This window comes from Hyalella azteca, unplaced genomic scaffold (assembly GCF_000764305.2).
Source record: "Hyalella azteca isolate HAZT.00-mixed unplaced genomic scaffold, Hazt_2.0.2 contig16311, whole genome shotgun sequence".
In the NCBI taxonomy this organism is placed as follows: domain Eukaryota; kingdom Metazoa; phylum Arthropoda; class Malacostraca; order Amphipoda; family Hyalellidae; genus Hyalella; species Hyalella azteca.
This window is the reverse complement of record NW_025946135.1, coordinates 21,357-90,894: the sequence shown is the minus strand read 5'-3', so window position 1 is coordinate 90,894 and position 69,538 is coordinate 21,357. Positions and strand designations below refer to the sequence as shown.

The 69,538-nt window shown below is 38.5% G+C and overlaps 1 protein-coding gene across 1 annotated transcript; it reads right to left on the bottom strand.

The window, feature by feature from the left end:
• Positions 1–8,944: 8,944 nt before the first annotated feature.
• On the bottom strand, positions 8,945–68,489 carry LOC108681734 (microtubule-associated protein futsch). Its single transcript, XM_047884848.1, has 7 exons — positions 68,286–68,489; positions 27,835–27,933; positions 27,099–27,271; positions 26,127–26,281; positions 20,790–25,529; positions 9,847–20,207; positions 8,945–9,333 (listed from the first exon to the last, which is right to left on the bottom strand). Exons 1-7 carry the CDS (start codon positions 68,467–68,469, stop codon positions 9,164–9,166), a joined length of 15,882 nt encoding a protein of 5,293 aa, XP_047740804.1. The 5' UTR covers positions 68,470–68,489; the 3' UTR covers positions 8,945–9,163.
• Between the last annotated feature and the right edge of the window lie 1,049 nt (positions 68,490–69,538).

Sequence of the window (69,538 nt, the reverse complement as noted above, 5' to 3'; positions counted from 1 at the left end):
TAAAAGTTATTGTGGAAAATTCATCCCATACATGATAAAATGTGCTTCACGAAGTTTTCATGCGAATTCTCGCTACCGGACAACTTTTCGAACTCATTGAAAAAAGCAAAGAGGCGCACGACTACAGAAAGGAAGTCAGTAAAGTGCGTCCATATTCAACGACCAACAGAACACTCAATGACTTCCTGGACTGAATCGTAATGGAATCCTGTAGAATCCGTACAGATTTTTATTAAAAAATATTTTTTCAAACAGCGCTTGTACCCCACATCCATTTGAAATATGTAATGAATTTAATTATAACGTTAGTTTGCTTCGAATTGAATTGTATTGGATCGTTGCGTTATATTTTTTTCCGTATAAATTTATTCGTGCTTATAGTGATTACACTTGAATGCTACATTTTTTTAATAAATGATGACGATTGTATAAGGGTGAGCTTATTCTCGTTTCATTTTTAATATTATTAGCCATAACTCGATTTAAGAAATAATTTGACTTTATATGTCAAACAATATGTGATATAATAGTGATATTGATAAGTGATGTTATAGTTGGTACACAAATGTTTTCATTAATCAAGAAAATCACCAGTGGTGCATTTTTTACATATAATAAAATGAGATAAAATTTCATTTGGAATCAGATTAATTATGTTGAGCTGTGGTATTTTGTCATCCCTTCGCTGATTATATTTTTCGCTTTAGCCTGTTGAAAAGTTATCAAGAATGAAATTTACTAAAAATTTATTATGCGAACAATTTTACCAATTTTCTCTCATATGTATACGAAAATGCGTAGTTTAGCGCTTGTATTTCAACTGAAATAGTTGTCAAAAGGATGTACACCATTACAATGTCATCATATTCAAATTTTAGTGTCATAAATGCACAAAATGTTTTAAGAAACTAGGTGTAATTAATCCTTCATAGGGATTCTTTTATTTAAGGAGGACCGTAAGTGTATAGCTTCGTATTGCTTATGAGCCGGTTGCTGGAAATCAATAAATTACGTAGTATAAGGAATAAATCAATAAAATCTATACATATATTGATTAATGAAATATTCATACTCGAGATAAATAAGCCACGAACAAAATAATGAAAATTCAAGTTACCCAAATTCATTGAAGTTCGGTGCATTCAAATAGCTTAGTTGACAAGTTGCTGCTAATTGAGCAAGCGTAGATAAACTCAGTCTCGAAACATCAGCTTAGAGTTAGTGAGGATCATTGCGTTCTAATACATGGAGAATCATTTATTTATTCCGCTAACAGAGAAGATAAAACCGATGTGTTTCTTTGGTAAAAGGTGTTTGATGGACTAAAACATTGAAGCAGACTTATTTTCTGAGATTCGTCTCGATAGGATTCATTTTTTTTTGTGTAGATGACATATGAATTGCAATTTATCCAACATAATAGGGATCCGTTATTACATCATAGCTACACACCTTGAGTTGAATAAAGGGTATTAATACGCACCTTGAGTTGACATATTTTATTCTACTTATTAATGTCACCGTCTATCCCATACATAGATGCGATATAATTATCTATAGAGGAAGTGAGACAATTGGGTCTCACGATAAACTAGAGCAAAGGCAGGGACTAGAATGGTGGACACTCAACATACTTGATAAAGGTGAGAGGAAAGCGACAACGATATTTAGGTTCGTACACAAGCGGCTAAAAGTTTGGCCTCTCATAATAGCGGCAAGTACAACTATGACTCGAGGAAAGTTTCCCGCAAGCGATCGACAACATCACAATTTCGGTATTATAATTTTTTTACGATGAAATTATGCTCTCGACATAAATTGCTCTCTACTTTCGTCCAAGTAAGCAGCATCAATGTTGACTAAATAATTTAATTCATAATTTTATTTATTTATATTAAGTTTAATTGTGAGCTCATTTTAATAAGTGGAAATATCTAGCATTATAATGTGCAGCTAGAACAACTAACGGATTCTTTTTGGTCTCATTTTTCTAAAAATCTCAAATCTCAGGAGAAAAATCGCAAGCAAACGAACGGAATTTTATCAAATTGTTCCAGATTAATTTTCTTCATAATTTAAATTTATTCTTAAGATAATTTTAAATCGTTCCGAATCAAGATATTATTAACAAATCAAAGAGATAATTTCTTCGCTTGTAATAAGTTACACCCTTGAATACGACAAAATTTGAGTCGTGAGCATAATGGACTTTAAATAAATGTAGATGCAAGAGATATGGAAACCTCCTTATTTTTCTGTTCAAGACTAAAAAAAGTCTGAAAACTGCATGTCATATTGCAAAGTGAATTAGTTTCAATTAGAGAATGCATGTGAATATAGAATAAAAGACAGTGGTTTGAATACAAGTGTCGTTGCGCCAAAGACCATCACAGTAAACTCATCACACCTTTCCATTTTATTTTGGACATACTTTTCCAGCAAACGATATGATCACGTGATGTAATATAGAATGAAAGTGGTTTGAATACAAGTGTCGTTGCGCCAAAGACCATCATATTAAACTCATCACACCTTTCCATTTTATTTTGGACATACTTTTCCAGCAAACGATATGATCACGTGATGTAATTTTGGAATTTATTTTCGACATTTGTTTCAGTAAAACGAGAAGAGAAATTGCTGACGAAATAAAGTCACAAAAATTTTAGAATAAACGACTGACGATGAAAAAATCATACGCTTATGTAATTTGAAATAATTCAAGTATTTGCATGAGCCAATTAATGATGAGGGTGTGTTAAATCAGTCTAATTTTTTATCGTTTGAGAAACGTTGGTTGAACGAATAATGCAAATTTTTTAATTGAAAAATTAATCGAAACAGCTCACGACATCCTATGCCAGCACCGCTAACCAATGAAGGGAAGACATAAAGCTAACGACAAGTGAACAATTTTGGCGTACAAAAGACCGGGTGTTTTTAAGCGCGGTCTATCAGCGCGATCGTCGAATGTTCACACCTTCCGGGGTTCGAACCCACAACTATCAGCTTCCATCTCGCAACGCTTGGCCATTTGACCACTGCAACGATAAATCAATTAAAGATTTATGCATAACAGCCCAGAGAAAAGTTCTATTGATATTAGAGAACACTTTGAACTCAACACCAAAACATCGAGAACAACAGCCATGTACGAGTCAATTTCTTATCGCCTCATATAATATCCTTTATAATAGGAAAATTTAACACATACTATCACATTATCTTCAAGAATATGACTTACATATCAGTTACCTAAGACGGGCAGAATTATAAGTCATTTAGTACAATAAAATACATAAATCATACGAGTGAAACAAACTTAAAATTATTTTGAAAATCTCGTTCATTAGAACAAGTAAATATGAACGTGTTTGGAATAGCTTGAAAAATCGTTAAATTACTATTTTTAATTTTGTAAGGGAGAGTAATTATCTGGAACACGAGTATTTATTAGTTATTATAGTATAGGTAAATATATGAATGTTTATAGAATCAATCAAATCACAATCAATCAATGGGTAAATTTTGAGCAGCTTTTACAGGTACGAAAAAAATCTTGATCAGAATTTTGCATCACTCTGATTAAATAATTTTGTTAATTTCTTCGCTTGTAATAAGTTACACCCTTGAATCCAAAAAAATTTGAGTCGTGAGCATAATGGACTTTAAATAAATGTAGATGCAAGAGATATGGAAACCTCCTTATTTTTCTGTTCAAGACTAAAAAAAGTCTGAAAACTGCATGTCATATTGCAAAGTGAATTAGTTTCAATTAGAGAATGCATGTGAATATAGAATAAAAGACAGTGGTTTGAATACAAGTGTCGTTGCGCCAAAGACCATCACAGTAAACTCATCACACCTTTCCATTTTATTTTGGACATACTTTTCCAGCAAACGATATGATCACGTGATGTAATATAGAATGAAAGTGGTTTGAATACAAGTGTCGTTGCGCCAAAGACCATCATATTAAACTCATCACACCTTTCCATTTTATTTTGGACATACTTTTCCAGCAAACGATATGATCACGTGATGTAATTTTGGAATTTATTTTTGACATTTGTTTCAGTAAAACGAGAAGAGAAATTGCTGACGAAATAAAGTCACAAAAATTTTAGAATAAACGACTGACGATGAAAAAATCATACGCTTATGTAATTTGAAATAATTCAAGTATTTGCATGAGCCAATTAATGATGAGGGTGTGTTAAATCAGTCTAATTTTTTATCGTTTGAGAAACGTTGGTTGAACGAATAATGCAAATTTTTTAATTGAAAAATTAATCGAAACAGCTCACGACATCCTATGCCAGCACCGCTAACCAATGAAGGGAAGACATAAAGCTAACGACAAGTGAACAATTTTGGCGTACAAAAGACCGGGTGTTTTTAAGCGCGGTCTATCAGCGCGATCGTCGAATGTTCACACATTCCGGGGTTCGAACCCACAACTATCAGCTTCCATCTCGCAACGCTTGGCCATTTGACCACTGCAACGATAAATCAATTAAAGATTTATGCATAACAGCCCAGAGAAAAGTTCTATTGATATTAGAGAACACTTTGAACTCAACACCAAAACATCGAGAACAACAGCCATGTTACGAGTCAATTTCTTATCGCCTCATATAATATCCTTTATAATAGGAAAATTTAACACATACTATCACATTATCTTCAAGAATATGACTTACATATCAGTTACCTAAGACGGGCAGAATTATAAGTCATTTAGTACTATAAAATAAATCATACGAGTGAAACAAACTTAAAATTATTTTGAAAATCTCGTTCATTAGAACAAGTAAATATGAACGTGTTTGGAATAGCTTGAAAAATCGTTAAATTACTATTTTTAATTTTGTAAGGGAGAGTAATTATCTGGAACACGAGTATTTATTAGTTATTATAGTATAGGTAAATATATGAATGTTTATAGAATCAATCAAATCACAATCAATCAATGGGTAAATTTTGAGCAGCTTTTACAGGTACGAAAAAAATCTTGATCAGAATTTTGCATCACTCTGATTAAATAATTTTGTATCACTCTGATTAAATAATTTTTAAAGGCAACACTCCCAATGATCTGTAGGGACGAATTGTATCAAACAAATTATTTTTAATGATCTCAATTAAAATTCAGTTAGGTTCAGTGATAGAATAGGTTCAGTTACGGAAGTAACTGAACCTAGGTTCAGATAGGTTCAGTTACGGATAGGTTCAGTTACGGAAGTGTGAAGCAAAATAATCAAAGCGCACCGTCCTCAATGATACGTATAATGAACAGATGATAATAGGAGTAAATAGATAACGAAATAATTTATCTTAAAGCCCTGGTCTTGAAAGACTACATGGAATGACGTCACGAAGCTCGTGTATTCAGTAAATAGTAGCACTCGCAAGGAGGTAATCAGCATAACCGTAGTTAAAGTTAGCTGTCGCATTGAATCGTCAATGCCACAGAACATAAATAAATAAAATATAGTAAACTATCTATTCGAGCTCCACTTAGAGCAGCGATCGAGAGAAAATAGAGTAAAGTGTAAAAGTATCTGTCTTGTCCTGTCGCACCGTTACCATCACTCTTTCTGTCTACACTTAACAAACCTAAACTCAGTCATACTACAAACCTTACGTTCAACTTCTGGATCACAACTCCTCGACTCGCGGTAAACCTTCTGGTATAACATTGAGCATCCAATCTACGTGTCAATTTCTGTAACTATCAAACAAAGAGCATTTATTTGCATATGTAGCCTTGATTGTAAATACCAATTTCCATCAGGTTGAACTCTAATTAATTTTTACATAGGAATAATCGGTCGCTTTGAGTTGAATTTTACATGAGCATTATAATGAGATGCCTCTTATCATTCTCTTCCTGTCATCACTATCCACTTATACACAATTCTTCCGCTATCATCACTATAGGCAAATACATCATCAGTCTCGTATCATCACTATCCTCACACGTGAGCCGCCCTTTGAGCAATCAAGCAATATCATGTCTCGTTCGTCCATTCTACAGAGGAACTTTCATAGTATCAATCCTTCAGTAATACTATTTATTCTCAAGCAATGTTTTAAATAGTGATTCTGGCAGTCCTCAGTTATTGTCGGATGATCAATAAATGAGGGAACAATTTTTATAAACTTGAGTCGTTGAGATCGCCGTAGTCATTCCATTTCAAAATTCGTTGAATTGTGCCTTAAAATTTTTGTTAGCGATGAGTGGTTGTGTTTGCAGTGATACTACTTACTTTTCGTGTAAAGTGATACAGGTTTTACATTGAAGAGAGTTAAAAATTTTACGTTGGAGTAATCGCTTTATGATAGGAAATGTTTGGGTGAATATGGGTATCCAGCCAAGCTATCTGAGGTCACTGCAGAAAAACGAGAAATATAAGAAATCAGCACGGTTATCGGCAGCAGATATTGAATATGTAGGCTTAGATGCTAGGCGAATTAATATCTTAATCAGAAATAGTATCACTTTCTACAATGCAGTCTCTCGATGGACATTGTGTATTCTAGACTATGATAGCAAGAAGGAGAGGGCGGCATATATTGCTAACAGCGTAAGGGTTATCTTCATCATTCAGCTACACACCGGGTAGGCAAGAAGCAAATTTTCTCGTACTGAGTATACGCACTAATTACACGTTCATTGAACAAGCCTAATTCGTGAGCTATGATACAAAATTTGAGTATCTAATTTTACTAGTAGAATGACTTCCAGGCAATATCCTACGCTAGAGGACAGCTTCACTTCATATCTCCAATCATCGAGAAGATCTCGAAAATAAAACTCGATATTGATGGATAATGCACAAGCTAAGAGTTAAGATAAAATTCAAACTTCCTTTAATCGTTAGAAGCTTCTGCATTGAAATAATAACTAAAGAAAATATGGCAGTTATTAGAACAACTTCTTAAGTCAACGACCCTCATCACTCCGCAATGGCATCATGCATGCTTCTTATCTCGCAAATTTTCCTAAGAAGCTTTCGACGAGTTCACAAAGAACACAACTCATTAGACTAAGTTCTAATATTCATTAATCGTTCCATCTTTCAAAGGCACACTTGCAAGAGAAATTCTATCCTCCTCCACTCGTGATAACAGAACTCATTTCAGTGAAATTTATGTCATCCCCACGACCAAACTTCAACTGATAAAGAAGCTCTGTTTCACATAACATCTTAACCTCTCATAAAGAAGTACGGAAGCACTACTTTCCTAGGCGAAAATCAAAGACTAGCACGAGCTAATTTCCTCGATTGATTTCCACTTTAATTTAGCGACCAAAATAAGTGTTCTATTTATTCTTTTCTCCTTCAATGACGCACAGAGGTCTTCTATTAATTTATCGTGGTTTCAGATGTCAGAAAATTGGCTAATGAACGAGGGAGCGCAGACTTAGAAAAATGTAGCGCTTGAGGAAATACACGAAAAAGTCACCACAATGCACGAACGGTTCTACAAGTACAACTATATGAGTAATGCTCAAGGATCAATACCTCGGCTAACCCCTCAATTCCTCGAGATTCGCAACTAAGATCAAAGTTCTAGTCACTACCTTCGGACTGGTTTGCACAAGTGCAAAAGGACAAAATTGGGCGCAATAGTATGATCAGGCAAAAATCGATAGTAGAAAAAGCTCTGCATATCAGATAACTACCTCGGATTGACCAGTACAGCCATGGACGAAGGGAACATTGTAGATCAGCATTAAACTCAAGAGGGTAGGCAGAGCACAGCCAACGGCATCCTACTGGCAAATATTAGCAGGTGCCAACAGGCTTCCAGCCGTTTCACTAAAGCAACTCAATGAGCCATTAAAAAGACAAATATCATGAAACTTCAAAGTGTGATTTCTAAACGCATGCCATATAATTTAAGAGCAGTCAAACTCGAGTTCAAATTTAATTTATTGTTTTTAATTTCTATAAAACATAGAAATTAATTTGGAAAAATCTCCCCATCACCGCAGACTTCGTTCGACATTGAGCAAGTTACAGCGTAAGTCCACTCACCACGTTCGTTTATAAAGTTCAAGTAAACTATAAAATTCATTTGTGTGAGTCGAATTATAGTTGCTGAATTTGCTTCAAGTTAGGCTCTAGAATTAAAATTTTATAGAATGAATCAAAGGCATAGCTAAGTTGTCAACAAATAGCCGTTCTGTTCTGGTATACAGGTGAACATTTACGCACAGAACACAATAAAAATGAAACTGCATTTGAATCGAGCCTGTTTTTTCCTCAAGATTCCAGTTCTGATAATATTGTTGAGTCAGACTGAAATTTGCCTATCAATCACACCTCTTGGCCCGCCATCGTCATCAGTTCAATAAGGGAAAAGGCACTCGTATCGTGGGTAAATCAATACAAAACCTACCGAGAATGAATGATAAATACTATGAGCACCAGAGCACACTAGTAATCTTTAAATCTACGGAAATTCTTTGGATGACACCATTTTTCCATTGACCAAGAGGACTTGAGATTGATCATGCTAAGATTGTCTTGTACAAGTTATTCACAATTACGTTACTTTACCCAGCCTTAACTATACATGTGCGTCGATCCCAATAACAAGAAACTCACTTTGAATTTTACAGTCATAATTGTTGCAACGGCGTCGTTCATACTTTTAGCACAGGCGTGCATTTTTTAACGTACGTAGAGGATGTCCCATCACTTCTACCGCCACTACTGCACGAGAAACCGTGGCTTTTGGCGATTTTTTTTGCAAACAGACGAAATATTTTCGTTTTAAAATATCCTAAAATGCTGACAACCCAGCTAGAATTTTTCTTGAAATCCTTTTATCTGGAAATTTTTTAACCCCAATGTTATTAAATTGTTCATAATGCCGGGTGATTTGATTTCTAAATTCTAATAATATGAGCCTTGTTTTTGATAGATTATTCTCAAATTTTTATGAATAATTTCTTTTTCTTTCTTTTTATGAACATATAGAGTATTAAAGGCCATTAGAGTTGGATAATAGGTTATTATATCAAAAGAATTGTTGTCTGCTGGTCTGGGATTAACCGACAACACACCCTGCCATTAGCGACGTTGTGTGTGAAACTAGTGCTCTGATGAGGGCAGATGATTTACTTTCCGTGAGACCGTCTAGTTCCTTAAAATTCCAGTCTGTATGCATTGCAGGAAGTTTCATGGTCCTGAAGGTTGATGGTACATCGGACAGCTGAAGGTGCCAGATCGATTTTGTTTGCGATGAGAGCGTCTTCGTTCGCTGCAACCCAGTAGCCAAGAGCATCCGTGTCATACGTGGGAATGATCGTTACTTCTGAAAGAATGGTTGAAGTGATAGTTAGGTCAGCGGAAATGACAGCATTTCACACCATAGGGGAATTAAATCTTTTAAACAAATTTCGTATCTTTTTGGGGCAATAAAGCCTTGAGGCAAGTCGAAGATATTGACTAAACTTAATAGAAAATAATAGGAACTGGCAACTGAGGGTGTTCAATAGGAATGATATTCATGGTTTCACTGTGATTAAAAAGATCATGCATCGTGATTCTGTGTACCAAGTAGACAATTTTGTAGCATAGCAGGCTGCTAAATATTGTCCAAAGAACAATTAGTCACATATTGGAAATTTTTATGTTAACAATATTTTTATATTGCCGTTAACATAATATGGGGCAATTATTTTTGTAGAATCTTTAGAGGCATTATCAATACTCATAAAATGCCTTTGTGAAGTTTAAATGAATTTTCTAAAAGTTTAACATAATTATTTCTGGCTTTCATTAGTTCCCTTAATCAATATATGAATATTTGTATAGAACTACTCACCAAGATTTTTATCCTCCCACTCAATCTTGGCTTGGAGCAGAGCATCAAGTACTTCTCTTCCTGGATCAATTCCAGAGAAGACATAATATCTCGCTCTAACTTTACGGAAATAATCGATGTTACAGTAATTGGGGTTTGCAGCATGAGGTACATAAGCTAAGTCAAGGTAAACTGGAGTCGGACGCTTTATCCTTCGACCGGTTCTTCGAGGTCGTGGAGGTGTCCTAGGCTTAGGACTTTCTGACGAATGGACGGGTGAAGGCAGTCCTAGAGGTTTACCCCAGTCTTTCAAGACAGATTTCGGGTCATTTTCACTTGTAGAAGACGAAAAACTGGATGCCACAGTGCTGGAAGATTTGACCACTGATTGTTCCTTAGATGACCTACTCGTGCTAGAAGAAGTAGTCGAATGGCTCGTTTTAATAGTCGAACGATCTTCAGTTTGAGGAAGCTCAGCTCTTGAAGTCTCGAGTGAAGCTGGATATGAGGTACCAGGTAGAACCTTCGTGGTGGCTGTTGTCACCACATTGCCGTCTGTTGAAGTTTTCTCAGTATCTCCTTCTCTAATAATCGATTGGATGGAACGGGTTACGAAACATGAATCTCCAGATTCGACAGAAGGTTTTTCAGCAGCCCATGGTTCTGAAACAGTACGTTCAACAAATGATTTACCATGAGATGGTGAATCTGTTTTCTTGCGAGTAGCTACTGGGGACGAAGTTGAGGAAGAAATTTTTCGCAGGAGCCCCGCACTTATTTCTTGGTCTCCAAGCACTTCAACAGTTTCACTTCCAGGTACTTCTTCCATTTCTACTTCTTCACCATCTTCGTAATACTTGGTTATAACCGTCGTCACCCTACGAACGACAACTCGACCAGTTCTCGGGCTGCCTGTCACTGGAGTATCAGTTGAACCACTGGATGACTTTTTCTGTAAAACGGTTTTGCCAGACTCGCTCTCATGTGACTCAGTTGAACTAATTTGCGACTTCTGGGCAGACTTTTCAAGTATTTCTTGTGAATGCATTGATTTTTGTTGAGTAGACTGCATAGTATCTGCTAAATTACTACTTTTAGTACTAATTCCCGATACCTCGGAAGATATTTGTTTCTCAGACAGAACAGCAACTTTTTCTGCTGCTCTACTGTCGAAAACTTCTGACATCAGTTTTGCTTCTAGAGCTTCATCCGGGGATTTGGATGTTTCAAATTTTTCTATTGCACCTCTAGTTGTTCTTAGCGAGATTGACTCCAACACATGGACATTGGAAAGTGATGTCAGATCGTCTTCGATGCATCCTTGAACAGGAAGAGGATCTGGAATTTGTTCCATCTGCGATCCATCTTCAATGCAACCAGATATCTGCGCAATTTTCATATCACAAACAAGGTCTCGCTGCTTCTCTTGCGAATGAATTTCTAATGAAATGTCGCGATGAGAAGTTTCTCTCATGGATATTTCCTCGTGATGCTGCTGACTCTGTGAATAGCCCAACGAAGTAGATTCATCTTTGTCGGAAATTCTCCTTCTGACGGTTGAAACTTTTGTTACAACTGTTGGAGTGTATCTAACCGTTTTAGTGGTAGTTGTTTTGTGAGAGATATTTTCAAAGTTATCGTCGAATTCAGACGAGAAACCTGTTGTTTGAAGGTTTGTTCCAGATGTCGTGATGTATCTACTACTGAGGCTGCCAGTTTTTGGTCGCACTGAGGACAACATTTCAGAGGGAACTGACATAGCATGCTCGATTTTTCTCACAGACTTTTTCTCCTCACTATGTTTGGCTAACTTCTTCCTCTTGTATCTTTCTGAAAGTGAATTTTCTTTTCCTTCGTCACTGGAGACATCTGAGCTGGACGGAGTTGCTGAAGCATCAAATGACGGGGTGACATTCGAATATGACAAGGACTCTCTCGAAGAACTTGTCAACTCTTGAGGTGATTCAAAAGATAACTCTTGACGTTTCACAGAATCGATTTTTTGACTGGTGACAGTGCATTCTCGAATAGATGTCTCACTCTTTACATAGGTACGAGTGTCCTCAGTTAATGGAGACAAACCTTGACTTTCTAAACTGAAGGCTTTATCTCTATCATCAAATGCAGAGTCCTTCTCTGAGACATCACTTCGTGAAGTATGTACCCTACTTTCATCTTTTGGAAAATCTCCAAGCTCAATTTGAAGCTTGAATGACTCAGTAGATCCACTTTTGTCCGTAATTAATGTCACACTTTCAGTTGGCGCACTAACGATTTTAGGAGACCGTGGTCTTCCACTATCAATAATCTCTTCCACTAACTCAAATTGATTTGCCTCAGCTTTGATCCCTTGCTCTGAATGCGTTTCTTCCGTAGATATCTCGTCTCCTAAAAGTTGCCCATACATAGAGGTAGACATAATATCTTCTTTCACTTCTGTGCTGGACGTCTTGATTGTTGATGTATCTTGTGATTCCAATAAACCATAACTGGCAAAATCATCTCCATACATAGAAGATGACATGATATCATCCAATTGAGAAGTCGTTGACGTTTTAATAACAAACGATACTTCTTTAACATCTTGACTTTCCTTTTCTTCATCAGATTTACACTCGGTTAGCTCTTTGTCTAATATTATGGACTGTGACAAAGTCGATTTTGGAGACATCGGAGTAGAACCAGGTGTAGTATCAGCTGATACATGGACAAATTCCGCTTTTTGAGCTTGCAACACCGCGAAAACAGGTTGTGCTATGTCCCCGGATGTTGACGGTTTTTTAGACAGGGTAGAAGTGATTTTATGTTTTGCTGTGGGTACTTCCACATCATCATTCCCTTCAGCAGATGAATCGAGCGCCGTTTCTGCAGCAAATCGTTCATCAATCATCAATAAATCACTACCCTTAGATTCACCTTGAACCTTTGGCTCAAATTGTGAGAGAAATTTGGATGGAGATATTGTTACATCCACTTTCAGAGCAGAGAATATTGACCCAGTTTTTTCTGACACCGTTGTTTCCTTCTGTCCAGTTGTGGAGTTCAGATCTTCGCTTTCTTGCATGTCTTCCTTTGGATACAAAGAGCTATTCACTTGAGATTTCTCGGAATTACCTACTTCCATGTCAATCTCGGCAACCGAGTTTATTTTCTTCGAATGTGTTGCGATCACTTGCTTTTCGAGTTCAACTAGCCTCATGAGTTCTGGTAGGTCTGTGGTATGTACGTCTGTATGTGATACATTACTTTCATCCGTTTCCTCACATTTAGATGAAAATGACGAAGGTGGTTCCATTTTATGTGATATAACGAAATCCGTTTTCGGAGAGTGGTCATCTGTTACAGGAATTGGTGACTTAGTGTCTTCGATATGCCTTGAAGACACTCCAGCAGGGTGATGATCAAGGTGTTCAGATTTTTTGGACGAATCTTCAGGTGAAACACAGATCATAGGCTTCGGTGACGGCACTCTTGATACCTTATCTTCTTCATCTAAAGATTTTCGGCAAACTGGGGGTGACTTGTCAGATTTTGTTGTTAAGGGTGCATCTGTGGGCGTCTCAGAAGGTGATTCATATGGCTTGTAAATAGTTTGTACATCTCCAACATTGAGAGCGTCACTTTTTTCTTCAATTACCGTGAAATCGTGTGATACTTCCGTCACATATGCGGTTGAACGTTTCGAAATTTCTTTCGATGACTCGATCCTGTCAATAGCTGTTTCCAATCTGTCTGCTCTCGCTGTACGTACTTCCAATACATCATCGATTTCGTCGGTTTGTATGTCCCCGGGAACCACTGGTAAAATTCCTTTTAATTTGGGAGATGATTTTTCATCTTTATCTTCTGCACTCAATTGCGGAGATATCTGAGCGGTCGGTTCCGTTTCACCGCCCTCATCTGGTTTTGGCGAAACCTGGATAGAATCTACCTTCGGGGAAAGTTGATATGCTGTCGAAACTGGTGACCTTATTACTTCGTTAGGTTTCGGAGACACTACGTCAGATTGCATTTCCACTTGATCTGAATTTTCAGATGAGTCTCTTAGTGAAACGCTTGCACCCTGTTTTGGTGAAGATTTTTCGGCTACCTCAGGTTCATCAACTAAGGATTTAGGCGAAAATGAAGACGGTGACTTGTCTGATTTAGGAGTAATCATTGATGTCCCGGCAACTGCGACAAGAGATTTGGTAATTTCGGAGGTTTCTTCTATTATTTTTGATACCGTGACCGAAGTAATTTCAGACGATATGATCTCAGTTGCGTCTGTGGTCACTTTACTTACTGGCTTAGAGATCCCAGGAAATTCGTAATCTTCCTCGCCAACCTCATCGTAATCCTGTGATTTTTCTCTTGTGTCAGTGTCTTTCAATATTTTTTCTTCCGAATATGGTTCTCTCACGGATTTAGGTGAAAGCTGCTTCGTAAGTTCAGGTTTACTCTCTTCTTCACGTTTGGGTGATACTTCTCCCAATTTCGTGTCTGATTCTGCAATGACCGCTGCGGGTCGAGATCTTACATCAGTTGGTTCTTTTGTGCCTTTGTCATCCGGCTGGAATGAAGGTTTTTCTGAATCAGTTGGTTTCGTAATTGGAGATTTAGGCGACTCGGAAGGTGATTCAGGGGATTTGAGAATAGTTTGTATATCTCCAACATTGAGAATGTCCGTCTCAGATGTGGTTGAACGTTTCGAAATTGTTTTCGATGACTCGATGATTTTGGTAGTTGTTTCTAGTTTTTCTGCTCTCACCGTTCTTATTTCCAATACATCCTCATCAATTTCGTCGGATTGTATGTCTTCGGAAAGCACTGATGAGATGTCTCTAATTTTGCGAGATGATTTTTCTTCTACATCTTCTGTACTAAATTGTGGAGAAATCAGAGCGGCCGGTTCTGTTTCACCGCCCTCATATGGTTTTGGCGAGATACGGATAGTATCTACCTTCGGGGAACGCTGATCTTCTGTCGGAATTGGTGACTTCGTTTCGTCGCTGGGTTTCGTCGATACTACATCAGATTGCATGTCCAGTTGATCTGATTTTTCAGACGAGTCGCTTGGTGAAACGCTTTCATCCTGTTTTGGTGAAGCTTGAGCGGTTACCTCCGGTTCATCAACTATGGATTTTGGCGAAATTGATGACGGTAACTTGTCTGATTTATGGGTAATCATTGATACATCGGTAACTACGACATGGGATTCGGTAACTTCAGACGTTTCTTCGATAGTTTTTGATACAGCGACCGAAGTAATATCAGACGATATGGTTTCGGATTGGATTTCGGTTGCTTCTGTGCTCACTTCACTTATTTGCTTAGAGACCTCCAAAAACCCGTTATCTTCCTCGATTACTTCTTTGTCATCCTGAGGTTTTTCTTTTGTGTCAGTGTCTTGCAATATTTTTTCCTCTGAATACGGTTCTTCCTCCAATTTAGGTGAAACCTGCTTTGTGGGTTCAGGTTTTCTATCTTCTTCAGGTTTGTGTAATACTTCTCTCAATTTCGTATCTGATTCTTCAAGGATCGCTTCATCGTCTTCGGTTCGAGATATTTCATTAATTGATTGTTTTGTGCTTTCGTCATCCGTCTGGAATGAAGGCTTCTCTGAATCTGTTTGCTTCGTAACAGGAAATTTGGGTGACTCGGTAGTTGATTCATAGGCTTCATGAATAGCTTGTACATCTCCTATAGTGATAACGCTATGTTCTTCTTCAATTATCGTGACATCGTGGGATACCCCCGTTTCAGATGTAGTTGTACGTTTCGAAATTTCTTGCGAGGACTCGGCGATTTTGGTGGTTGTTTCCAATCTTTCGGCTTTCACCGTTCTTATTTCCGATACATCTTCATCAATTTCGTGGGATTGTATGTCTTCGGGAACCACTGGTGAGATGTCTTTAATTTTGAGAGATGATTTTTCATCTTTATCTTCTGTACTCAATTTTGGAGAAAGCTGAGCGGCCGGATCTGTTTCACCGCCCTCATCTGATTTTGGCGAGAGTGGGATAGAATCTACTTTTGGGGAAAGTTGATCTGCTGTCGGAACTGCTGTCTTAGTTTCTTCGCTACGCTTCGGAGCTACTACATCAGATTGCTTGTCGAGTGTATCCGATTTTTCAGATGCGTCTCTCGGTGAAACGATTTCATCCTGTTTTGGAGAAGATTTTGCGGCTACCTCAGGTTCACCAACTAAGGATTTAGGCGAAATTGATGCCGGTGACTTGTCTGATTCAGTAGTAATCACTGATGAATCGGTAACTACGACATGAGATTCGGTAACTTCAGCCGTTTCATCGATTGTTTCCGATACAGTGAACGAAGTACTTTCAGACGATATGATTTCGGTTGCGCCTGCAGTCACTTTACTTACTGGCTTAGAGATCTCATAAAACTCGTGATCTTCCTCGCCAACCTCATCGTCATCCTGAGGTTTTTCTCTTGTGTCCTTGTTTTTCAATATTTTTTCCTCCAAACATGGTTCTTCCCCGGATTTAGATGAAATCTGCTTCGTGAGTTCAGGTTTTCTCTCTCCTTCAGGCTTGGGTGATACTTCTCCCAATTTCGTATCTAATTCTTCCATGACCGTTTCATCGTCTGTGGGTCGAGATCTTTCATCAGTTGGTTCTTTGTTGTCTCTGTCATCCGGCTCGAATGAAGGTTTCTCAGAATCTGCTGGCTTCGTAATAGGAGATTTGGGTGACACGGAATGTGATTCGTAGGATGTGAGAAAAGTTTGTTCTTCATCTCCAACAGTGAGAGTTTTACTCCTATCTTTTATTACCGAGGCATCAAGCGATACTTCCGTCACAGATGTGAATGAACGTTTCGAAATTTCCTTCGATAACTCGAATATTTCGGTAGATGTTTCTAATCTTCCTGCTTTCACCGTACATATTTCCGACACACCATGTTCAATTTCGTCGGACTTAATGTCTTCTGGCGGCACTCCTGAGATGTCTTTAATCTTGGGAGATGATTTTTCATCTTTATCCTCCGTACTCAATTGTGGAGAAAATTGAGCGGCTGGTTCCTCCTCGCTGCCCTCATCTGGTTTTGGCGAGAAATGGATGGAATCTACCTCCGGGGAAAACTGATCTGCTGTCGGAACTGGTGACTTTGTTTCTTCGGTGGGCTTCGCAGATCCTACATCAGATTGCATTTCCAATTGATCTGATTTTTCAGACGAGTCTCTAGGAGAAACGTTTTCATCCTGTTTTTGTGAAGCTTTAGTTGTTACCTCAGGTTCATCAACTGTGGATCTAGGTGAAATTGATGACGGCGATTGTTCTGATTTAGGAGTAATCATTGATGCATCGGAAACTACATAGGATTCGGTAACTTCGGACGTTTCTTCGATTGTTTTTGACACAATGACCGACGTAATTTCAGACGATATGATTTCGGTTGCGTCTGTGCGCACTTTACTTGCAGGCTTAGAGACGTTAGAAAACTCGGCAGGTGAAACTTGCGTCGTGGGTTCTGGTTTTCTCTCATCTTCAGGTTTAGTTAATACTTCTCTCAATTTCGTTTCTGATTTTTCAATGTCTGCTTCATCGTCTTCGGGTCGACTTCTGTCATCAATTGGTGGTTTTATGCCTTCGTCATCCGTTTGGAATGAAGGCTTCGCTAAATCTGTTTGCTTCGTAACAGGAGATTTGGGTGTCTCGGTAGGTGATTCATAGGATTTAGAAACAGTTTGAACATCTCCAAAATCGAGAACTTCACATTTTTCTTCAATTACCTTGTCATCGTGTGATACTTCAGTCACAGATGCGGTTGAACGTTTCGAAATTTCTTGCGATGACTCGATGATTTCTGTTATTGTTTCCACTCTTTCTGCTCTCACCGTACGTACTTCCGATACACCCTCTTCAATTTCGTCTGATTGTGTGTCCCCCGGGACCACTGGTGAAATGTCTTCAATTTTGGTAGATGAATTTTCATCTTGATTTTCTGTGCTCAATTGAGGAGAAATTTGAACGGCTGGTTCCTTTTTAACGCCCTCATCAGGTTTTGGCTCAAAATCGATAGTATCTACCGTCGGGGAAAGCTGATCTGTCGGAACTTGTGACTTCGTTTCTTCGCTGGGTTTCGACGATACTACATCAGACTGCATGTCCAGTTGATCGGATTTTTCGGGTGAGCCTCTTGGTGAAACGCTTTCATCCTGTTTAGGTGAAGCCTTAGCCGGTACCTCAGGTTCATCAACTATGGATTTGGGCGAGATCGATGACGGCGATTTGTCTGATTTAGGAGTAATGATTGATGCACTGCTAGCTACGTCATGGGATTCGGTAACTTCGGACGTTTCTTCGATTGTTTTTGATACAGTAATCGAAGTAATTTCAGACGATATGATTTCGGACCTAATTTCAGTTGCTTCTGTGCTAACTTTCCTCGCAGGCTTAGAGACCTCAGAAAACTCGTTTTCTTCCTCGCCAACCTCTTTGTCATCCTTAGGTTTTTCTTTTATGTCAGTGTCCATCAACATTTTTTCCTCTGAATATGTCTCTTCCGCGGATTTAGGTGTAACCTGCTTCGGGGGTTCAGGTTGTCTCTCATCTTTAGGTTTGGTTAATTCTTCTTTCAATTTCGCATCTGATTCTTCAATGACCTCTTTATCGTCTTTCGGCCGTGATCTTTCATCAGTTGGTTCTTTTGTGCTTTTGTCAGCCGCTTGGAATGAAGATTTCTCTGAATCTGTTTGCTTCGTAACAGGAGACGTGGGTGACTGGGAAGGAGATTCATAGGACTTGGGAACAGTTTGAACCTCTCCGACATCCATAACGTCACATATCCCTTCAATTACAGTTGCTTCGTGTGACACTTCTGTAACAGATGAGGTTGAAAGTTTCGAAATTTCTTTCGATGACTCGATGTTTTCTGTTTTTGTTTCCACTCTTTCTGCTCTCACCGTACGTACTTCCGATACACCCTCTTCTATTCCGTCAGATTGTGCGTCCCCTGGGACCTTTGGTGAAATGTCTTCAATTTTGGCAGATGATTTTTCATCTTTATCATCTGTGCTCAATTGTGGAGAAATTTGAGCGGCTGGTTCCTTCTCACCGCCATCATCTGGTTTTTGCGAAAAATCGATAGTATCTGCCTTCGGGGAGAGCTGATCTGCTGTCGGAACTGGCGACTTTGTTTCTTCGCTGGGTTTCGACGATACATCAGATTGCATGTCCAGTTGATCGGATTTTTCGGACGAGTCTCTTGGTGAAACGCTTTCATCCTGTTTAGGTGATGCTTTAGCGGTTACCTCAGGTTTATCAACTATGGATTTGGGCGTAATAGTAGACGGCGATTTGTCCGATTTAGGAGTAATCATTAATGCATCAGAATCTACGTCATGGGATTCGGTAACTTCGGACGTTTCTTCGATTGTTTTTGATAAAGTGACCGAAGTAATTTCAGACAATATGATTTCGGACTCGATTTCATTTGCCTCTGTGCTCGCTCCACTTACAGGCTTTGAGACCTCAGAAAACTCGTTATCTTCCTCGCCAACCTCTTCGCCATCCTTATGTTTTTCGCATGTGTCAGTGTCTGTCAATATTTTATCCTCCGAATATATCTCTTCCACGGATTCAGGTGAAACCTGCTTCGCGGGTTCTGGTTTTCTCTCATCTATAGGTTTGGTTAATACTTCTCTCAACTTCGCATCTGATTCATCAATGACCGCTTCATCTTTTTCGGGTCGAGTTCTTTCATCAATTGGTGGTTTTGTGCCTTCGTCATCTGTCTGGAATGTATGCTTCTCTGAATCTGATTCCTTCGTAACAGGAGATTTGGGTAACTCGGTAGGTGATTCATAGGATTTAAGAGCAGTTCGAACATCTCCAACATCGAGAACGTCACATTTTTCTTTAATAACCGTGACATCGTGTGATACATCAGCCACAGATGCTGTTGAACGTTTCGAAATTTCTTGCGATGACTCGATGATTTCTGTTGTTGATTCCATTCCCTCTGCACTCACCGTACATACTTCCGATACACCCTCTTCAATTCCGTCAGATTGTGTGTCCTCTGGGACCACTGGTGAAATGTCTTCAATTTTGGCAGATGATTTTTCATCTTTTTCTTCTGGGCTCAATTGAGGAGAAATTTGAGTGGCTGGTTCCTTCCCACCGCCTTCTAGTTTTGACGAAAAATCGATAGTATCTACTTTTGGGGAGAGCTGATCAGCTGTTGGAACTAGTGACTTCGTTTCTTCGCTGGGTTTCGACGATACTACATCGGATTGCATGTCCAGTTGATCGGATTTTCCGGACAAGTCTCTTGGTGAAACGCTTTCATCCTGTTTAGGTGAAGCTTTTGCGGTTACCTCAGGTTCATCAGCTATGAATTTAGGCAAAACCGATGACGGCGATTTGTCTGATTTAGGAGTAATCATTGATGCATCGGTAGCTACGTCATGGGATGCGGTAACTTCGGTCGTTTCTTCCAAAGTTTTTGATACAGTGACCGAAGTAATTTCAGACGATATGATTTCGGACTCAATTTCAGTTGCGTCTGTGCTCACTTTCCTCACAGGCTTAGAGACATCAGAAAACTCGTTATCTTCCGCGCCAACCTCTTTGTTATCCGTAGATTTTTCTCTTGTGTCTGTGTCTTTCAATATTTTTCCCACTGAATATGTATCTTCCTCGGATTTAGGTGAAACCTGCATCGCGGGTTCAGGTTTCCTCTCATCTTTAGGTATGGTTAGTACTTCTTCCAATTTCGCATTCGATTCTTCAATGACCTCTTCATCGTCTTTCTTTTGTGAATTTTCATCAGTTTGTTCTTTTATGCATTTGTCATCCGTTTGGAACGAAGGTTTCTCTGAATCTGTTTGCTTCGTAACAGGAGATGTGGGTGACTCGGAAGGTGATTCATAGGATTTGGGAACAGTTTGGACATCTGCAACGTCGAGAACGTCACATTTTTCATCAATTATCGTGACATCGTGTGATTCTGATTTAGGAGTAATCATTGATGCACTGGTAACTACATCATGAGATTCGGTAACTTCGGACGTTTCTTCGATTGTTTCTGACACAGTGACCGATGTGATTTCAGACGATGTGATTTCGGACTTGATTTCGGTTGCGTCTGTGCTCACTTTACTTATACTTACAGGCCTAGAAACCTTAGAAAACTCGTTATCTTCATCGCCAACTTCTTTTTCATCCTGAGGTTTTTCTCTTGCGTCTCTCAATATTTTTTCCTCCGAATATGTCTCTTCCTCGGATTTAGGTGAAACCTGTTCCGCGGGTTCAGGTTTTCTTTCTTCTTCCTGTTCGGTTGGTACTTCTCTTAATTTCGCATCTGATTCATCAAGGACCGTTTCATCGTCTTCGGGTCGAGATTTTTCATCAGTTGATTCTTCTGTGCCTTTGTCATCCGTCTGGAATGAAGGTTTCTCTGAATCTGTTTGCTTCGTAATAAGAGATTTGGGAGACTCGTAAGGCAATTCATAGGATTTGAGAACAGTTGGTACATTTTCAACAATGAGTAAGTCACTTTTTTCTTCAATTACTGCAACATCATGTGATCCTTCTGTCACAGATATGGTTGAACGTTTCGAAATTTCTTTTGCTGACTCAGTGAATTCGTTAGTTGTTTCCGATCTTTCTGTTCTCACTGTTATTACTTCCGATACTTCTTCAATTTCGTCAGATTTTATGGCCCCGAGAATCACTTGTTTTCCATCTTCATCTTTCGTTCTCAATTGTCGAGAAAACTGAGCTGCTGGTTCCGTTTCTGCGCCCTCATCTGATTTTGGCGAGACATGGATAGAATCTATCTCCGGGGAATACCGATCTGCTATTGGAACTGGTGATTTTGTTTCTTCACTAGGCCTCGGCGATATTACATCAGATTGCTTGTCCAGCTGATATGAATTCTCAGATGAGTCCCTTGGTAAAACGCGGTCAAGTTCGGGTGTAGGTAATACGGCTGCCTCCGATTGTTTGACTTTTTCTCGTGTCACCGTTTCCACTGGAGTTTGGAATTGATGGGACACTTTTGAGTGTGCCGGTATTTCCACGTCAACGTTATCAAATTCCTTCTTGTGTGCAACTTTCTGGCTGTCATTCTCCGTAGAGTCAGCCTCTTTTTCCAATAAAGTGTCTATAGAAAACAATTTTTCTTTCGGAGATAATGCATCATCAGTTATTTTCTTCGTTAGATCGGAATATGGTTGTTTTTCAGTGTTTACCTCATCCAGATTTTTTTCGGAGTCTTCTTCGGTCAAGCTTTGCAACTCTTTTTCCATTTTTTCCACGCTACCTTTTTCCTCTACATCAACCGGTTCTCTTTCTTCAGTTTCTGATCCGTCGGCTACTATTGAAGCTCTATGTATATTAATATCAAAATGTTTTGGGTAGGCATTAGGATCATCAGCTAAAGTGACTCTTTCCAATAAGTCATACTCAAGTGAAGCCTCTTCTGCAGCTTCTGCGTCTGCTGCTCCAGTTTTTTCAAATGCCAATCCACATTCTCGAGTTGTTTTTTCAGTAATCAAAGTATTTTCATGTTCTGATCTGTCATCCAGCAGTTCTGGGACGTCTTCCAACATCGATTCTATGACTTCTTCATGGATAGGAAGTTCGTCAACTTCGTCGGGAGTCTTAATCACATCCCTGGGCTGCAAATATGGTTTTGTGGATTTTTCCGTTATAACCGGAAGAGATGAAGGAAGTTCTTTGTGTTCACCGGTTTCAGCCGTTCTTTTTTCCCACATTTCTTCATCGGCTCTTTGAATGGTTTCAAATGACCCAAATAGGCCCCTAACAGGTTTCTCTTCATATTTATCTTTGTAGTCAGTGAGTTTTGCACTGCTAGGTAGAGTCGCATAAGCATCGTCTTTATCAATTTCATTGTCCACAGCTTCTTCTGGCCTTGAAATTTTTGTTGCCGCATCAACTGCTTGGACGTCTTTTAGTTTTTGTTTAGATAAAATATTTTCTGGAATTATTCTGGTTTTACTGTCTTCTACCAGATCCATTTTATACGATCCAGTTTTAAGGCTTACTTCAGCTTTCACGTCGTCTTCTTTTTCTAAGGATTTTAGAACTTCTTGAGAAATTTCTTCTTTTTCTTGCAATCTTAAAGCAGTATCAGGCAGTTCTTCAGCCATGACTCCATGGAATCTCTTGTCTTCTTTTGAAGCTGATTCAGGTTGGGTTTCTCTAGTTCTTGGGCTACTTCGGTTCTGCTCATCATTTTCGCTTCTCTTTTCTTCCTGATACTTGATTTCATCGCGATCATCATCTTCTTCAATAATGTCGGAAATTTCTTCTCTTTCAACTTGTTCTATTACGCCTTCTTCGTGTAGAATTAGAGAATCTTTTTCTTCCTCTTCAAGGAGCTCTCTGTCAGTCACATTGGAATACTCATCTTCTATTTTCAGTTCCTGGACTCCAGGAATGTTAGCAATGTCTGAGATTCGGTCTTCTTCGTCATTATCGGGTCCTAGATTATCATCCTTTACTGGCAATAAGATGTCTTCCTCGTCTCTAATTCCCTTTTCTTCATGGTCCATTGACATGGTGTTGTCAGGGACGATGATTCCTGCGGCAGCGGCAGCAACCACCCCAGCTTTCATTGCTGCTCCAGTTATAATCTTTTTGACTGGTTCTGAACTTTTGCTGGGTGTAGTTTCCGGTCTCTTCTTCTTAGGGGAAACTTTCGGGAGCGGTTTTATGGCTGATCTTTTCTTCGCCTCTTCCCGCGCTGCTTTTGCAGCCACATTTTTCTCTTCCGCCTCACGTTTTCGAGATTTTTCGGATATCATTTTGACAGTAGTTTGTTTTTCAGTAGATGACTTCATTGACTTTGTTTCAACTTGACGTTTTTCGACACGTTTGGTGCTTGTTTTCTTCACCTCTTTCACGTCTAATTCTCCGGTTTGGTGATCAACTTCGGTACTAGTGGGTTTCTTCGTTTTTCTAACTACTTTTCCTATTGTGCGATTGTCCACTGGTGCCACTTCTGATTCTGGCTCAAGTTTCTGACTCGGGACAGGTTCCTCCTTTTTAAGTTTGCTCTCCTTCCTGATTCGTTCAACTCTGTTTTCCTGTCTGTATTTAGTGTCTACTCTGCCAGAGCCCGTATCGATCCTCGGCTGAACACGTGGCCGTTTACTGACTTTCACCTTTTCAACGGTTTGTGGGGGCAATTTCTTTTTAATCTTTTCATTTTCTTTCTCCTTCTCACTGATGACCTCTTTAGCAGGTGCTTTTTCAATTACTGGTTCCTCGATTCTTTTTGTTTGCTCTATTTCAAGAGATGACTCTCGGTCATCCGCCAGGATAATCCCAGACTCGACAGACAACATGGATGACTCACGGACCTCCTCGGTCTGATCGATTTCCTCGTTTGGAACCTCCGTGACCTCATCTACTGCAAGAGGTGGGGACTCTTGCAGTTTGTTATCTGTAATTTTTTCTGGAGATGCGTCGCGCAATGATTCCGGCCTACCGGGACCTTCTTCAGATTCAAGTTCGCCAATTTCTTTATCAATAGTTGTTTCTTGTAGCTCACTGTAGGCTTTCTCTTTTGGCTCGTCACCGATTTCTTTTCTCTTTTTTCTTCTCACTCGCTCAGGTCGAATTTCCGATGTCTTTCCCGTTTTAGATTCACTCACAGTTTTTTCTACTCTAGTTCGTCTTTTCTCTTCTTTACTAACAGATCTAGAGACCCGTTCACTTTTTGTCGATAAAGTGGTGATTTGACTAGAAATTCTACTCACTTTTTGCGTCGATGTTAATCTTTCTAACCTGCTACTTCTTTTCTCTTCGTTCTTTAACCTGAGAGACTTCGCAGAACATCTTGGATATTTGAGATATTCTAAATGTTTCAGTTTTTCTAGGCCTTCAAAAACCTTGTGCTGAGGAGTACTTCCAGGAAAAAGTATTCTGGTTATTGTGTCTGTGGGATCGTTGGGCTGCCACACGACCAGAGCACAAATTGAGTTGACGTTCATTAGGGGACACGGAAAAACTTTGTTGCCAATTGTATATGTGCAACTCTCGACATCAGACGTTCGCACGTCGTTGTTCCATCTCTCCATGAAGTACTGAACGTCTTTGCTGTCTTTGGATGGATTCAGAACATACATGTCAAGCTTACCATGACCTACTTTGTGATAGAGGTTGATTGGGTCCATGACATTGTCACGAAAACATAAATGCGGCTTCAAGCTAAGCTGTCTTAGATTTTCTCGTATTAAATGGCCTTCATCCCAAATGTTGATAAGAAGAGTGTCTTCATCTTTTCCTCCATCTGGAGACGATTTTGTTCCGGCGACATTACAAAAGATGTGACCAATCTGAGGATAGACTGAACTAATGGCTTTCCTACGAATCACGTTGGCAATTCCCATCACATTAGAACTATTAAGGCGAGTGACTAGCACAGCATCTAATCTATCAAGATGGCGTGTAAAGTCCCAGAAGCAGCCTTTCCTATTGTAGCCGCCGTCCACTAGCATGTTGAAGCCGTTCACGCCGAACAAAGCTGAGTCTCCCTGTCCACCGGGAAACACATACAAGGTTGGCCGAGTAAATCTGATGTTACCGACGATGTCGGATGGTTCGTGGATGCTCTCCACGTCTTGGACGATCAGTAATTTCGATATGTATTCGACAATTGCTGTGATGCCATCAGTCACTGCAATCTTGTCTCCTGGATTTACTGTCACTTGGCATTGTTTGCTGAAACGAATAAAAAATGTAAAAATGAAATGCAATTGACTTTGTCACATTATTTTTGAAATTTTGCGAGCAATGTTTATGGTCACTCAAAATACTGGATATAATATTGTACAAACTGTAACTTGAAGTCATTAATATTGGTTCGGATACCATTGAGTCGAAGGAACAGCACAGCAAATGTTATACTCCAAAATATTGCCTAAAAAGGTCATTGATGATACTTTCCTTAACAAAAATAAAGTACATTTGTCACCGAAAGATTCAAACAACAAATAATTTTACTTTAATTAATATTTTAAAGAGAGTTGAACATTCAGCAAATAAGTTATTTCAAATAATGAGGACCATAAAATTTTCATAATTATGGTCGCCGATTGAACTTGGAAGATTTTACGCTCATGAATGAACATTTGGAAAGTGCATTTGATCACTTAAATCATGCTTTCATTACATAGCAGTCAACTCTTCAAAAATGAGAATCATAAAATGTTCATATGCACTATAGCAAAATGAACTTGAAAATTTGTAGGTATGCAATTAAATTTGTGGTGTGTGCATTTGATTATTTACAAAGATTCTTAATATGATTAATCATACCTAAAATACTCCTGTGACATCGCCTCTGTTGTCCATTTCCCTTCACCAGCGCAGTGAATGTCGATGGATATACAGCTTTCATAAGCGTGCAAGACTCTCTGTACTTCATACTCGTTGAATGCAGCAAATAAATCGGCCACTGAAAACGTGCCATCCTGAAACACAAAAAATATGTCCAGAAAACCTTTATTTTCGAGTTTATATAAGTAGGTAGATCGATTAGGGAGAGTTTCGTTAATTACAACATGCTCAGAAAATCGGCATATTCTCGTTCATAGAAGAAGTATAATAGTGTTTGGTCTCGTTGAAAAATTATTGAGAAGCTACGTGATCATAAGATAAAGATTTTTATATTTATGAATACCATGTCAGATTTACGACGTGATCTTGGGCTGGATGTTATCTTCAAATTCTAGTTATATTCGCGCTATCTATGTGTAAAAAACAATGCGAGAAAAAGTTATATTTATGAAAACAAATTACATATCTAGAAATGCAACAAAATGTTTGGATGTGATAATTATACTTTACGCGACCTAATATTGAAATTATTTATATAACTCTAGAGCTAGTAAATTCTAATTCATTCAATGCAAATTTGTCACGTGTAACTCAAGAGCGCTGTTCTAACTCAATGTGAATTTATCACATGTCACTCAAGAGCGCTTCTCTAACTAATGGAGCTTTTAACTCAGGGGCGCCTTTTTTCTAATGTGAATATGATGCATGTAACTCAAGAGCACTTTTCTAATTTAATCAATGTGAATTTATCAGGTATAATTCAAGAGTGTTTTTCTAACTCAACCAATATAAATTTTTCACATGTAACTCAGGCGCGCTTATCTAACTCAATCAATGTGAATTTTTCACATGTAACTCAAGAGCGTTTTTCTAACTTTCTAACTCAATGTGAGTTCGTCACCTGTCTCTTATAAGCGCTTTATACTAGCAGAACTGATGTTAATTCGCCACCTGTAACATCCACGAGCCAGAACCAGCGAAGGCGTATCCGGCATGGATGATGTGTCGGTGTTTAGTGAAGGAGGAGAGCAGGTTCTTGAGACACTGTTGGACGGTGTTGACTTGGGGATTAATCAACACCTCCACGACCATGTGCTCGTTGGCGTACTGCACCAAGCGTTCTCCTGGGCAAAGGCGGCAACCACTAACCCAAGGCAATTTGAACCAGTTCAAATTTTATCAACTTGTCATCTGAATTTAGAAAAATTGAAAACAAAGTTTAACCCTTGGCGTCCGACAATATTTGAAAACAAAGTTAAAGTCTTGCCCGACTGTATAATTTTACATCGTTTTCATCGTACCGAATTAGGTTCCATTGCACCTATGCAATCCGACATGGTTTGAATGAACGCGGGCGATAAATGAACAAAGTAGGTGATAAGTGTTATAAGAATTTAATAGTTCGATTTATTGTTTAAATAACTTGTATGTAGATATTATAAGAAAGAATCTGTAATCGACAATTTTAATAGCAAGGAGGCATGCGCCTTCATAAATTGCGTAAGATATTTATCATTCGAATAAGAAAAACATTACAATTTCTTCTCAAAATTTAGTTGGCAAAAGTATTACAAACTCTACTGAAGTATTTTCAGGGAACTGTGTCGACATATGCCATAAGCTCAATCTCATCACAAAACCCGTCATCTATGAAAGACATTGATGGATGAGAAAGCTAGATGCTCACCTCCTTTTTGTTCTTCACCTTCCAAGTTGAGTTCGGCTAGAAGCTTCAGCTCCTTGTGGATGTCGAGATGAGACTTCTCTTCGTCCCACGACAAAAACCCTGAAAAAATAAGCTTATTTCAGATGAGAAATTCACCCGTAATTTTATCATGTAAAAACTGGACGAAATTAGACAAAGTAGACACAAAAATAACGGCGGAAAAATACTCGTGGCCGAGTTTCAAAAAGAAATCCATGCGCACTAGCAAACTCAATTGTTTCTATTAGATTGAATAGCTTGTGTATTGAAAGTATTACTGTAAGAATTCCTTAATTTACTTTTACCTAAAAATCGAACACGTTAATTACCAGTTGAGTTTAGACGAATAAAATTTTCATTTATAGAAATCCGAAAGAAAATAATTAGAACTATTCCCATTAGCAGCGTGAGTATGACACACCGTGTTAAAATGTTCAAATTATCGTATTATCGTATAATAGCGAGCGTCTCTACCCTCTTTCTTCCTGATGCATGCGTCTTGTATAAGACCTGCATAAATCAAGCGGCTTCGAAATTTTCTGCTGGGATTCGAATTCTTGGAATTATGCGGGTGGATTTTTCATTAAAATTAGAGAGATCCGTACCTGGCGCTCGCAAATTTGCCTAAGAAGGTTTAATGAGATCAGAAGATTCATAGGATGTTATAAAGTATGCTGAAAGTTTTATTTAATTTCAGCAACCATCGCCTTATTATTTATCGATTTTTGTACGGAAGGATCAGCTATAGGCAAATGATAAATATACCTATTCTAAATTACTGGTAACCTTCCAAGAGCGCTTAGATAAAGTGAAAATAATAGAAATTTATTTATACAATATATCTGTTATACTAAAAACACCGAAAAAAATATCAGTCTGGAAAGTTTAGAAAAATCTCTCTTTAAACCCAGTTTTGTCAATCATTAAATGACAAAAGCCTAAATTGTTCGGCGGTGTATTTAAATATTCAAAACTTTCAACGAAGTTCTACTGTAAAGGCGCCAAGAAACAGAATTCAGACTTCGGCACACGGTCCGACTTTTTATTCGCATTCTAAACAGAATTCCAACCAAGAAATTTGGTAAATTGGGTCGTAGAAAATGTATTTTGGAGACAAACTCTGGTAGTCTTTTTGGGGCTAGGAGATTTTTTAGCTAAAAATTTGTTGGGAAATGTTTGCATACAAGCAAAATGAAGGCTGTTTTGCGAAATGCCATATTTTATAGACATGAGGGGTTTGACTAAATGAATTATAAAGGGAAATTACAAAATTAGACATTGAGTCGATTATGTTCGGAGAATTAATTGATTAATTATGTAATTTCTTATCTACCTGGAGACAGTTGCAGGATAATTCCTTATCAAATAGAAAAACATTATAGGGAGCAAATTTCCAAGGCATATTTTATTTTATTTTTCCATTTCCTGTAACATTTTTCAAAACGCCCGCACAATATCGCATGGACTTTTTTAGAAGCCTGATTTTCATCACAAAACAATATGCGCTTCAAAATTACTTTTTAAAGAAAACACTTCTAAAGAGGCAAGAGAAGTGTTGTAGTTAAGTTATATTCTTTCTCTTTCGTTTGCCTTTCATCCACAAGACAACGAGTTTAACTCAGTCATATACGTATAAAGCTAAAATCAAATTGCATGATACATTTTACTGCTTATTAATTGTAGTTGGTTTTTACTCATGATTTTATTCTTCTTTTGCCCATGTATTCTCATTAAAGATTATTGAAGCAAACACGTTTCATCACAGGAATTTTTTAGCCTTTCCACATGAAAATGTTTGTTCTTTTCAATGTTTTATGCCTCAATGATGCGAGTATGTATTCCTAATAAGTAACTTGAATGATTTTAACGCAATAAGTTGAAGTCAAAATGGAGTAAACTTTTTAAAATTAACATTAACAATTGTATTTAATTGAAGGTTTAAAGTGACACCGTTTCAGTATACATGAGAATGCTATCGTGAATTTACTCTTCATACAAAATCTAAAATATCGAATTTGTGGGAAGGAAATAAGAACTGAACAAAGAACATAAATGATACGTAGAATGCTGAGAAAATGTCAATACATATAACCCTTCTTTATTCTTCGAAGATATTTAATTCTTTGGGTGAAATTTGCCGAAGAAGTCTCCTCGAGAAATGCGGGCAAGCGGAAAGATCGCGTCGGAGAAAGAATAATGACCGAGCTCTGAGCTCGATGCTGATGGATCGCAAGACTTGCGTTGAATAAAGCACAAAGAGAAGATTCGGTTTCCGATAAAAGATGATCGGTCCATCAGTGATTCTGTCATCGTGCTTAAAATCTCGTTCCAGATTTTATCAAAGAATTACTTTGACCAGTTTGAGTTTCCTGTTACATCCCTGGTACCTCAATTATTTTGAGTAAAACAGGAATCCCGGTGCTCGAAACTCTGCATCTACAACTTATGGTAAACAATAATACCTTAATAAATAGGTAGTGATGTTTGTTTATTGTACTAATGTAATACTAGTTTTTATTATAATGATTACTACACTATCTAAAATAAAGAAAAAATTAGTTTGGCTGGTATTCTTCACTAACCCAGCCTAGCCAATTTTAATGCAATTTTTTTTTTTGCAGAAGTGTACTGCCCTGATGGAACTGCCCAAAGATTTAGAGGGCACCTGGGACGCCCAGCAGCCATAAACCTCTTCAAATCAGGTTATGTTCAGGCAAGTTGAAACACTCGTAAATTCTAGAGTCTCATTAGCATTATCCAGTATCCACGTCGGAAAAATTCGGATTTCTTCTTATTATGGGAAATCAGATCGCCTCTCTTTTGAGATACAAGGCTAGCGGAATAAGAGCATGATATAATTTATTTTTTACCTGCTGTTTTTCACCAATCAGCTCATTGCTAGACAAATTTTGACATTTGGGAAAACGCACCATCAAATCGATTGAATAAAATCAATCTATAAAATCATTTTTTCGTGGTTGCTAAACCAGCAACGAAAAATAAATAGTTACATTTCTTTAGTCTGAGATTTTTTAACTAAATAATCTTTAACCATAATCTTTTCATAATGCACTAAAATTTTGTTGTTAAATTTTCACTCCTCGTCCCACCCAATTTTTGCGGGCTCGTGAATCTTAGTACAAGCCATTAAGTAATCCCTAAGGAAACAAGATCGGCTCTGGTAAATCCCACCACAGGCGGCATGATGCTAAGGCTCTGAAGGATTAAGGCGCGGAGCTCCTACGAGAAAATTTGTGGGCTAAGGATTTTGGTGCCCCGTGGTTTGCTTTACAAAAGATATCTGACAGAGAAATAATGGTGATTAAACTTAGTTTCAACGAAATTAACTAATATCCAACATATTTTCAACGTTATTTTAATGGAGGGTAGCTCTTGTTAAGACATAGAAGCAAATTAAATAAGATATATGAGATGATACGTACTTAGTGGAAGACTTGCAGCGTTTTAGGTTCGGGAACGCTGAAATTTGCTTTCGTAAGAAGCATTAAATAGTTCACCAGTCTTCAAAAAACAATGTTGTAGAATTATAAATTTCTTTTGGTCATTTTGAGACAGGCATATACTGTATTTTAACGATACATTTGAGTAGAGACAATTACAGTTAGCTTTAGTCGTTTAATCTATAAGCCGGATTTTCATTAGGTTTCTGGAAATAAATTTTCATCATGAGGAACTCCACGGGGCTTTCAACTAACACTTCATGAGGTGTTCAATTTACAAGGACATCTAAAAGTCTACGGATTTTATAAATAAAGTTTAACTATCAACAAGGTTCATGTTGCCATCAAATTTATTGCAACTTTCGAGTAAAATATTTCGAGTAGACTCTAATAAATTATTCTTACGAATAAGTGTTATGATAGCTGAACAATACATGTTAATGCAAGTATAACATTTTATTCGTTTGAATGTTATACTAAAAACTCTTCTATTATATATTTTCAATATAAGGTGAATGTCAGGTGACATTTTAGGCCAATAATTTTCCCTTTCAAACAATAAGCAATTTCTGTTAGCATATCTTATATGAGATTCAAGATTGATAAAATGTCAACAAATGCCGTTAATCAGTCGGTTTATTAATTATTTTGCATCTCATTCTCAATATAGGAGATTGCAGCTCGATAGCACACTATATTCAAGTCTGAAAAATTAACAAAATGTATTAACGAAGCGATACTGAGAAGCCCGAGGAATGCGGTTTGCAGTCGCTCATGTCATGCGCAGTTTCGATCGCATTCAGCAGCACCGAGCCATGCATTGTCTATCAACATTATACATGGTCAATCGGTTTTCGTTTGAGGTTAAAAGGAAGCTGCTGTTAAATTTTTCCAGTCTGAAAAGCATTTTTTGGTTCAGTTGTTCTTGCTGAAAAAGTGGCAAACAGTGAATGCATCTGACGTTCATACTGGGATTTTTGATTTCTGCGTGAAATTTGGGATGGTGCGGTAACTTTTTCATCCTTAGCGAGAACCAAAAACGTTTTTCTGCAAGACTTCCAGAGCCAAACTGTCCTGTACAATTATATTTCACTAGTTGATAATCAATTCAGTGCCAGCTTGATTCTAGGTATTGTAAATTTTTAGAATTGTTTCATAAATTTAAAGTTTAAGAATTAAATCCCATCTGCTGTATCATAAACCGTGCGCCCGAAAGACGAGCGGAAAGAATTCATGGTGGCTCTCGTGTATCCGCGATAAGAGGTAATCTATTCGCTAACTTCACGCAGGTTTCTTGCAGGTCCTGCGAAAGTAAAAAGTTTTCAAAAATAGTACAAGCTTCTTATCCATTTTGCCAACAACATCCTCAGCTCTGAGAATCTGTCCACCTTAGAAACTTGAAGCTCACGAACTTGTTGAAGAACAAAAAGCTCTTCAGACTGAAAAGTTTTGCTCCTGAGGCGGGTGTGTCGTGCGCGTTTGTCTCGGCAGAACCTCAACTAGCGATCGCCTGTAGTTCCTTGTGGGAAACGAATAGCGGTTCATCTTTGTACGAGTTATGGACTTTTATGAAGAATGAGCCGTCCCTTGCCATTTATTTTCGTGGTTTGCCAATATTTATTTCTTGGAGAGCGTTATATTTTTCGTGTAGTTTTCTTCACAGGGCGACACATTGTTTAGTTGACGGCCAATATACTTTGTAATAACTTCGAAGTGTCCCCACTCACCATACTTTAGCCTGGCAATGTCAGTTGGTATATGGATGATGTTGACTGAAACGCATCAGATTTTGTTCTTTTTGTGTCACTGAAGATTGACCAGTGGTGCTTTACACGATTAGTGAAATAAAATTGTAATACATTTGTAAATTGTTATTCGATCTTGTATGTCGATTTAGACTCGTTAAGTCGTTTCATAATTTCTTATAAAATATGATCTTCGAAAATGAGCCTCCAGTCCGTCAGCGGAAGCCGACAAAATCTTCTCTAATTCAGTTCATTTCCCACGGTAAATTTCATCCCAAAAACTTTAGAGAAAAATTTAAACGGCTGCTGGAGATAATTTGACACTTGATCCTTAATGGACTGCCAGAGATCCGATTAATGGCTGAAGTTTAGGAATGAAGTTCAGAAGGGCAGCCCATCATTGTCAAGATAACTAGTTCCTCAAAAACAGCGAAGCTTGTTTGCACTAGCAATAAGAATGAATGAGGGAAATTAGTCTAAATTAGACCATGAAAAACTTGAGCTATTAGCAACAATGAATGCTTCAATAACTCGTGTCTATATGTACAATGACATGCTTTGTTTCATTTAATATCTAATGGGAGCTCCCGGGATTTCCCTCAGAGGACTCATGGTAAAAGTTTGAGCAATTCACTTTCTATTCTTGGACAGACTTATTATATAATTTCATACAATGCTACATTTTTCTAAAATTTAATTTTAATTTCAGAAACCTTGCTTGTCCTCTTACTCGTCTTGCGAACTAAAAATTTACATTAAAATGCAATAAGTTACAGGATAGGTTCTCTCAACAGCCTGAATACTCAATGCGGACGGTTTACTATGATACGTAGCTGCGGCCCCACAAGTTACCTCTAATTAGCTCGTATACAAAAGCGAAGTGGACAAGTTCCATGCAAGCTTCTCAGGCTGACGAGCTTCCTTAACCAAGTTGGTTAGGCACAAAGTTTAGGCCTGAGTTGCGAGTGCCTATAATTTTATTACGTTTTAATAGATAGAGCTTGCTGCGAAAAATATGTTTGCTTAATACTTTAATGTCTGTAATAAGAATATTGTCCTTTCAATGATACCGAATTTGAGACGAATTCATATTATTATATTTTCAATTTTCATCACAATAATAGATTTCCGATGGCTATGATACCGATCATGGAAAAGATATCCAATGATGATAGACGAATTTAAATAACCACTCATTCATTTATTAACCATGATATAATTTTAAATCTAAATACAAAGAATTTCAATTTTACCTATTGAAGCAAATGAATTACGATGCAGTCAAGATCCGCAGTCCAATTGTTACTTCTAAAATGAGGCTTTTCGTTAACTTCGTCGATCAGTCGCGATAACACGCGAGTTTATCTTCCAATTTAGCGACTGTTTATAGTAATCATGAGATAATTTTTTAAACGGTTGAAGACCAAGTGCATTCAAAAATAAAGCTTGAGTTAAAAAAATGATTTCCTTTGATCGAGCACCTCAGCTTCGACAAAAACAGCCAAGTGTTATCAAAATTTTCTTTCACTGATATCATAAATCTACATTTTGATTAGGTAAACTCATTGAATAAAGTTTAGAAGTCTGACAATGTGCATTCTAGGAATTATTGCAGCAGAAGTTCATTCAATCACTCTGGTCCAAATCCTGCAGAATTATTGTCGCCTGAACACAAGGATTTATTGAGTACATGAAAATTTTCAATTCTGCTCGTGAAAGCGCGACCTCAAGAGTCTAGTAAATTAAAGTGCCCAACTGGAGGCATTTGCAAGTATTCAACAAATGGATGCCTCAAACAAATGTAAGTCTCCAGCAATGTAAGTGTCGAGCAATGTAAGTGTCGAGCAATGTAAGTGTCCAGCAATGTAAGTGTCCAGCAATGTAAGTGTCGAGCAATGTAAGTCTCCAGCAATGTAAGTGTCCAGCAATGTAAGTGTCGAGCAATGTAAGTGTCNTGCCTCATAAGCAAACATTTCAATACCAGTGAACGTAAGCCTGTCTCTTATACACATCTAGATGTGTATAAGAGACAGGTCTCCAGCAATGTAAGTGTCCGGCAATGTAAGTCTCCAGCAATGTAAGTCTCCAGCAATGTAAGTCTCCAGCAATGTAAGTCTCCAGCAATGTAAGTCTCCAGCCATGGATGGGTCTAGCCGTGGATGTATCCAGCCATGTAGGATTCCAGCGATGGAAATATCAAGCAAATAGAGTGACGTCAATCAAGCGCTTGAGCTAGGCCAGATGTTGCTGCAAAGTTGATAGGTTTTGGGCTGTGCCATGTGCCTGGCAATGAATTATCAGTGACTAATAAAACTATGAAAAAATATCATCTTCAAGTTTTAGTTAACTTTTAGACTAGAATAAAAATAATCCGTTATTCACAAAGGTAAAGTTTTGAGTTTTAAGCTATGACAACTGTGTGTAAAGAAACAATAGATACTTTTCATTTATCAAAGGAGCAAATCAACTTCTGCGATACCGAGTCGAAGTGCAACCATGATTTATCCAATAATATGCAAGTAAAGTATAATTATAGTTCAATTTCTATTTGGAAGAATATTTAACGTGCTTCATTGTTACGTGCTTCACCCTGTCTCACGTGCTTCATCGTGTCTCACGTGCTTCATCGTGCCTCACGCGCTTCAACGTAATAGTGAGCGACCAATTCTTGCCATGATTAAGTTTTGCGGGACTCGAGTACGCGTTTCAAATTTGAGATCCCACTAAATTTACGGTTGCCTTAAATTTATTGTGTTGCCGCTTCGTCCAAAAAGTGAGAGTTTTTAACAAATATGATTAACAATTTTTCTAGTCGGAGACGCGTCTTGAGAAGGCCATTTGTCAGGGCAATATATTGCGGAGGGACTGGCGTCGAACGTCGCATGCGTCACTCCATTAAAAATAACATATGAGTTTCAGGACGAATAGAAGTCCTGTTATTTTGAGACTTGCCAGCAAACAATGTCGCGTTTTATAATAGTTACTTGTTTTTGTTACTACGTTGTTAAAATAGAAATAACTCAGGTTCACTTGAAATAGTAAACTTCAGGCGGAATTTGCAAAGTATCACAGCGTATTTGGAACACAGGAAAGATTTACTAAAAGGCAATGTCTCGATTTAGAATATTTACTTGTCTGTATCTATATGTTCTTACAATAAAAACAACTCATGTTCTAATGAGTAATGAAATAAAGTTGGAATTCGAAAAGTATCAAATCTTATTCTGAACATACTAAATGTAAGACAAAGAAGACAGAACAAACTGCACAAGCCCCCTGCCCAGAGGCACCCGGTGCAATAAAGCATTTTATTTACGAGTGTTTGGATCGAAGCGGAAACCGCGTTGATTGAGAGCCACAAGAACGTCATTGTTTACGCTGGAGGAACTACGAAGTTGTGGAAGAACACTCCGTTGTCGTGTTCTTTCCTTAGTGCCGACCCGAAAGTAGTTATTGGGTCATAAATCTGTCGCTATGATATTACCGCCATATTGCTTTTGCTGAAGGCCATTTTAGTCATCGCAAACGAGATTTTCATGTCTGCTTGCCTTGCACCGCAGTGCCCCATTTGTGCTAATATTAAAAAAGAAACAATGGAATAGAACAATAGTAAGCTGGAATCTAGAGCCTTGTTTACCTCTAGTTTGATCATAAAAAAATTTAGATTGTTCCCAAAATGGGTGAAATGCAATGGAAAAGAGTGCATACTCGAAATTAAGTATAGTTTGCAGCTGTTCCCCCCGATTGCGGTGCTTTCTGGACAGACTTGGCAAAAAAATTAAATTCAAAGTTATATAGCTAGGGTCAAATTTTCACTTCCTCACTGGTAGGGATTTTCCCTTCTAGCCATGTACATCACTGCAAGAAATGGTTTCAATCAACAGCTCAATGAAAAATTTAATAGAAACTGTTATTTGTGTGATAAAACCAAGAAAATTTAAACGTTTCTTGAATGATAATAATTCGTATTTTTATACACTATTTCTTCTGAGATCTTATAATTTTCAGATATGTAATTTTCTTTAAACTGACTATGTCTTGTGCATTAACCCAGATTTCAATACAAACAAAAAATATTTAATTGGTTAAGTAAAATTTTTGACGTTTATGACGGTGATATTTTGTTCCATCGTAAAACATTTTGCGTGATACAAAATTTCGGTCACATTTTGGGAGGTGATGTTGTGACGTAGACTTAAGACACTCGGTGTGGTGTAACATTTTAATGACCGAGAGGCTGGCGATGTTGTGACGTAGACTTAAGACACTCGGCATGGTGTAACATTTAGGTCTACGCGAGTTTGGAGTTGTGGATAATATGAGAAATCCCATGGACGTAAGTTAATCCACGTTGTTTGATGAGCGCTGTGGATTAACTGAGTGACGAAAACTTAAAATGTGCTCTGAAATCGTGATATTGGTAATGAATTGCTGCTTAATTCCCGGCTGGGAATAATTGAATAAATTCAGCAAGATCGTTCATTTTCAGTTGCCTTAGTTTAAATAGAATGTTTAAGTCTTCTTCATTTATTATAGGCTAGTTTTTGAGCACAATTTTCACTTGCACATACATAACTATGAAAGAGGTTGTGAATCGATTCAAGTAAAGTTATATAGGAATAAAATATAATATACGATTATGCAATTCATTTAATTCAATTCTCATATGCACTTTCAGCGCCCGACATTCGGCGACGCGAAAGCAGTCCGCCAAAAATTACCTTCATCCGAATACCTGAGCCTCGAGATGAGGTTCTGAATGGCCTCCAGATTGCCATTCAGACTCATATCACCTGCGGACCGGAAGCTAATATTACTCCTAAAAATTCTAGGAATGTCCTTCGGTATCCTAGATATCATTTTTTCCCTTGAACGTGTCGCCATTTCTTCTGGTCACGGCGAACGCTCCTTGACACCTGACACCAAATACGGTCTGCATTCCATTTGCAGTAAAGACTGTAACAGCGCTTGCAATGACTCCAGTCGAGCCCTTCGTGATTCATGGTCTCTCTGATGCCGCAGTTCTCCAAAACTTGAACTTTATGGGAGGTTCTTTTAGATAAGGTTTAGCTTTTCTCCGATGCTTCTGTAGTTCCGCGGCCTTGATAGCATACGCTGATTATGTTCTGCCCCTTAGCGTGAAAAGGGTCAAATTTCCCAAACGATTTTATACCGGAAATTAAAAATTCTTAATGATTTATGAGCTATTGCCATGCAGATAATGAAAAAAACATTCAAGATTCAAAAATTTAAATGTATTATTATCAGAAATAAATTTACTAGAGTGTGTGAGAGTTATTTTCATAAACGTTCCTTATAGAAAAAATATTTTAAATATCATGTTATAATTTATTTACTTACTAAGAATCACCTCAAAATATGAAGGAAGAATTTTAGGATAGGATAAAAAATCCTATGATCCCTTAGCATGATCGCTGCACTGATCCTATATTAAATAAATGGAACTGAGGATAAAATCCATGAATGCCTAAAAACCAATATTTATTTTGACTGATATATTCCCTTTCTCTTACAATTCTGCAAGAAATCGTAACGCCTAAATACCCTTGAGTGTAAATTAAGTTTTCTGACTTGGATTTTTCGCAAAATCGAAGGGCAGAGGGCGCGGTGACTGGAAATAAAGCTGCAGGAACCAACCAACAAAGGCCATATGCAAACAAAGCTCCCTGTTGAATAATTACTATTGTTGCCGAGGGAAAAAGCCGACCTGCCTCGTTGTCCTCAGTGTAGGTTTGGACAATAGAAATTGTTTATGTTTTGCTGCCACGTAGGTACATGAAATTGAATGGGTAATATTGTCCATATTGTGACCTACTGTCTTACCCACAGCATGAACAGGGAGCTAACGCAGCACTGAGACACCATTTGACCTAAGGGTGAGCCATCAACTAACTTAGGGTGAGCCACAAACTAAGTGAAGGTGAGCCACAAAATAGTAAAAAGTGCATCGCTACTTGGAAAAAGTCTCATTCATTACTCTGAGTGTACTTTCGAAGGGTCGGAATCCAGCCCAGGGCCGAGGGAGTCTGGGATTGTAAGCCACAAAAGGGATTCTTTTCCTCAATACCGCTGGCGTGGTAAAGGTTGCAAGGGTTAGTCCGTTGTGTGGGGAAGTTGATTAGCTAATTGAAACTCGATTCAATAAATCAGTAATTCAATCTTTTTCTTTAGAAAAAACTGCGTTTAGTTTTTTTGACCATTTACTTCTCATCATGATGTGATAACATTTGGTTATTTAGAACTTCTTAAATAATAGACACACCTCTTTATTTCATGTGTAACAAATGAAGTTGGTGAATTCGCAAAAACTATAAGATAAAAATATCTCCAGAAAAAATATCCAGACAATATACTCTGTTTTTTTCCTGCTGAAAAACTGTGTTCAGTATTTTGAAACCTGAGCTATGCATCATCCTAGAAAATATTGCATTACAAAGAACTCTCTGCTGAATAATATACTGTATTTTTCATGCGTAACAAATAAAGCTAGAAAAAATTGCCATCAAGAATAGCAGGAAACAAAAATGCAATACCAGACTTGCTAGACTGCGACCACATTTTGAGAGCAAATATTGTGTTCTATTCATGAGAGGGCAAGGCTCGGGCTGCCGGTGTCGGTGACTCAGCCAGGCTCCCCTCGCCAGAATTACCATAGATTTCGTCATTTGGGTCGCGCAGCCAGCAATTGGTGGCCCCCTGGAGCCCTGCAATATGTGACTGGGCCCCTGTGGGGTGCTGGAATGGGTGACTATGCCAGTGCAGGCCTGGAATATGTGACTGGGCCACTGAGGGGTGCTGGAATGGGTGACTGGGCCAGTGCAGGCCTGGAATATGTGACTGCGCCCCTGTTGGGTGCTAGAATATGTGACTGGGTCCTTGTTGGGTGCTGGAATACGTGCCTGGGCCCCTGCTGGGTGCTGGAATATGTGACTGGGCCCCTGTTGGGTGCTGGAATGGGTGACTGGGCCAGTGCAGGCCTGTAATATGTGACTGGGCCCCTGTTGGGTGCTGGAATAAGTAACTTCCATACGACCCGGTGGGCCGCCGCCGAAGTAATGCACACGCAAAGAACTCTTAGCTCGAGTGTTGGTATGGTAGTATTTTTGCGCTCATGCATTTGCTTGGATATTCAATTCAGCGTAAAGAGACAAAACTGCGTTTCGTAGGAGAGGTTAAAGACGATAGTAGGGTATTATTTTCGGTACATAACATTTAAGCCTTTTCAGCAAAATAAAACCATTCGATACATCGTATATGATGGAAACACTTGATGCTTTACTGAATGATTTTCCTGGTTGCGGATAGGTGAAAAATAATCGAAGCCGAAATTAACGTCAAGTTACGACTTATGAACATCGTTTGCTTCAGGAAGACTTAAGTATTACATAAATCGCCATGCTTTGACACCGTTAACATGTCCATCATAGTGAAGGGTAACCGCAAGAAAAATATCGTGTTATGACATTGGTTAATAATTTTACTCAACTTATTTACTTGACTGAGATTTTAGGAAATTGAATCTTCGATTAATTTGTTAACATGATCATTACTGAATATACCATCATATACCATCGTTAAATAATAGACAATCATCATTAACAAAACTACGAAAATAAAAAAGACAGAGGGAAATTTAAATTATAGCTTAAAATGATTTTCATTCGTATGATCGCGAAAAATAGCGATGATATATTAGGTAAATGAAAACTTTTGTTGTATCGAGAAAAACTGAGCAACCGAACTTGCGAGGACAGCGATTTCATCTGAGACGATATAGTCAGGACTACGATATCATCTGAGACGATATAGTCAGGACTACGATATCATCTGAGACGAAGCGACGCCGCAATCAATGGTAATGGCCAAGCCTGCAGATATCGAGGGTCATGATGTTATTGTGGCTGAGAAAGCCTGCTGTGGAAATTCAATGCCGAGACGCGGCAAATATCCTGAAGCGCGGCCCGCTGTGGAAATTCAATACGACGTCCTGTGATGTTCAGGAAACGGGGACGACATCTTCAACGAAGGAGCAAACATTGTTGTGCACAAGGTTCGATTTTCGGTTCTTACAGCAACTATGCAATTATTATATTGTATATTTTTAAATATAATTACCCTAGCTTTGTCGAACCGATGTCACAGATTACATCAAACTTCCGAGATGTATATTGATAATCCAAAGGCATGTTGCACCTAAGGCTGGTTGCTATGCGATGAACGTGCTTTCGGTAGCTGCAGTTTATTCGGTGCCACTTAATAAAATAATTGTTGAAGAGGAATTTTTTAAACAGAACTTGCGTCCCGAAACACTGAATAAGTAAACAAGTGATAATTATTTTAGGACACAAATTTGAAAATACGGAATCCTTGAATACTTCTTAATTCAATAATAATTATGACAAGGGTTTATCATGACATGAAAGTATAAATGACGTGGCCGTTGCACTGACAGAGCTTCGAGGCACGTCGTGGCACGTCAAGACACGTCGTGGCACGTCAAGGCACGTCAAGGCACGTCAAGGCACGTCAAGGCACGTCAAGGCACCATCATAGCTCGTCTTCAGTTCACTCCCACCGAAGCAGCGTTGCGGAAAATAGACAGGTTTTGTTAGGCAGAAACTTTCACAAGAAATGAAATTTATTTTTTCTACAACAAATCAAATTTTAATAAAGAAAACCGAACAAAAACTCAGCGTGAGGGAAAAGCAAAAGTAAATTAATTCAATCCATTTCCGCAAGGTGCTTCTAAACCAATGTTTTCAACACATATACTCGTAATATAAACATATACTCGTAATATGTGAGTATGTGATTCTCACTGGATCGTTATCAGAATGTTATAGTTAGGAGAGTTTTATATTAAACCAAACTGGCACCTAGGAATTCATAAGGTAATTAATTTTCAATAATATTATGAAAAAAAAACATTATGATGCATGCAATGTGTCCCATTGCATTTGTTAGCTAAAGTTTCATTAAATTTAGAATACATATTTTCGCATCCAACATTTCTATCAAACGACCTCGCAAAAATCCGGTTTTACCACTTGAATGAAAATTGATTGAGTCATAATTGTGCGATAATTTTCAACATTATCGTCAATTACGTCAAATAATTCGCGAGAAGAAAATCGGAAACAGCAAGCTTATTAAGATCTCTATTCCAGCCTCGAATATTCACCTTTACCTCATAACAAGTATAATTTATGCGAGGATAAATTGACCCGCTAGAGCTTCATGTTGCACGACAGGCCTTCGCCCGCCCCTCTTGATTACGATGTAACCACAGGGTAACTAATTTTAAATGAAGTGCAGGGGTAACTCATATTCGGGATGTGGAGGGGTTACTCGTATAAAGGGAACCGCAGAGGTAACTCATATAAAGAGGACCGGAGAGGTAACTCATATAAAGAGGACCGGTGGGGTAACTCCTATAAAGAGGACTGCAGGATTAACTCATATAAAGAGGACCGGATGGGTAACTCATATAAAGAGGACCGCAAAGGTAACTCGTATAGAGATGACCGGTGGGGTAATTCATATTAAAGTAGAGTAAACAGCGGAAGTCTGATGCTGCGCTCGCCCACGATTATTTTGAGGGTCGCAGATGACAGGGTAAGCCATCTCGGAAATAGCCGTGACACACGACACTAAACAAGCAACCTAGAATAGCCGTGACTAGTGGGCGCTGAGCACGCTGCACGTAAGGTGACCCAGCTAGATAATTAATGACATACTCTAGAGGACATCAGGATCAATGTTCAGTATTCATGATGGGAGAAAGGGTAAGGGGGAAATCAGCTTTTGTGTTCCATCGATCTACAATTTCTCTTTACTTTGTAGATGTAAAGAAACTAGCATTACTTTTACTCAATTTAAAAATATTTAGGTGTAAAATAACAGATATATGAACTATATGAAAAAATTTGGCATTGAAACAAACATTAATTTTGCAATGATAAAGCAATCCTCCTAGAAGTATAAAAAATCAGGTTTTCTCACCCTTGCAATACTAACTACAGACCATTAAATTTGTGGAAACTCAAAGCTTTATTCGCTCAAAGAGGGATTAGATATAACTCTCAGCCTTCTATTTTAAAACTTCGATGAATTAAAATTGCAGGAAGTGTGCTGTGAATAAATTTGTAGGTAATATTCCCCTCAGCTCAACGTCAGAGCGTTGCCATAGCGACCACCAGATGCATCCCCTAGCGGTGGTGTATGCTAAATATAGCCTATCATCAACTTAATGACGCTAGCTTTTCAAATTTGTATATATGATGCAGTGAGATTACGAGGTTTAACTGCAACAGTACACCATTTTTCAAGTGGACCAATAATATTGTTTTTCTTTCTTTCTTAAAATCATGGATCATAATATCAGATGTGCTTGAGTGATTTGCATTTATTAGCTCCCAACTTCCTATCTAAACCGATACTGATTTTGTGACATTCTTGTTAGAGTTTCATGGTTGCACCGTCTTATCGAAGTCTTAATTTTTCTTGCTGTGGCCTAGCGCTTTGATCAGTTTCATGCGGATACCAGCCGAAACGTCTAAGCCGATAGAGATAATATGAAAAGCTTTCTATATACGATCTAAAACAAAATAACGAGTAAAGTAAGCGACACATTCGCGTCCATCGGTATTATGTTGGCGCAGCCTTATTGACATATCCTCGAAATTGACGAGGATTTGCGGCGAGATGAAGAGGTCGCCATTGCGGTCAGCAGGATTGTGGATTCCTTCAAAGGTGGCCTGGATACCGAGGGTCGAAGGATCTGAATATTGGATGAAGGTCTTTAGAATGTCAAGGCTCATGAGACATATCTGTGCTCGAGACTAATATTAAAATGCTATTAATCGAAAAATATTTTTGTGGCATTTGCGTTCCGAGTTTGTAGTATTTGTTTCATCATAGAAAATGATATATATATATATATAGAAATTTATTGATTGCGGAAATTCAAAAAACTTGGTTGACATAATTATTCACAATATATTGCAATTGAAGCAGAAGAAGCGTCAAAAAATAAAATGAGATCTCTCAATCATTGAAAAGGTTTTCATAGAGCTGCATGAAAAATATTGGGAATATATAAAATTAGCAGCATTTTTAGCTACAATAGCGTGCACGATGCAATATTCTTTCATATGCCAGTAGAGATTTTTTATCTCGATGCGCTGAAAAGCGATGTTTTTTTTAAGTTTTTGAATTGAAAGGTTTTTCAATTGGGTTAAAATATTGAGGACTTCTCGGTTACTCAAGAAATAAATATAATACAGTACATGCTGAACATCGCTCTGCATTTGCGAACCACGATGCCGTCTAACCATTTGTGTTTTGCCGAGACGAGTACCAGGAATGGTCAACTGCTAATGCAAACAAATTTTTCACATTCATAAACTTCTTTTAATCCTGCAAATATTATTGTGTAGAACTTATTCGCTGTTTCAGGTTCATCCATTTTGCGAAGCCGGCTGGTTGGGTAGAAACACATCCTTAATATTCTTCTAAGGATGTGTTAATTTTAATTTATTTTAAGAATATATGATTGTTTAAGAATATGTGTTTTTTAATTATTTTAAGTTCATTCATGCTCGCTTAATGATGTGATTTTTATCTTATGTCCAAGACATAGTTTTTAGTTCATCAAAAAATTTCAATCGTAGAATTTTTCATCTTCTTCAGCCGTAAAAATTTTTCTGAAAATCTCCAAATGATTTCCATGCGGCAGCTCAAGAATGAGCGAGTGTTCATGACCTATTCTAACGCCACTTAAGCATTCGTTTCTGCCAGTGAGACCCAAACTTATGAAAGTAATTACTTGGGCTGATCTTGGTGAAGACTTGGTCGCTTCCATTTAACCTTTCCCAAGAACTTGAGCTCTTTGAAACTTTAGAAAATCTCTTAAGAAATCTGTGGAGGGCTCAGCTGCATGCAAGTTTCCCAGAGTTCAAAGACTTTGGTACTCATTAGCTTCGTATTCATACTTGGTGGGTACGGAATTAGCGAGAAGTGTAGCACTAGATTAATTATTCACATCTTAAAGCTACTTGATGATATGATAGAGATTTTCGGCGTAAATTGTTTTAGATAGGAGCTATAAATTTCGTTGATATTGATTGACTTAGACTGACTTAGCTTTCTATGGCTCCTGAAAATTGAACACTTTAATAATTTCCTGCATCAGATCCATTGTTTTGGTCTTACTGTTAAAATAAATAAGATTATCAAGATTTTCAAGAGATAAACTTCCCTTTTTAGCGCATTTTCTCATTTATCGAAAAAATGCACTATTGGGCTCGCCATGTCCGTCTGTCTGTCCGTCCGTCTGTCTATCCGTCCATGACTTCACATTTTCGTCGACGGGAAAATGCGCTCTCTGTCACTCACTGCAGTGATTACTGAGTTATATATATTTGGAATAGAGACGCGAAAAAAATCGAAAATTGTATCAAAACTTTGTTAATTAACATTAATCAGAAAACGGTGAGCGAAACCCCTTAAAAAATGCAAGTAAATGGTTACAGTGAATTATTCTGAGCCACACAATTTTCCCGCGACATTAATTCTGGAGTTTTTTTAATTACATAAGGTTTCAATTAAACATCTGGACGCCTGCGGTAGTAAATCTGCGAAGGAAATTTAATTTACTGCCTAAATTACGGAAATGTTGCGTGAATATTGGAACATCACCCGTCCGGATCCCGGCACGTCCGAGTGTGTGACGCGATGTTTAATTTTCCTTTCCGGCGAACATCGGAAACATTGAGCCGAACTTTGCTGCTCGCAGCGATGATTTAGGAAGCAATATTGCACTGAGGTTCCTCTCATGCAGACGGTTTATCCTGAATGTTTTGCTCTAGTGTTTTAATTTGCACTAATGTGACTGCATGGCCAGGAATGAATTATTGATGTGCTTTAGCAGGTACGGAATGCGCCATGACTTGGTGCTTTATTAGAATTTTGTAGCGGTTTACTCACTTTATTGGCATCATAAAAGATGACGGTCACGGTTTTTTATTAATTAGCGTCCAGAATAACCAATATTTGTAAGAGGAATTATAATCAATATTATGATTAATCATTAATATCTAACTCTGATGCGAAATTTTGAACTATGTTTTCTAACAAGCATGATGCAAAGCTTTTCAATTAGTTATTCCGTGATGCTTATCACTGAATGCTTTGGATTCTTTGTCAAAAGATCTATAATATATTGTTTTTCACATTACATTCCGCAGAGGTAATGTCATAATTATTTTTGTAAAGTATTAATAATTTTAATAAATATGATAACCCAAGGTCGAAATCGGGCATTACGATTGGTGGTATCATGTGATCTCTTAAAAACTACAACTCACTCTTATTTTCTGCTACTAACAATTATTTTAATGGCATTTGCTATAACGCATCTGTGTTTGCATTTGATGATCTTCAAATCAAACCAGCGCGATCAATATATAGATTCATTAATATGATGATTGAGAAATAAAATCATTCAGTGCAAGAAACTCTCGACGTCTGTTGGTACGAAACAAGTTCTCAAAGCACAGTGAGATCTTGTGATGCACAGTAAAAGTCGCATCTTGTGATGTACAGTGAAACTGTCATCATCTTTATATGCAACCAAGTCATCTTGACATTTGACCTTCAATTCAGTTCATAACACCACCAATNCATATTGTGATGTACAGTGGAACTAGCATCTTGTGGTGTTCAGTGAAACTAGCATATTGTGATGTACAGTGGAACTAGCATCTTGTGGTGTTCAGTGAAACTAGCATCTTGTGATGTTCAGTGAAACTAGCATCTTGTGGCGTACAGTGAAACTAGCATCTTGTGATATTCAGTGAAACTAGCATCTTGTGATGTACAGTGAAACTAGCATCTTGTGATGTACAGTGAAACTGTCATCATCTTTATATGCAACCAAGTCATCTTGACATTTGACCTTCAATTCAGTTCATAACACCACCAATGCATTTTATTTCCATCAAGATTGACGTTGCCATAAAGCCGTACGTGATGTTCGAAACTTGTCTAAGATTAACGTCAAAATGTAGCACGAGTCCTCGTCTGTGTCGAGACGTCGAAACGCACGTCAGATTAAGCCCGTCTAACGTCAGTCCAACTCGACCATCCAAGCTCGAGGCGTGACATTGGTTTTTATTTTAATGCTAAGTCATTCTTGGACGAATTGAAAGAGATGTTAAGTTGTTGTCAATTGTTGTATTCATTATCGTATTTCACGTTTTAAAATTCCAGATCTAATGAAACAGGTTGTTTTTGTACTATATTTGATACAATTGTTTTTAATAACTAATTTAATTAATAATTGTCCAAGTAATGCCATTAAATTAAATAATTTTACCATTAAAGTATCGCACTCATTGCCATGGACTCCTGTGTTATTGCGATTAAAAATGTAATAACACCTCTATTCAAAGTTCAACATGTCTAAATGCCTCATGATGCAATCGCCAGCCTAGTACCACTTTCTGTCCGCTAGAAATATTTTTGTGCAGCGCAGAGAAAGAAAATAAACGAAATATTGCAGTCTCCCCTGCACAGGCAAAAGTTTCGACTGTGCAGCCCTCGAACCCGAATTCTAAATGACGTGAAGTGCCCCAAGGCGACATGAATGGGTGCCAGGACTGCGGAGCTTGCATTTCCTGAGGGCAGACCTTGAAGTTGTAAAACTTGCACTCCACCCAAACTTGTCGCTTTGCAGGCCAAATGACACATAAATGGCTGCTGGAAATATCAAACTTCTTCCTAGCAAAGTCGCGCGCTGTGAAATTGCTAAATTGAGTCCAGGAAAACTCGGTGCCATACTAAACTAGGCTCGTGAGTCTTGCTGTTGAAATACTCGGGCTAAGTTTACGAAGAAACGTCCCCAAAAACTCAACATTCAAGCAACACGTTGGTGTTATTTTCAGTACAAAATAATCTGAATATTCAACAGAAAATTATTTTGTACAGCTAAGTGTTACACGATTAAGCACAATGCAATTCTTAGCTCGATTTACCTGAAATTTGAACCTTCTAATAAACTATCGTTGATTTATTTTCTCTAAAATATCTTGAATTATGAAGTTGTTTTTAGAATGAAAATAATTCCAAACTAGAATTTCAGAATGAAAATAATTTTTAACATGCTCGTTACTTGAAAAAGTATTCTATCATATTCATTTGAGTGTTTAAGATTCCGTGTGTCAAGGTTGAGAAATAAATATTAACGTTTTGTAGATAATAAATAAATTCATTAGGAATAAACTTCTGTTTCATAGTTTGTGCCCTCGCATCAGCAGCGACCCTCGCTATTCGAGAACGACGTATCAGGCATGCCGCGTGTCAGACGCGCGACGTTTCCCTGCAATATACGTCAGAATTTCGCAACGTCATCGCATGAAACACTCATACATTTTTGCGAGACCTTGAGCAAAATTTGTGGTGCTCTCAAAATCAGTTGTTATATGATCATCGAATTTATGAGACCTAATTAATGTCTGACGTAGTTTTTGTTGAAATTATTAATTTTTTGGCTCTAGCCCATATTGAATGAAAAATGGGAAGGCTACAGATAATTGCTGCAGGCCTAATGGAGGCACAAATAGGTAAGTTTGAAAATAATAACACACTCTACTGCTAATTAGACAATCAAATTTTAAATTTTATAATCTGAATTCCACTTTCTACTCGATGGATAATTTTCAGTCACAGCTGTCTTGCCTCTGTTATATGAACAATAGGATATTGTATATACTGAACAGTGAGAGTTCATCACGCGAAAGCCTGATTGCATTTCTCGATTGTCTTGACTGTCGAGTAAAGACTTCTCGTGCACCTCGAGTGGTCGGAGCCTCGCTTAGATCCACGAGACGAGCGCTCATGGCTGGCATAACAGCCATAAGCCTTCAGAGGGCCGTGCAAATGGTCCAGAATATCAAGTAAAGTAAGATGTAAGACGGAGGATTAATTTAGAAACCAGTGCCCGTGTTGTGCTTCCGTGTCTTCCATTCCTGGCACGGACACGTCCAATTGTTTGATGGACGGCCAGGCCTACAAACGTGAAATGGCGCGGTCCATTTGTTCCATCTCGAACATGAAATGTTTTGCCTCTCACTGTTTACCTCAAACTACTGAAATACAGAGAAATTTTCCTTCAGACACTGACACTGACAGTGCCCAGGAAACTTTGTTTATTCGTACAATCTTTTCCAATGGCAGCGTGATAATATGAACCGTGACCTCAACTTATTAGCTCAAATGTTTTACACAACAAATATTTTTTATTGAATAGAGATTAGAATAATAAATTCGATTGTTATGATGAAGCCAAGACATTCCGAGTAGTTAAAAATTGCTGGAAAATTGTTCAGCCATATATGTTTTTATTATATATATAGTTTCGATTTTACTTGCGCCCTTGAAGACGTGAGGGTGCCAGATCGATTTGAATTACAGTTATCGTTTTGATTGTCGTACTCCAGTGTTGAATTGGAAGTATGAAGCGAGGGGAATTCTCTAAAATTTTTGTTGGCATATAGTTCGAAGTATCGTATTGTTGACCAGTAAAAATTTCCGTTCAGATATCCCTTCACATGTTCCCATCCGTTGCCGTGAGCGAGGTAATCTTTTGTCCATTATCAGCGGACAGGAAGCTATTTGTATCTATCGCCTGCCCAGGCAAGAAGTTAAGGCAGAACGAGAGAACATAGAGGCTCTACGATCTTCACATCTTTTCATCAAAAAGCAAATGGTTCAATTTAAAAACCAATTTGCTCAATCTGAAAATATTTGATATTCTTGTATTGGTTGTAAATTGTAATAAGGCTTCGTGTGATGCTGCAGACGTTTGTTGCATATATATTTTTCAAAAAATACGGTGACTTCCATAATATTTCACATTAGGTAGTATGCGAAAGTATAATCAAGGAAGTGAAATAAATGACGATTTTTATAGAAATAAAGAGAAGAGAAAAGGTCAATTCAAGAGAAGAGAAAGGGAGAAGAGAAGATTCAAAGTTTTTTTAAGAGAAGAGAAAGGCTCAATAGAATCGTAAGGTGCATTTTAGAGATTTTGAATGCCTTTGAGGATTGCGGTGGCTTCAGATTGCAGCCAATCAAGAGAGGTCTCGAGCCATTGCTGGTTCTCAGATTGCCGGAGGGCGGCCAACTGGACACTGCAAGACAAACGAAGCTCTAATGGCTGGCCGAGAACGGACGCAGCGTTGCAATCTAGAGTCGTTATGTGTTCGAAATGGCGAGAAAAAACGAATTTTTCCGAACAATGGACGCATTTAAGGTAATTTAAAAATATTGAGAAACTTTTTAAATCGAGAAATTCTGGACTAAAATTGTTCTGTCAGTAACTGACAAATGTTAGACTTATAAAAATAGTGACTTTCAGTGAGTTTCTTTAAAAGTTTAATACCGATATGTTTTTTAATTGTCGCGAAATATGATTAAACCAAGGATTTAAGGTCCTTTATTTTAACTTAATCAACAATTGTTTTTGTAGATCTTAAAGAATGATCTTCAACCTAAAAGCTTTTTAACATTGAGACAATTTAATATCAAACCCCTGCAAAATATATTTAGTAAGTTTTTATTCGAATGCAAAATACATTTCAACGTCATAATTGCTGAATACGAACCTGCAACAAATAATTAAACCAAAATCAACCTTCATTATTCTTATTTTGGAGATACGTTCGAAATAATTATAAGTTTGAAGTTCAATACAAACCTCGGAGTCTGGACAATCTTCGCCTTCCTTTCATTAAACTCGCCGCCATCACCTGCAGGCTTCACAGAGGCGCCCTCAGCCTTAATGAACATTCCACTTCCGCAGGCCATCAAAATACCGTGAATACCGCGTCGCATTCAGAGCTGGGAGGTGTGACTGGGAGGTGCGTGACTGGGAGGTGTGTGACTGGGAGGTGTGTGACTGGGAGGTGTGTGACTGTGAGGTGTGTGACTGGGAGGTGTGTGACTGGGAGGTGTGACTGGGAGGTGTGACTGCTAAGCTTCGCTGGGATTCAAATTAATATTAAACTTAAAATCCAAATCATTTCTGAAATTCAGATTTAAAAAAAAATTAGGCGATTAGGCGGTTAATTATTGTTAATGAAGAAGCTTACTATTACCAAAGCGTTTGTATTACAAAATTTCATTCAAATAATAAAACTTGTTTCTAATATAAATCATCCCCTCAAAATCTGCACCTTCCAAGAGACAACCTACGGAGCACTCATTTTGCGCACGAGTTCCGTTAACCGTCGTCATCAACGCAGAGCACGTCTGCGTGAAGACGTAAATTGGCCAAAGCGTCGCCCCAAACTTGTTTCTCGAGGCGACAGTTTTGCATCATATTGCACCAAGTTATTAGGCTGTCGTAAACCGAACGTTAGAGATGGCGGTTAGGCCCTCCGGTGATTTTAGATTGGTTGCTGGATTGACGTGGAATTAGGTTTGGACGAAGGAAGTGTCGATAAAAACGTACGCAAGTTCAGATGATGGCGTTGAAGGGCAAAGGCGAGTCGCTAGAAATTCATGGCGGTATAGCAAATCTGTTCTATATCGGTTTACATTCTATCACGGTTTGAATTGTAATGTAATTCTGTCATTGAATTTAAAAGCCTATCGACCATTGTAAGTATTTTTTTTAATCATTGTATTTTTTCCGGTTGGGGCTGGACAGCCATGACATCATCTTTGGATGTAAAAAATCGAAATAAATGTTAAGTTCAGAGTGAACACAAATATTGTACATGAACATCAGTGTCAAATAACAAATATTTTTCGAAGTAAATTCTATAAATGATCGATATTCCATATTGCTTGAAAAAGAGATTAACTAAAAAAAATTAGGCAACTTTTGAAATGAACTATTAGCAATCGTGTTTCACTATGATACGGCAACTATACACAATTTAGTAGAGATTTATAATTATAATTTTTTTAATTTTTTTAAGTGAAAAGAATTCAGGAAAGAAGATTTCAAATATTGAGAGACTTACATTGTCATTCAGAGATATTAAAATCGTAGACATTAATATCGTGTTCATTAAAAATAGGAGCCAAAAAAATCTATACCAAATTAATTCTGTTGCGTCTTACATGAAAGTGTTCGCTAACCATTACAACGTATATGCGCAAATACTCTCTATACTTATCAGCATTTTATAACTGCTCTTCTTTTGATATAAATAAAACTTGAAGTATTTTGGAAAACAGATAATTATTGAAAATCGCTCATATTTCCTTTTTAAATACTTGGATATGTATCAATAAGTGAAAACTTATTGATAACAAAGAGCTATTTGCATCACATTACTTCCTGCGAAATATGAATTAATGAATACGTGAATAATGCTTTAGATATGGTTGCAAATTTATAAGGGATTTTTCCCCATGATGTCAGGTTAAATTATTGTAAAATGCGATCAAGTTTTCTATAATGTTTAGTTTTGATTACTTTTACTTCCCACTCATTAGTAATTGTTTACAAAAGCAAAAAATACTAGAGTATTGAATTAATTAATTTAAATACGTTGGAAAATAAAACTAGATTTTACTCACTGTTGTTGATAGTTGTTGATTGTGCTCTCACTCACCTGAAAAAAATTATGATGAAAGTTAAAGCTAATAATAATGAGATTTAAAGTACACTCTTGTGCAAAGAGCCTAAGGTGTGATTCGATACTCGTTAATAAATTAAATGAAATTTAATTTAGCATGTAAATTTAACATGTAAATGACTTATTTACATTAAATAAATTAAATGACGATGTAAAATAAAACGACGCTATAATTTCGTGAATCCAATGGTGACGACTTGAAGCAGGAAATAATATTTTTGAACCTGCTGCAAAATCGTTCGACAAATTCGCTTTTACTACTGAAATTTATGTTTGAAATGTGCAATACATTAAAGTGCGTCGGTTATCTGCAAACCTTAATATGTTATGCCTAAAAATTAAAAAAAATTACATCGAGAACAATTTATGTATAAATCATACATACAAATTATACATTGAGCGTCTTAAACTATAAAGCAGTAAAGCCAGTAAAAATCTTGAGCAATAAGTATTGTGAATTAAATTTCGCCAGCTTTCCCGGGTAGTTGAGCTGTGCGTAATTTGGCCGGCCTGGAGGCCAGAGCACGCATAGTGAAAGTAAAAAGTCTCGGCTTAGAGCATTTTTAGGCGCATAGACGCGACAGCGAGCAGACGCCTAGACGCCTATAACGTGACAGCGAGCATACGCCTAGACGCCTATAACGTGACTGTGAAAAGACGCCGAGACGCCTATAAAGTGACTGCGCAGTCGCCTAGACGCCTATAACGTGACTGCGAGAATACGCCTAGACGCCTATAACGTGACTGCGAGCAGACGCCTAGACGCCTATAAAGTGACTGCGCAGTCGCCTAGACGCCTATAACGTGACTGTGAGCAGACGCCTAGACGCCTATAACGTGACTGTGAAGACGCCTAGACACCTATAATGTGACTGCGAGCAGACGCCTAGACGCCTATAATCTGCGAGCAGACGCCGAGACGCTTATAAGTGACTGCGAGCAGACGCCTAGACGCCTATAATGTGACTGCGCGAGCAGACGCCTAGGCGCCTATAACGTGACTGCGAGCAGACGCAGCTGTCAGGCGAGACTAATATCGTGGCAACAATAAACACAGAACGGGTAAAAATTAAATGAGCAATGTCCAGTTAAACTTAATAATTATGACGAGAAACCATGTTCTCACAGCGTGTAGATTGTAGTATCCTTGCGGCTATGGTAAAAAAAAGTATGGTTAAGCGTATAATCTGCGCAGGGAACCAGCATGAGAATCGATCTCATTTCATGCTACGGCATATGGAAGTTTTCGAGCCTCCATAAAATATAGTAAAATATTTTAGTCGTCATCAAATACAATCCTCTGAATGTCATATGAGATGCTACTGCTTACACGGAGTGTTATAACAAAGCGGTGACTTCAGTAAACAGTTCGTACACTCGTCGTTGCAACACAAGGAATCCTATAATGATCAAGTTTGCCATAATGTCTAATATTGGTAGTAAAGTTTTTGGCATCGTCAAAAAGCAACGATGAATCAAACATTTGCCCAGTAAGTTAATAATTATACTTCGATCTTCGATTCAATTTCATCCTCCCAGTATTGCAATGCCTTGCTAGTCTCCCACTAGGAACACATTTTCAGGTCCTGGTACTAACTCGACACGAAAGTATCGAAGATTCGTACCCATAAAGCCTATATATTTACGACGATAGTCTTCAAACACGGAATTTTCAGTAAATAAATTGCGATAAATTCTGTTAAATATATTTATTTTACAGCCATAGCAGTCACATTTTCCAGGTATAATTTGCCAGCCCGAGAAGGTTAATGCCTGGACTTTTACTACCGTAAGTCGGGTTTGTTCGACAGTAAACAACTTTCGGTTTCCTTCGTCACGCTCAACGGAAGTGAGTCTAGCGTGCCGACGAGCACGAACACGTGACGTATGCAGGAGGTGATGCAGGAACACGAGACGTGCGCAGGAGATAATGCAGGAATACGTGACGTGCGCAGGACATGACGTAGGAACACTAGACGTGCGCACAAACACGTCACGCGCAGGACGTGACCCTGGAACATGTGACGTGTGACGAAGGAACAGGCGACGTGTGCAGGACGTTACGACGGTTGCAGGACGTGACTCATCGTCCCGGCATTTGCGTGGCGCTTCATCGAGCGACGCTGCAGCGACTGGCGAGGCATGCGGTCGTCGTGATGACGTAATGTGTGTTATGACATGACAGGCATCGTGGTGATCCAGAGATTAATTAGAAACAGTTCATTTTCAATTTCCTTATCTACGCAAAATTCCAATCAATCTTGTATGTATAATAATTGCTGATATCTATGATACTCACTGATCTATTTATAGGACTCAAAAATCAACTTAAGCAAGGGCAAGAAGCAATGTTCTCCTATGCCGCTAAGGCAACGTGTGTTGCTTGGTCCAAACCTCGTCCTTGCATATTTGAAGTAGAAATTACATCGCGAACAGTAGTTAAATTTGCATTATTGTCCAGAAAATACCTAAATTTATATATCAGTAGTTGCGGCTGAGTTGTACTGATTTTGCACTGATTGTCATCCACGTTTACAACTGCATTCACGTTCATTGATTATTCCATCGCAAATGCAGCACTTGACATGCGTTTATTTTTATCGAGACGTTCGTAATTTTGTGCCACCTGGTAATTGATTTTTGGTGCAGCAAAGAAAGAAGGATTTCATACAACTGAATGTATTTTAACGTCCATATAAATGCATAAAATTTTCACACAGCTAATCTAGGCAATTATTTGATCATAGACTAAACTGAAGCAGGGATGAGGAAAATTTCGTTCAAATTTCTCATTGCCTTTAAAATCTGGACGCAATCTTTACGCAGTACAAGATTCGTCGAAAATTTCACCGAACAAATCTCAGGTGGCGACATTAGTGTCGAGAGCAAATCTCGGCTTACATTCGGAGCAAGCGCTGGCAACGACTTCTGTGTTCGCATTTGGCCAAGCTGAAGAGGAAACAAAATGCGATAATTCCATAAAAGGTAAACTCTAGTTTACGAGGGCCGGAGCAAGAGCCTTTAGGAACAACACGGATGCAATTAGGAGGTCTGATGGCGCTTCAAAGAAAGCTTCATGGGCAATAAAGTGGAAATTCAAGTGCTGGGTAGGCTTTAAATTACCGAATACCTGCCAAGAGCAGCGTTCACTGCATTACTCGACTACTGAACTGCCGCTTACTTTCTCCGTGAGAGTCTCAGTGAACTTGGCGCTGAGTCGTGATCCAGTTAAATCAATTATAATGTCCACTCACACAACGTTGGGCAGAAGAAATTGAACGAGCAAATGATTTTAGTTATTACAAAATGATAGTAGTTAGTAATGAATATGTTCATCTAATATTTCTTCATCAGGTTTTGTATGGCAACGACACAAGATTTGTATCGAATTATGAGATTGTTCAAATGAAGTGATCTAATGCGCTTGATAATAATTATAATATTTAATGTCAGAACGCTTGAATTCCAGTTCTGCATGGATCCAAAATTCATTGCACACATTGTGAGCGCCGCCACAAAACCTCAGAGTAATCGCATGGCTGCCTTCCTAACGGCGGCTTGCGAGGCTCTCTCTGCTAACGATTTGTATCGGTCTGCCACCAGTCTGCAATTTGTGTTGCTTGTCTGCAATTCGTATCGCTTGTCTGCAATTTGTGTTGCCAGTCTGCAATTTGCGTTGCCAGTCTGCAATTCGTGTCGCCAGTAGTCAATTCTTGTTTCCAGTCTGCAATTCGTGTTGCTTGTCTGCAATTCGTGTTGCTTGTCTGCAATTTGTATTGCTTGTCTGCAATTTGTGTTTCTTGTCTGCAATTTGTGTTGCTTTTCTGCAATTTGTGTGGCTTGTCTGTAATTCGTGTTGCTTGTCTGCAGTTTGTGTAGTCGGTAACCAATTCACAGAAGCCTCCATGTAGTCTTCAGAATTTCTATAGTCAAGCCTTAGAAACCAAAAACAAAAGAAACACTTGCCGGGAGATATTTTTATGCGTATTAATGTATGGATCCTGCAAATGATTCCCAAGACTTCAAGTTCCAACACAAGAAAAAGTAGGGTTCAAATTAGATCAGAAATGTATAATTGATGAACGAGAGAATTTATTGAAAATTTTCTTTGTGATGTTTTGACGCAAAGATATATGTGCCGTAGCCAGCTCATCTTGAGAGGTTTGTGGAAGTTATTACCTCAGGCAGTGTAAATTAAAATTGTAATTTCCTAAAAATTTCCTCTACCACATAAAAGCATTGAGAAATAACGAAGAATTAATAGACTGATAAAAAAACTAACAACGAAAAAACCTTGATTGCATGGAAGTCAATCTTTTCACGAGCTGGGTCCTGCAAAGTCTGTTTTCGTAGCCTTGAAATCACATGGATTTTGCTGCGGGCTTCACGCCCAGGTCGTCCCCAGTTATTCCCTTTGCTGAGGGAAAAGGGAAAACCGAGGGTCGGCCAAACCCCAAATGGAAACACCAGCTGCCTCATTAGTAATCAGCTTCGCACACGTTTTTTCTTTCCCTTGATGAGCCTCCTCGCAAAGATAATTAATTCCAGTAATGGCCTTTGATGTCAGTGATAAGATAAGCAAATGGCACGAGGAAATATTAGACCAGAAGATAAATGACGTCGGGGTCTAGAGCGCGAAATGAGTGACCGGCTGGTGCGTGAAGCATCAAAGGAATATTAAGTAATTTATATACTTTATTCAGTGTACATTGATTTATAAATAATAGACCTTTATTAAAAAGGTTTATCTTTTTAAAATAATAACCATAACATTGAAAAATGCTCTCAATTATTATTTTTATTGCTGTTTTAATAATGGAATATCTTACCTGTTATCGCATGTTTCATCCCAAGTAGTAATAATCGTGCAAGGGACCAATTACGATGTTTGATGCATTGCCAGTGTGATTAATGATATCAAAGGATATCAAGTTATTAGCAACTGAACCTTCGTATAGTCATCATAGCTATTCCTCATTGAGTTTCCAAAGAAATCATTTGAAATCCTTCTGTGAAGTCTGATTTGCAATCCATGTCAGCCGTCATTCGTGTGATAACCTCATGAAGTTGCGAGGATGAAGCCTCAGATTCCTGTCTGATCTTGCAATCTGTCCAAATTACAGGATCTACAAGAGGGACTGGAGCAGATCGGATAATGATGACGAGTGCTTGTACTTTGTTTGTTAAAGAACTTGACTGAGTCAGCTATTTAATGAGCTGGACTGAGTCAGCAATTTAATGAGCTTAACTGATTCAGCAATGTAATGAGTTCAACTGATTCAGCTATTTAATGAGCTCAACAGTTTCTGATATGTAATGAACTCGACTGAGTCAGCAATGTGATTCCTTCGACTGCCGCAATGTAATGAACTAGACTGTGTCTGCAATGTGATGCCTTTGAATGTCATTATTTTAGTAAGGTCGACTGAGTCAGCAATATACTAAGATCGACTTTAAGTTAAGTAATATATTGAGCCCTAATGAGTGAGCACATATTAACTTGACGCACGGATAACCTCGCAATTCACACTTCAGTTCAGGTAGTGATTTTAATTACAGATGGCAGTCTATGAGCAAATTGCAGTAGCATGTATGTAAAAATGTGCACAAATTGCAGTAACATGAACTTTTTGGTTTGTGTATAAAATTATAGACCATGATTTCGTTGACAAATGAATTTATACGGAGAATTATTAGATGACTCGTGACTCGATGGTCAATAGTAACGAGACTTGCTCAAACGAATGTTGTTGTCGACGTTCATTATTTTTACTCATAAAATTCCAGAGAATTTGTATTAAACGAAAACAAATTTGAGAAATCTTGAAAATGCTTGAATATAATGAATTGTTTGTTATTTTTTAATATTTTCATATTTATATTGTTACACATGAAAGATACACTAGCTCTCAGCTAGTGGCCAGCGAGACCGCCTGATACGACACTTAACACTGCCTAGCACCGTTAAAGCCCGACGATTTTATCAGTTGTTCTATGTCAACAAAAAAGGCACAATGTGTGTTATTCTACATATTCTGGATGAAAGTCTGGGTTAATGACCGATCGAAGCCTAACTCAATCGACGCTGATCGATCTACCATGTTTTTTTTTCTAGGTAGCATGCAGTCCACCGAACGTCTGGGCCGACGACTGCATGAGATCGGTGAAGCAATTACTGACACCGCAGTGGCCTTGACCGCCGGCCTTGGCCTTTGTGGATAAAAAAATACTCCATTGTAGCCGTTTAAATAACTTCAGCCTTGTAATTATGCAGGGACAAGCAGCTAAAGTCTGAATGACGTTCGATGTGGTGTTCATCGTCATCAAATTAATATTGACGATGGTATGAAGGTCAGATATTAGTTTAGTTAATTATGATAGAAAAAGAATTCGGAGCTTTCGTAAGTATTAATTGACATTTCTTCAAGTTACTAGGTTATATAATTTTACGAATAATTTACGAGAGTTCGTTGATCATTATTCAAACTTGACATCGCCAATCCCGTATCGTATTTGAGTAGAATATTTTTTTCAAGGTGTCCGCGCTCTTCCAGACGTGTTTTATTCGATACAAATGGAAGTGCACGTCAAGGTTGCATGCCAAGCGGCGGTTGAATAAGAGTGGTGGCACCGGCAACGATTCGGGTGGAATGACTCTTGCTTTCGGAACGTATATATAAAAGTTTTTCGGTCGTATTTCTAACAGAATTAACCGTAATTCAACCAATCGATGACGTTAGACTTTTAGCATTAACATGACTGACGACACTTAATAAGCAGTGTGGTGGAGCTCAGCCATCATGGCTCTGGTCTCAATAGGCTTTTTTTCCCGAAATGTTCTCTTTGAAGCTCAAACTTTCGTTCAAGCTTATGCTTTCTTTCAAGCTTTTGCTTTATAATGGGCTCAGCTCATACTTTTTTGAGATAATGCTATCTTCTAAGCTTTTTAGTTTTTGCATTCTTAAAGCTTATGATTTCTCTAAAGCTCCTGCTTCCTTTGGAGCTAATGCTTTCTTTTCAGCTTATGCTTTCTTCTGAATTTATGATTTTTTTCTATTTTTCAAGGTTTTACTTTCTTTTAGGCTGTGCGGCCGCTGACGCGATAAAGGTAAAGTGTTTCTCTGATGGACCTGCCGAAGCCTTTAGCAAATATCGACGGCACCTTGGCAGCGATTATCGAGGCGATTTTGCCGGTCCATCGGTTGATGCCAACGACGTAACTTTCACGAGGGACAAATCGTGCGTAATCGAGTTTAGGTTTGTCGCAAAGTGAAGCTTTAAGTCACGCATAAAGGTGCGGAGCTACAGCTGCCTTCACGAGTTCAGACTTCGTTTTGGCCTCATCTTGGCATTGCTATAAAATCTTAGCCAAGTCGCATTAAGTTTCGTTATGCAGTATTACTTCTTCGCCAAGTCTTATTATGCTTCGTCATGTAGCATTACAGATTCATAATGTAACATTACAGCTTCATCATGTAGCATTACAGCTTCAATACGTAGCATTATAGCTATGTTATGTAGCATTATAGCTATGTTATGTAACATTATAGCTATGTTATGTAGCATTACAGCTATGTATTTATGTTTTCGCATTACTGCTACTACATAGCTGCGCTATGTAGGATCACTGCTTCGTAATTTAGCATTACAGCTTCTTTGCTACATAGCATCTCAGATACATAACGCTGGAATACCAGACATGCTCCGAGAAACAAACTCCCGTTAACGGAAGCAAGAGCACCAGCGGCAACATCGCAGCAGCTGCGCACAACACCGCCGTGAGCGTATGCGCGCAAAGAAATTATAGAGACTTTGTCCAAAGAGCCAAGCACTTTGTGTGCCTGTGTGGGTCATCCTGACACAGTTCGGTCCTCCAGAAAAACGTGTCACTGCTCAGCCCGCTCTCTGCTCGTATTGGAGTTAAGAAAGTTTGTCACTATTTGGACAATATCACCCCATTTATTTTTCTGTGTGATGGCGTGACCGTTGTGCATCAGGCAGTTAGCCTCAGCTTCATGTCTGAGGCAGCGCTGTTCATCCTCCGTCCTCAGCTCTGTATACGCAGCTTTGGCCTTAACCTTGAGGCCGAGAAACCTTAGCATAGCTCATTAACTTCTCTTCAACCTCAAGATACTGATCAAATATCAGCTCTATATACGCAGCCTTGATCCTAGCTTTAAGGTGGAGAGACCTTAAAACAGCTCTTTAACATCACTTCAGCCTCAACATAAGTATCTAGCATCGGATGGATTTACATACACAGCCTTGGCCTTAACCTTACGGCCTGCAGACCTTAAGACAGGCTTCAACATCCCTTCAGCCTCCTTAGGAATAATCCATCGAGCCGTAAGTAATAATGTAACGTAAGTTTCTTTCATAACGGCTGCGAGCATAAATGAATTTACAGTTTAAATTTATTTTTAACGCTTGTTATTAATTTATTTTGAATTTTAAACCATATTTCAAACAAATTTATGCCATCAATATAAATGTTTTAATCGAGTTTTAATGATATAAGATCGAGTTTTAATGATATTAGCAAGTTTTCAATCTCGCATCGAGTTTTCATGTAAGCAAGAAAGCGCGAACTGAAAAACAAACACAATTGTATTTACAATATTTGACTGTTATTTTCAGAGTATATGTGCGTACCGAGACATGACAGGATTAATTACATTAAATTAATATTATTACTTTCAAAAAATAATTAGGTTTTTAACATTTCTACGGGACCTTGGCGTACCAGAAGACAATACGCTGAATAGAGGGACATGCAATACTAATAACTGATACAATAAAAAAGCTGGTGAGACGCAGCAATGAAATAAATAATTCTACGTGGCTCAAGCCATATATCTTTCTACACAAAACCTGAACAGCGACCCGATGTCATGTGCTAAGTTCCAGAAAGTACTTGTATAATTTATCTGCTTAAATCACAAGTTTACCAAATATTGAAAAGCTAAGAAAACGCTAATTAAGATCACCAAATCTTTATTGAAAACGCTTCGAAGACCAGCTCCATCATCTGTTCAAAAATTTCTAGAATACAAATATAGTCAAAATTTAAAAGCCAAATTTACATAATAGAAATTAAAACCTAATTAACGAAGAATTACATCGGTTATTAAACCCCATAATATTCACGGTGTCAACAATGCTTTTCGGCGCACACGGAATGTAGCCACATTTCCGCCATGGAATTTCAAAGTGGGGTTTGCGGAAGGGTTTTTAAGAGCAAGGAATGCGTTGGTATAGCGATGATGGCACGGCATGGTCTGTAGTGCCGTGGCACTATCGCTGCACTCGATAAGAAATACGGCGCTCTACAGACTGCGGGCTTCTCGACTCCATTTGCTGCAGTGCCACTGCATTCCACTGCGTTATGCGAGCTGCACTTCCAGTGCAGTGTTAAAGTATGATTGTATATAGGGCAATAAAAGCAACTGTTCGACATTAAATGCAGCGATAATGGTGGCTACATACACGGAGTATTATTAAAAAACTGAAAATTGTAAAAGCTGAAGCAATGTCGTTGAGTACTATTTGCAGTCTAGCACGAAAAGGGAGTCATCACGATTGTTGTCAACCGCATTTATAAATAAAAATATATTGTTACTAGAGAATTAACTTATGAACGCAAAGTCTTGAAATGGAACGCCACTTACAGAATCATATCCTTCTGCCACAGCGGCAAGAGCTTAAAAAAACAGGTACAAATAGTGTATTTTTGTCGAATGAAAAAGAAGTTTTGATAAACAGCGTTCCGCATTAATTATTAATATGTATAAATAAATATTATTATTTTCCTTAGCTCTGTAGGGAAAGAAAACATTTTGCATAATATTGTAAAGTGAAGTACTGACTTTGTTCTCAACAAACGAAACCCGAGCTTGACTTTGCCAAATTACCCAATATTGACCGCACTTTTGAAAAGTTGTGCTGTGCTACTAAAAACACATCAGCTACATAGTAGCGTACATTACATTACATAGTACATTAGCGTCGCGTCAGTTTGTTCATGGAAGTAGGCTCAATATTACACTATATGATTTATTGGTCATTCATCTTAGGTACAGCAGTTTAATTTATTCATTGAATTTTCAGGTGTTGCAAGAAACAACCTGAAGCAATAACCTTGAGAGAGGATGAAACTCTCGAAAGGGAATAGCCTAATTTACTCCGCAGTCGCCCCAGACGGCACGGTCGAAAATAAACTGCCTGAGTTATAGTCTCTGAATAATAAAATTCTGAGATCCTGGGAAACTTTGTCTCCAAGAACTCAACTAAATTCCTTGAAAGTCTGCAACGGAATATCTGTCTCGGGTTTTCCTTCGGCCCAATTTAAGTTTTCCAAGCAATTACTTCCTCCGAATGGAAGGCCTCCGAGACCCTGGCATGTAAAAAAATTGCATCGCGAAAATTCGAGTCCAATACTGCAAATGATCACACGAAAGAATAAAATTTAAACTCAATTTTAAAACTGGCAAGTGAATCAATCGCATTGCAGTACAATATTTTTCCAACCATGGAATAACGTACATTGTATTTCAGTACAAACGATGCTGTTATTGCGTGAGTTGTGGTTGGAATTTATCATTTGCATTACAAGTGTAAAATTTAATTCCCAATTGCAATTCTTGTAGATAAACTTTATTTATATTCAAACCCTATGATATGAGCTAAACTTTTCCGACATATTATGATTAAGGGTATTTATGATTTATTTATTATGATTGAGGGTACAAAAATAAGATTTGTCTTATTTCCGAGAGTACACTTTTGCTGAGTTCCGAAAATTCCGAGCATTTCACAACTGACATCACAATTGAAAATAAGCATTATGGCAAAGAATTATGCGAAAGACCCATGAATATTAAAAACAACTCAACAATTTCTACTCACATTTTAAAGTTACAGTTACTTTCAGAATTCGTTTGTGAGGATTCGTTGCCTTGCAACCCTAACGATATTACAGCGTCTTATGTCTAAAATGTAGGCTGCCTATACCTTGGTTACTCTGAAAAACCATTGCATTTATTTCCTAAAGCAACAAATAAAATAAGCATCCCTGCCGGCAGTCACGTCGGTAATTTGGTAGTCATTTGGCTGGCAAATGGGCAAATATAGCGCAGAAAAATTATATTTTTAAAGACTCTTCTCGAGATTTTCCCGAGGCTATTGCACTCAGGTCCGGCGGGAGTGCATATTTTGGACTAACGATGCCATCAGGGGCAGGAATATAGCGATACAGAACCTGAGCAGTTCGGCAGGGGGATTAGGTATCACGCTTCTAAGATCCTAGCGCTTGGATGATGTTCATTAAAAACGCTATTTAGCTTCCATCGCCTGCACCGATAAGAGAATATTTGCATAATAAAGTGCGTCTTTGAGGTACCCGTTAAAGGTGCCAATAGTGCAGAGTGTTGAGATAGTCAATGATACTTAGGATATATGTTGAGATAACGAATGGTGTTTAGGATAATGAATTTGCTTTATAAAAATCGTGATAAATATTTGTCGTACATTGCGGGAGTATTTCATGCCTATGTGCTCCTAGGAGAACCTCAAAATAATCGAAATTAGTTTTGTCACACAAAATTCAAATGCTTCTTTTTTGCATAATGAAATAACAGTTCTAATATTATTTTATAGTCGGCGATGATAGTAACCAACATTTTCGCTGTGCAGTTATTTTTTGTTTACCCTTATAATCCTAATACAATGCTAAAGTAAAGCATAATATTTCATGGTTTATAAAGACGTGTTTTCTTGCAAGTTTTCGCATTTATGTCCAAGCTTGCCATATCCATCAGAAGTTTTCTGAAGCATCGCCACTGAAGGGAGAGTCTGCTTCATCATGCGCTCATTATCAACGTCCCAAGGCGGAACACGTTGAGCTCCAGGTTCATGAAGCCGCGCGGAACACGTTGAGCTCCTGGTTCATTGAGCCTCATGGAACACGTTGAGCTCCAGGTTCATTGAGCCTCGCAGAACACTTTGAGCTCCAGGTTCATTGAGCCTCGCAGAACACGTTGAGCTCCAGGTTCATGAAGCCGCGCGGGACACGTTGAGCTCCAGGTTCATTGAGCCTCGCAGAACACGTTGAGCTCCAGGTTCATGGAGCCTCATGGAACACGTTGAGCTCCAGGTTCATTGAGCCGCGCAGAACACGTTGAGCTCCAGGTTCATTGAGCCGCGCGGACCATGTTGAGCTCCAGGTTCATTGAGCCGCTCGGAACACGTTGAGCTCCAGGTTCATNAAGCGAGAGGGTAAGAGAGAGGGTAAGAGAGAGGATAAAAGAGAGGGTAAAGGAGAGGGTAAGAGAAAGGGTGTAAGGGAGATTGGAAGAGAGAGGGTAAGAGAGAAGGTAAGAGAGAGGGTAAGAGAGAAGGTAAGAGAGAAGGTAAGAGAGAGAGAGAGAGTAAGAGAGAGGGCATGAAAGAGGGTAAGTTTAGGCAAGGTACAGGGAGGTACGCGTTCATAAACTCCCCCCCTCTCTCTCTTCACCCCCTCTTTTCTAAGGGACTAAGAACACAAGGGCGTGAGAAAATAAACTAAAAATACTCAGCGGAAAATAGAGGGACAGAGAAGGTGGAGGAAGAGGGGTGAAGAGGTTGAAGAGAGAAAGAAAGGGCAAACTGGTAAGGAGATGTGGCTGTGTGGGGAGAGGGGAACGGAGCGAGAGGTGGCGGAAGAGGTGCGTCTCTCCGAGTCTTATTGATCTCGTGCGTGGACGGTCAGTCCCTTAGCCGCTCAACCTCCGCCCACTGCATGACATCGTTCAGCCCCGGGAGGTTGAAGAAAAATTAATGATTTGCTGGTCCTTTACATTAATTTATTGTAGAGAAATTGGGACTAGATATTTAAAGAGAGTCCAGGAAATTGCAGGAAAGAACTTGGTTGTCTCGCGTCGACTTCGGGGCAACGGACGTGCGGACGATGGATGGTTTAGGGCGCGGCTCGTCGACCGCAGTCAGCTGACGGCTCACGTGGCGAGCATTGATCGTCTGCCGCCGGCTCCACGACTGCAGGCACGGCGCACGGCAGGTCGTATGGCGCACTGCAGAGACCACGGCACACGGTAGGTCTCGTGGCGCACTGCAGAGACCACGGCACACGGTAGGTCCTGTGGCGCACTGCAGAGACCACGGCGCACGGCAGGTCGGCTCGTCGACCGCAGTCAGCTGACGGCTCACGGCAGGTCGTGTGGCGCACTGCATAGACCCTGTCTCTTATACACATCTAGAAGAATATTTAATGAAGCCAGGACATCGTAAGAATTTTGTAAATACGATGATGTGCAAATTGAACTAATAAGAAAATTATTACTGTTCATTATAAGCTACTCACATCAATGTTCGTTTAAAAGGAAAATAATGATTTTTGTTCAAATTTTCATAAAATATATAACAATTTTGATTAAATATAGCCGTTGATCTTACTTGTTAAATCGAAGGTTCAATTAGAATGGAAAAATAAATAAATTTAAATTTTATGGCAGTCTAGAATTTTAGTTGAAGAACTGGCATTGTCATTGTTCGTATCGTGTTTTTGTCCCTGCGCTGTTAGAGCAAACTAAACTATTGAAAATTATCCACTCGGTGAAATCGAGTGTAAATATTTTGTATAAACATAGGCCTTGACTTTACAAAGCTTTGTTTGGCGCAGGCAAATTAGAGGAGTTTGCGGTGCCTGGCTTCCCTTGACCTAACATCTTAACGAGTCTCCCCTCAGCCCTCGGTAATGTCGTGGCCGTCACGCGAGCTGCTCAGTCGCTGAGCATAAAATGTTCCTAGAGTTCAGTATCAAGAATAGAGAAATCCTTAGTAGACTGAATAAAACCTCTATGACCATGAAACTTGAGTCGTCACTGCTCAAAATTCAGGGCCTGACCGATGAAAACTTCAAAGAAAACCTTTAAATAATTTTCTGTGGCGTATCATATGACGAGTAAGCTCTAGTTGATGCAGTACTTAGAAGTTTTGGACTATAATGTATAATACAAATTAAACGATAATTGAATGAGCAAGAATTGTGCGTATGAGGAACTAGACTTTCGAACTTCAAATAAATTTAGATTCAATTACGATTAGAGAAACTTTTGAGATTTGTATTCGCTTATTGGTGTAGCAGACTTTTTTGATATTCGGCACCAGTTGCAGGAACGAAAAAATTTTCAATTTTGCGAGCAAGGATTTTTTATGATAGAACGTAACAAACGTTAAAGTTTAAAGGCATTAGTTCACGAGGAACGTTACAGGTGATGGAGTTTCACGACAGGCGATAACCACGACCGCAAGCCGTGCAATACCACACACGAAAAATGTAATGACACGTCATGTATTGTGACACGCGGCAAGTAACATGGAATAAGAAACTTAAGTTGTCGGATCTATTTTATATATTTTCAGTATGACTCTATTGCAAATTCATTATTTCATGTCTGTGTTCATAAATTTTATGTACAAAAATTAAGTTTTCATGAAGCGAAATCAACATATAAAAAAAGGAAATTTTGTGTTAAGTAAAGTTTGAATGGCTTGCAACGATAGCAATCGTATTCGCGTTTAAATATAGCGCATGAACTGCATTGTTTCGAAGAGATGAACCAAAGATGAGTGTATATAAACTGATTGGTTACATTCGAAACAAATTCAACAAATTTAATGAGGTAACAGCAGGACCTTCCATCTTTTATTCGGAGCATCAGCAGATGTGAAAGCACTTTTGATTTCGATGGTGAAAAAATCACATCGATAGCAATTATCGTTGCTGCTATCGCGTGATGTCGATAGCGATAGGACAATCTTTTACAATTGCTATTTGCAGTTAACCCCTAAACTTTGGCGTGGAGCCTCAACTGATGCAAGTATAACTTGTAGGATCAAATGATTAGAACCACAAAAGCTTCAGTTATTTCCCGTCTAACTAGTAAAACGATAAGATCGAGCAGCAATCGGGAGTTATTGCATACTCTATTACAGGTGATATCTTTTACTTTGTATTATAATTTACTGCAAAGTATGATGTAATTTGCCGTTGTTGCTACGTAAATCAAATGTGGAAAAAGTATTAATTAATAAAAACTTCCATTTGAAATGAGTGAAAGATTACGTAGTGTTTTGCACGGTAGAAGCTTTAAATAAAGCAAGTAGGTTCATAGGTTGTGGATTTAATGGAAGCATAATCATATTTAAAAATATGTATTGAATGTAATGTATGTATGCATATCGTAAATACTAAAAAAATGACTGTTTAAACATTAAAACAAAATAACTATTAATGACGCTGAATCAAAATCAGAAGAATCAGAAACGTAATGCTACAGAACTTACCAGATGATGGATGGATGGCACAGAACGATTCGTCGACATAGACGATGGTGATAGTGATGATGATGATTGAGCACTACACGAGTAAGTAACAAAGCAGACACCCTAGATGGATGGTGTGAAGCACTACACCACAATAATCACTACACCTCGACACTGACATGAACAATGATCGGTCATCACGACACGCTTACTAGGTGCCTGCGAAACAAGCTTACCTTTAGTGATTTTACTCAGGATGGTGTCTTTGTGGCGGTTAGATTGCGGGTCCGATACCACGATGAGCAGGTAACATCCCGACAGGGGCGACAGCGCCCCTTCGCCTCTTGCCGCCGCCGTGGCGGCGGCTGGCGGCGTCGGGGATACCGGCGGTGGTGGCTCAGGATGAGGCGGATCAGCCATGGACTCTTGACGTGCTGGCAGCGCGCACCAGACTGACGGCCGCTGCGGCAAGCGGCCCTGCGGCGCAACTTGAGGCCAATTGCGCCTGCGCGGTGCCGCCTCCCTCAAACGGAGTGAGCAGCTATGTCGTGTCAGGGGTCCTGAGCCCCCCTCCAAGCAGTGAAGACGGGGGACGCTTCATGAGAATGAGGGGTGAGAGAGGCCCCCGTATGGGGACTGATAGTCTGCAATCTCATGAACGCCGCACCGCCGCCGCCGTCGCCGCGCACGCCATCGAGTCCCAGATCTTAACACGGGCTCGTATTCCGATATTTGCTCTTGGTCTGCCCGATGCTTGGTCTGGCGCCCTGAATGTGGTGTTGGCAAACCAAAGAACGATGACCTAGTACGTCTAGCAACGTCGTGAGTGCGTCACTTCAAGCACGTCCCATGGTTAGGTCCAAACTTATAGTCATGGGCGGGGTTGTCGTCTCTCTCGCTCATACTTTCTCTCACTCTTTCTCTCTCTTTCTTTCTCTCGCTCTCTTAATCTGGGAAGGAAATATGTAATGCAGATAATTTACCATTTACTGGGCATACATTCACGTCTCAAATTTATCATGATATCAAGTTAGCGAAATGATCAATTTTTTCGAACATATAATTTTTCCTTTGATTAAATTCTGGTCCTAAATTTTTCCAAATCTGATCACAAGTTAAACATTAAAACTTATAACTTAAACATTATATATTATAACTTAAACATTATAAACAGTTATAAACAGCAGCCAGCTTCTGTTAAAGGATTTTCCATGAGGTTCGGGAAATTGAGCATTAACACAAATTCCCTTCAGTAAAACATTAACACATGCCAGACAACATCCGATGCGATGAGGTAGATGTTCTTCCTTACTGCACCTGATAGTTTTATTAAATAGATATATTTATTTTCTCTTTATTGTGCATCAGATAGCATTCTAGCCAGCTCCTGTAAAGTATTTTCTTTATTATTGTTATTATCCATATTTTATATTTAAAGTATAGAGCCTCAACGCTGGCCTCCGGCCATCGAGTGGTCCTCAGTCCTGAA

Excerpts from the sequence above, each read along its gene's own strand:
- LOC108681734 (XM_047884848.1), bottom strand. The coding sequence starts at position 68,469 with ATGGCTGATCCGCCTCATCCTGAGCCACCACCGCCGGTATCCCCGACG. Across the intron at positions 27,272-27,834 it reads AGGTGAAGAACAAAAAGGAG|GAGAACGCTTGGTGCAGTAC; the intron begins GTGAGCATCTAG and ends GCCTTTGCCCAG. Across the intron at positions 9,334-9,846 it reads GTGGGAGGATAAAAATCTTG|AAGTAACGATCATTCCCACG; the intron begins GTGAGTAGTTCT and ends CCATTCTTTCAG.